The sequence below is a fragment of the Coptis chinensis genome, chromosome 2 (genome assembly GCF_015680905.1).
Source record: "Coptis chinensis isolate HL-2020 chromosome 2, ASM1568090v1, whole genome shotgun sequence".
NCBI lineage: Eukaryota > Viridiplantae > Streptophyta > Magnoliopsida > Ranunculales > Ranunculaceae > Coptis > Coptis chinensis.
The window spans coordinates 2,889,635-2,961,723 of record NC_141457.1 but is presented as its reverse complement, the minus strand read 5'-3'; the positions used below and the strand labels follow the sequence as shown (position 1 = coordinate 2,961,723).

Sequence of the window (72,089 nt, the reverse complement as noted above, 5' to 3'; positions counted from 1 at the left end):
CTTTAATTGTTCTCGTTCAATTCCAAAATTTCAATCAATGTCTTAAGTAGATTCAAAACTAATTTCATTACAATAAACAATCAAAATAGTGTAGAAACACAATTAACACAATAAATTATAATGGATTCGATTAACCGATAGAATTCATTACAAACAATATAAAAATGTAAAAATATCAAGGAATAAAATGTTTAGATAATATATTATGAAATATTGGGACGTGAGTGTTATATTTTTTCCTACAAAAGAATTACAGTAATTGTTTATAAAACTATTACCAAAAGGCCAGGGTACACCTGGAACCCCCTAGCTCCGCCACTGCTCTAGAGGGCTAGAGGAGATGTATCTCCAACTATCAAAATATATATTGGGAGTGTACATGTTTTTTTTTTTTTTTTTTTTTTATCCAAAATAAATCATACAAAGTTAGAAGGGGTCAATCGTGCCACAAATAGCACCGCAAGCCCCTTCTAAATGGCAAAACCAAATCTCCTAAATACATACTCATAGGAACTAGTCGTCATCACGATGTTGTCCATTACTCGCTGTAATCTTCTAAGAAGTTCTACCAACTCTAATGGCAAAAAACCAAAAGTGTCAAAGGCAAATGCAATAAACCGGTGTTGATTTGACATGCATGTTGCTTCATGTTTCTCCATCTTCATTGCCACCACACTATTAGCTGAGTGCCATACCTCAAATATTCCATTGCCAAAGCCTACCATGGGAGAGACACTTGTAACATCAACACATACATGCTTACACTCTGACCAGTTATAGATCAAGACATTTGCTAGTCGAAGCGACGATCTACCATCAGCTGGGTACGTTAGAAAATTGATAGGGGTCTCCTTTTTCACTAGCACTCCTGCCCGCCAAATGACATCATGCAAAATATCACGTACATGGTCATGACGATATTTGAAACCAGGAAAATACCTATAATGTGCTGCGTGATCTCCAAAGGCATCTAGTTGTGTCTAAGAATGATGAGAATATTGATTAGATTAGGGAAGTTTTTAAAAAACTGACTAAAAACCTACCTTTTCTAGATGCTATATAAAACGTCTACCAAAACACCTTAAGTTCCTGAACGATTTGTGCACCACTAAGAGGAGAACAAACATACTCAGAGAAACCTTTTTAACTGAACAACTTCCCTCTTTATCTAAACATAATAGAATCATTAAATACAAGGACCTTGGTCGTCTTACTGTACAATGCACCTTGGGCGATACTTTCACTACGACTGCTCTATTAGACATGGGCGAGTGTTAACTTACTCCCTTTTTACCTATATAAACAACTCAGTCTACATGAACTTATACCAACTAAAATGACTTTGCAGTTAGCCGATCATTTTATTAAGTATCCCAAAGGCGTCCTTGAAAGCATTCTTATCAAAGTTTAAAAATTTTACTACCCAGCCAGCCGACTTCGTTATTCTCGACACAGAAGTCGCTCATGACTCTGTTCCAATCATCTTAGGGTGTCCATTCTTGGCAACCTCCAATGCCTTAATTAACTGCCAAGATAATTCAATGTCCATTTCCTTTGGAAACCTTTATGTTAATTAAGGTGAATGTTTTCAGGATGATGCAACAGACACCAAATAAAACCATTGACGAATAAGTTCGCATGATCGAGAGCTTTGCACATGACTATTTCAACAACATGTTTCCAACCAACCAGATGCACCAATACCTGTCCTTTGGCAGTTTTGATTTAGATGTTGACTCCCACGACGAGGAGGTCAACGAGCTTTTGGAGTTTACTCCATCTTCCGATCCTTCTGTGGATTCGTCAACGGTGCTTGATGAGCACCCAAGGGCTTCAGTATTCCTTATGGATGAAGCATCCCTTGCAAACATCTTGAGGCCCACTCCTCCCATATTGGATGTCATTCCCCGACATAAGAAGATATATGCATTAATTATAAGAGGCTTAACACTGGAACAAGAAGGAATCATTCCCCCTTTCCCTTTATGGATCAGATGATTGAGAGGCCTCCTAGGCACATTTTTTACTGTTTTCTTGATGGCTATTTAGGAAATTTTTAGATGATTCGAAATCATATTCCACCCATGCATAAATATTTTGGAGATATTCCTGTTCAAGTTGGTATTTTTCAAATCTTGCTTGTACAACTAGAGTTGCATGAAGAAGGGAGCTTTATTGAGAATCTTCCATCTCCTATAGGAGACGATGTTACCCTCCCAATGGACGAGATAAATGACTTTCTAAAAGATGCAGACGAATACCACAATTATGAGGATGCGAACAAGCTAGATGAGGAATTTTACGCGATTCTACGAGCCTATGATGATCTAGCCTCTCTAGAATTACCTCAAGCACCACCCAACCACCATCCACCTAAGGTGAACCCTCATGAAATCCAATCATTTTCCGCCACCAATGTTCCCTGCATTCCACCTTTTCAAAAGAACCTTGAGTTTGCACTTGACCTTCTTGTTTCTCCCATGCTTCATGACTTTCTAAACCCTCTTGATGAGGCAGTAACACCTAAGGACGAGCCACCTGACCCCTTCATTTTCAGATGTGAGATAGTACAGACCTACACCTTTAATGAGTTTTGTGCCAGCTAAGCCAACTTTCTCATCCTTTTTGCCCTTTCCTTCAACAACACATCCACCTCCCAAGTGTTTTCTACGTCCATCGTTTTTCTCCACATCATCTACTGACACTGCTCTTTTTTTGTGTTATTGTGATGGTATATGGATGATGTAGATAGATGATGGTCGTTGAACAAAATAGAAGTATATCAAAACCTAATTATCCCTCAATAAGTAAAGGATGAGTAGGGTATCGCACTATAAGAAAAAAGGCTTTATGTCACTGTTAAAAACAGTGACAAAAAGTCTTTTGTCACTGTTTTTTTTTTCCAAAACCGTGATGGAGTGAGAGTCATTTATTTTTTTTCTCAAAACCGTCACAAATGGTTCCTCTAGATAAGCCTATCCACCAACAAAAAACGGTGACAAATATTGGAAAACCGTCACCATAAAACATGATTTTGTGACTGTTTTGGCAAAATAGTAGTTAATTGAATTCAAAAGCGTCACAAAAGGAGACACTTTTCATGACAATTGTCTTAAAAGCGTGATAAATTATTTAATTTTCTTTAAAAAAAAATTTGAACCATAAGATTCCACAATGAACTCAAACTGCACTAGTGCACTTCAACTCTGAACAAACACAAACTACTGAATAACCCACTTTATTTCAAAATAGCATTCATAAACACTAATTCCAAATCATTCTAATCCAATAAAAGAATACATCTAAATTCAAAAGAAAAACAATCCCAATCTCGCCAAAGTCACATGTATGTTAGCTAGCTAGTGGTTCATCTTGAGGATAGTAGCTTGAATCTAAGTAAGTGGCATGGCCTAATGCGCGAGCAACTACTGATCTTCACAATCAGCTGGGAAAAAGAAACAAAAGAAAATTATTAGAAATCAAATCAACATATTATTTGTTTTTAGAATTTTACTTTTATGTGGTATGTAGTCAAGCAACTAAAACCTATTACTAGTTGAATTCCCCGAAAGAACCACTAGCTAAATGTCATAACTCAATAGAATCCAGACTCAACTACCAAGTGTCATTGGATTGATACGTTTGCCGAACAGAAATCAAGTGGCTGCTACATACCACATAAAAACTAACCACTGCACATAAAAACTTTAAGGCGTCACTAAATGGCGCTCAACATCTTTATAAGTCGACCAATATCTATTTCGACACTTCTTGTATGGGCAAGGACACTTCTTCCCACCCAACTTCCACTCTGCAAATTTAAAATAAAACCTTGACTCCCATTGAATAGACTGTGTATTTTTCCCTTTTTTACACCGCAAAGTGACCGAGCAGCAGACAGTTCTGTATACATGTACACTTCCGGTTGACTTGTTCAAATACTAAAAATAGACAATTTCTAACATTTTGCTTTAAAAGCATCAGTCATCTTTAGATTGGACTCATTGTTGATTTGTTTGTGTACTTTGGTTCTTGGGGATGTCTTTTGCTATTTTAATTTGTGTTCTTCTTTCATGCCTCGTTAGGTTCTCTAAATATTGTAGGATATCTAAACTTGCAAAACTCTATATACTGATAAAACAAAATAGAATGGAAAATGCCAGGTACCATAAGTGTTAATTATTGAAAAATGAAACCCATGAAGGACAGAACTGAACTTGAGACCCCTTTCTAAGACTTAGGTGGTGTTTCTGTGTATGGGAGTGGAGGGGCATGGGCTGAAAAACCAAAAATTGCACACATGAAAAAAAAATGCAAACTTTTTGAACCATATGAACCATCATGCATCTATGCATGTGTTCAGCAACTACCGATATAAGTACTTGCTTATATGTACCATCTGGCTTCAAAATTTTGCATCCGGGTAGATTCTTAATGATATCAATCTTTCTTTGCATGTCAAAGTAGCATAAGTCAATTTCACTAATACTTGCGAAGTGCTTGACACCAAGCAGTCAAGCACATACAACAGTCTTTGCCACGTGCACATTATACTCAAGTTACAAGTTTCCTCACAAACAAATTTTGTTGTAAACAAGATGGAGACAGATAAGAGTAAACTCATCTACTTCAATTATAGGGAGCTGATCAAGTGCAGCCACCAAATCCATAATCAAGGAATGTTCTGCTTTCGGATAGGAAATATGGGGGTAGCAACTAAGAACTCCCCACAGTAAAGCCAACTTCGACTCATTAAAGTGCATAGTTGATGACTGCTCCATATGTCTAATATCTTCTATTGCCTTAGCAATAGATTCCCACAGGAAATTGCACACTCTTGGAACCTTCTTTTCAGACACCTCACTAAAGCATAAGAAGGTTGCTTGAAACTTCTCAAAGAATATCAGTATCAAATTTATAACTTCCTCCGATGGTGAAGCCTCCACTAGATGATTCATTGCATTGGAATTATGAGACAAATAGAAAAAATTGAGCACGAAAAAAACCATATCAGAGACGAGAAGTTCACAAACAATAAAGACGTCAACACAAACCTCAGGATCTGGCTTCTAAATGCTTCCGATACACATGGATCCTTCTGAACGAGATCTCCAATAAAAGTTAGCAAACTGAAAGCACCAGCCACAAATTAGAGATATCAAAAAGAAAAGGTCTAGCACGTTCAGAATATGAGGCAGAAAATAGTTCTTTAGATGCCCTACCTTTCATTTCTTAGCTCAAATACAGGAGCCCATTTAGATGGAAAAGAAGTGATTGCTGATGGACCACTAGAAAGCCCATCAAGAAGGCAAAGCATTAACTGCAGCACCTCATTAATAACTTCAAAAATATGATCTGCAGTAGCTTCGTCGCCAGGCACAATATATTTCTATATGAGCGACTTCACAAGATCAAGCGTTGGTTGGTAGTCTGTATAAATGACCAGATGCTAGAATGCATCTGGCAGAACAACCAAATGAACCATACGGTCCATCTCTTAATAAATCTTCCAAACCAATTCATTCCTACCAATTTTTTTAACTAAATGAATCAAAGTATTACAACTAATAATACTACAAGAAAGCCCATGTTCTTCTATAAACCTACAAGCCTCAAAAGCAGCATCAAACATTCTAAATTTCGAATAAGTCTATATCAACAAATCAAATACTAATGGAACTGAACTCATTATCTTGTAACTACTAAACATCATTTCCACAACAATAAATCCAGTAGAATCATACTTACAACTCTTCCTCACAACAATTTCAAGTAAAACTTTCGCGTCGACTCGTAGCCTAGCTCGAACTAATGTGTGAACAACCATGCAATAATATTCAACCCCATGTTCAATGTTTTTAAACTGGTGTGATGACCAGTGGAAGAAACTTAATGCTTTTTTCGCGTCGAGGGGGTCTTTTAATTCAACCAAAACTTTGTCTACGATTGTGTTGGTTATGTTCATGGAATGGAATTTCTCACTCATGGTATTCCAAGTTAAACAATCAGAAATCCATCTCTTAAACACAATCAGAAATCCCAACCTTAACTAATACAAAATTAATAAAGATTAATAAAATTAATGAAAATTAATAGAGGGGGAATCGACTAAGGAGCTTACCAGATTTTGAACTTCCATATCCAATTGGCTAACCTGGTTATGGAATCTGTAGATAACAACCATAAAGTCCAAAGCTTTGAAGCTTTACTTCTAACCAAATTCTCACCTGTCGGCATGCTCCAAAGCAAAGAAGAGAGAACGAGAGTAGCGTTGAGTGCGAAAGAATGAGATCTGAATCGAAGAGCTTTAATTGATCGTCAGCTTCGAAATTAATGAACCAGATGAGAGTCATGAGTAAAGATGAGACTATGAGAGCAATGAATGAATGGTTATGAACGATAAGGATGAATTTGTTTTTAGATAGTGGGTTTTAATGTAGTTTTATAAGAAACTAATTATCTTCATGGGCTATGGGCTTAGAAGTTAGAACAGTGACGAAAAATAATACCACTAGTGACTGTTTCGGCCTAATAGTAACAACAAATAGTCCGGGTTAGTTTCTGTGTGCTTGGCCAAAAAATGAAAATGTCATTTGTCACGGTTGTCAGGGTTGTCAGGGTGCGCATGACAAAAGGGCTTCTACAACAGTCACAAAAATCCTTTTCTGTCATTTGTGACCGTTTCGAACAGAACAATCACACATAACATTTTAAAACAGTCACAAAAACCTTTTTTTGTACTAGTGTCGTTCCACTTTTAAGTGTATGTTATATGAAGGATAGGACTGGAAAGGGGGTTTGAGGGATTAAAAACTATGATTGTAGAGATTTTAGATTCTAATGCTAAACTAAACTAAACTAACTAAACTATTGAGAATTTATAAGAGAGGGAATTCAAGATATTAGAATCCACCAATACTTTTGATATATGACCTTCTGCTTCATGGTTGTTCTTACAAGTAGACTACAATTAGGCAATCGAGCGAGTGTCGATGCCCTCTTGGACGAAACATCGTTAACAATTAATTCTACTTAAGGTTATTCCTATGTTTATGCTATTAATATCTTCTTTCCTTTTATGTAAGCTCGGGTAGCCATTTAATGTATTACTGAGAGCAACATCAAGGAGTACTTCCTAATAGGGCGGCCATTCAATGAATCACCACTTAAGGCAAACACAAAGAATACTTCCCCTAGGCAGCCACTCCCTGAGCTACCCCTTCTAAGGCAACACAAAGAATATTTTCCTAACTCTAAAGAACTATACTACTAGAAGAAAAGTGAACACTAGTATGATATTAATATTGCAAAACATAAACCCTATTCTATACTTCCATCCCCTGGTGTGGGCAATGGAACTAATAACTGAAAACATAAAGAACTAACTTGATTGAAGAACACCATGAACCAGAAGAATCATTAAACCTTAAGCACCGTCTTCATCTCCTCCCTTGAAGGAGAAGATTAGCCTTCTATAAAGAAGGAAGAACATGAAGAACGAGAAGAAGAAGAGTCGAAGAACATAAGACTAGAAAGACTAACTTATTAAGACTCGACTAGTTAAAACCGAATCTTTTATTATTAATCTCTCTCTACCTCAAGTTCTGGAGACAAGAATATAAGTGAATTCGTGAGTTACATGAGGCATTTAGGTCCTCTATTTGTAGGGGTTACAATGAGTTCTAGAAGCATTCTAAACCGCCATTTGTTTCCTAATACAAATCAACTTCTTTCGAAGTCCAACTTTATCTCCAAAACTGAGAAGGAAGTGGATACAGTGTTGGTTCATGCGTCTGGACACACGATCCTTATGTCCCAGACGCGAGCATGTGTTTGGACGCACGATCCATGCGTCCCAGATGCAGAAGTCTATTTTCCCTCTTTTGCTCTATCCTTCTATCTTCTTTTGTGGGCTTCGGTCCAAGCAATGAATCATTTTGCCTTGAGCTTCCAAATTGGCTTTAAAATAGGTCCAAGTCGCATCTTTAATAGCTTCAATTCTTTGGCCTTCTCCATGATTGTCCATGGACTTCCCATGTGATCCTTAATGCTCCGAATTGCTCCGTTTTACCCCTTTTTCTCTAATATTCCACAAAACTCTCTTTTTCACCTATAGAAACATAAAACATAACTTACAAACACTATTAGTTCACTAAGATGGCTAAACAAGAGGCATAATCGAGGATTAAATTACACTTTTTGAGCACTTATCACAACCCCCAACTAGCCTTTTGCTAATCTCTTAGCCAATAAGATAAAAAATAGATAAGTGATCAAAATCACATCTTAATAGCAAAAATAAAATCCTAACTCACTTTTGCAGGCATCGAGATTGCATTTACCATATGCAACAAGGCTTTAAACCTTTAAGTTCCCCAAAAAGGACGAGTTATAGTCTCGTGAGGGTTTTCAGGGGATATACCCACAAAATCAATCAATAGCATGTTCAAGAATGATAGTATTTTTCAGAGAGAGAAATTCCTTACCCACTTAGTGCTTACTCCAACAGACGGTCTCCATTGCTAACTACATTGCTGCAAAGACTCATAAATTATGATGGGAGATAGTAAAAATTGAAAAAATTCTCAATCATGGCTTATGTGTGTACTTAGTCAATCTCCTATACTTTCCTATCCAAGAAACGGAATCCCTAGTTTACCTTTAGACAGATACTCTTGACTTTCAATCCTCATCGGTCGTACTTTCAGAAAAGAATCTCTCAGAAGATGGTCTACTATTTTACCTCATGTATGTGGGGAAAATAATATTGAATACGAACATCCCACATACTACCTTGAAAAACGAACTTCTAGATGACAGTAGTCTCATGGAAAGAATGTCAATCACATATGAAGTGTCGGGTCCTTCACTTCAGTATCCTCTCACCTATTATAGACTTCATACCATACTATAGTGATAAGTCATGGGTTGTAACTTGGCTTGGGTATTAGTTTATGAAGGAAAGGTAAAAAGGATTCAAAGGTTCTTTTTGAAAACACTAAGGGTTTTGCTTCTTTCTTTGGAAGATTTCTTCAAATTCTGTATTGCAGAGAAAATTCTTCCTTTGTCTTGGCTTTTCCATCTATTCTGTTCAACTTATTCTTATTCTTTTTATTTTTTTTTTCTTTTTCTTTAGCTCAATGGTATATCCTTGATTAGTACTGGAAATGCTTATTTTCCACTAGCTTCTTTTACTTAGAATAGAATGATGGTCTTCATTGTATCTCTCTGATATTTCCTTGTAATCTTCCTTTTGTGCTCTTTTTTCCTCCTTGTGCCCCTCATATTCTTAGAAGCATATGGGTATGGCTGATAAAGGTTTTTGGCTATACTCCTTGTCTGGAGTTGGGTAAAGGGTAAAGGGTTTTGGAAGGAATGGCTTGATGTAAGGCTCAAAAGGGTTTAACATGATGGTCCTACTAGGTGGGATAAATGCTGAATGGGTTCACTATTTGACTTATCAGTATGATACTCTGTTTCGAATAGACTACAAGACCTAATGGCTATCTCCCCAGTTGATATCACTTCGTGATTAACCAAATCAACGAATAATGAGACTATATTACAATGATATAAAGAACTGAAAGATGTTGAGTCACTATGACTCGGATTTTTTGTAAGAACTCCCCAAAGAATGGGTATAAAGCTCAAGTCTCACGGACTAAGTCTAAAAATTCTACTTCCAGTTTACTAGGGGTTTAAATCTCTCTTCTAGCAAAAGTACACAAAACTGACCAAGTACTATGGTGGTGCCTTGATAAAGAATTCTATCAACAAGAACTATGTCTGAGCATAATAAATAGTCTAAGCGGTAATGAAATCAATAATATCAACTATCTATCAAACTCAACACTAAGTAGTATATAATATATATCCCAGACTCATCATTAAAATTCATTTTTTCTCATGCTACTAATATAGAAACAAAAATATTTTTGAAAAATAATTTTCAAAATTCATTTCTCAAGTACACCCTCCCCCTACTTATGCATGCATTGACCTCAATGTATAAAGAAGTAAATGAAATGGATGAGAAAAAAGTAGGATATTACCATTGATGCCAAATATCAGTATTTTGATCTTTCTCTGCTATATAAAGGTTAAGCTCACAAAATAGAGAAAATCAAATACAATTAGTTCAAATCAAATTTTTATGTCTTTTTACGTCAGATCCCCAAGACGTAATGTGAGTCTCTTTACGTCAGATTCTCAAGACTTTTGAGTCTTTTATAGTCAGATCCTCAAGACTAGTATTCCTATCCACTAGGTTTCACTTTGTAGGAATTCTTCTGATCTCTCTCAACAGGTGATTGACAAAAGTATACCTTGTACCAACAATTTTCTCTTAATGGCTGTAATCCAGGACAAGTTTCAGAATGATAATTTTTACACCAACCTAGCTTACGCACTCTCCTCTTACGCGCAAATGAACTTTTACCGAACCCTACACGAGCCAAAGAAATAATCTTCATTTGAAGGGCAACGGGGAGTAAATCCCACAAACTAATAGGTGGTGAACACTTAGGTTTCCATCTCAAAACTGATTTCTCAACAACATGCTTACTTCCTGTATACATTTTATACTCGGTCTACTAGAGTTATGAGACTTTGACTCTGCCGCTTGCAACTCTTCTCAGTAAAGGATAAAGTTATGAAAATTTGAGGGTCCGGCTATCGGTGGCACTTATACTAATGAGATCCTAAGGAGTCAAGCTTACGTCGCTTGGCTTCCTCATGCAAAAAACTTAAACTAGACAGAGTAACAGGTTCAGCAAGACATAGAAAATAATCTTTAAGGTGTGTTGGTAACTTACCCCAATTTTCCGCTTCAACACTGGTCTGATAAACCGGATCCTTGAGAAAAATGGCCTCCACGTCTCCAGTAGGTAACTCCAGAAAAGGCTTTAGTCGATGAGCGTTGACTTTGAAATGAGTCCTTCTCTTTATGTTTTCTACTTCAATAGCTCCAAAAGGTGCGACATGTCTTACTACAAACGGTCCCGTCCATCTAGATCTCAACTTTCTAGGGAAAATTTCTAGACAAGAGTTGTAGACTAGAACCTTCTGTCCAGGTTCAAATTCTCTCTTTAGAATTCTTCTGTCATGTAATGCTTTATTCTTATCATTGTAAATGCTTGACTTATCATAAGAATCACTTCTCAATTCTTCTAATTCACTGATATGAAGCTTCCTCCTTTCTCCTGCTTGATCTAGGCTGAAATTCATCTCTTTCACTACCCAATAGGCTTTATGTTCTAACTCAACAAGAAGATGACACGCCTTTCCATATACCAAGTGATAGGGTGACATCCCTATGGGTGTTTTGAATGTTGTCCTGTATGCCTATAGTGCATCTTGGAGTCTAAGAGACCAGTCTTTCCAAGATGGATTAACTGTCTTCTCTAGAATACTCTTGATTTCCCTATTCAAAACTTCTGCTTGACCATTAGTCTGAGGATAATATGGTAAAGCTAGCTTATGAATTAGTCCATACTTTGCCATAAGATTCCCAAATATACGGTTACAGAAGTGAGAACCGTTATCACTGATGATGGCTCTCGGTGCTCCAAATCTTGGTAGAATGTTCTTCAGAAAGTCCACGACAACTTTATGATCGGCGGTCTTTGTAGGAACTGCTTCAATCCACTTTGAAACATAGTCCACAGCCAGTAGAATGTAGGTGTAACCAAAAGAAGGCGGAAATGGTCCCATGAAATCTATACCCCATACATCAAAGATTTCTGAGATAAGGATCGGTTGTTGAGGCCACTCGAACCTTTTTGAGGTCTTACCCAAAAATTGACATCTCGGACATGATTTGTAATAAACATTTGCATCTTTAAAAAGAGTAGGCCAATAGAATCCAGCTTGTAATGCCTTGTCTGCAGTACGCTGCGGGCCACAAAGTGTCCTCCGCAAGGCTGATCGTGACAGAATGATAGAATGGATTCCTGTTCCGATTTTGGGATGCATCTTCGAATAATCTGATCCGAACACTTCTTGAATAAGTATGGATCATCCCAAAAATAATATCTGGCCTTTAAGTAGAATAAATCTTTTTCTTGCTTGCTCCAATGTGACGGTACCTTGTCGGTCACATGATAATTTGCGATGTGGTCGTACCATGGTACTTCTGATATACTAAACAACTGTTCATCAGGAAAAGTCTCACAGATTTGTAAGCTGTCTTCCGCATTCTCCACTAGCAATCTAGAAAGGTGATCAACAACGACATTCTCTGTTCCTTTCTTATCACGTATCTCCAAATCAAATTCTTGTAAATGTAGTATCCATCGGATCAACCTAGGTTTGGCATCCTACTTAGCGAGCAAATGACGCAAGGCGGCATGGTCAGTATAAACAATCACCTTTGAACCTATTAGATATTGTCGGAATTTGTCAAGAGAATAGACGACTGCTAAGAGTTCCTTCTCGGTGGTAAAATAATTAATCTGAGATCCATTTAAAGTCTTGCTAGCATAATAGATTGCATACGACACTTTCTTGTCTCTTTGTCCTAGAACGGCTCCTATAGCATACTCAAATGCATCACACATGATCTCAAATGGTTGGCTCCAATCGGGCGCATGAATGATTGGTGCTGAAGTGAGTGCTTCCTTTAACTTCATAAAAGCTTCGACATATGAGGTATCAAAATCAAAGACAATATCTTTCCCTAACAGATGTGACAGCGGTCTTGCAATTCTACTGAAATCCTTGAGAAATCGACGGTAGAATCTCGCGTGACCTAGATAGGCACGGATATCTTTTATAGTTCTCAGTTTAGGTAGATCCTTTATAATATCAATCTTCGCTCAATCTACTAGAATTCCTTCTTTTGAAACTTGGTGACCCAACACTATCCCTTCCTTTACCATGAAGTGACACTTTTCCCAGTTCAGAATTAAGTTGATATCGCAACAATGTTTAAGGACTAAGGAGAGATAGTGTAGGAAATCCTCAAAAGATGATCCAAAAACTGAAAAATCGTCCATAAAAACTTCCATGTATTTCTCCACCATGTCGTCAAAAATACTCATCATGCATCGCTGAAAAGTGGTCGGTGCATTGCATAGACCAAAAGGCATACGACGGTAGGCGAATGTTCCGAACGGACATGTGAATGTGGTCTTCTCTTGGTCCTCAAGGTGAATAAGGATTTGAAAATATCCTGAGTAACCATCAATAAAGCAGTAGTAAGCTTGTCCAGCTAATCTTTCTAACATTTGATCGATGAAAGGCAATGGAAAATGATCTTTCCTCGATGCACTATTTAGCTTCCTGTAATCGATGCAAACTCTCCATCCAGTCTGAATCCTGGTTGGAATCAACTCATTGTTCTCGTTCTCGATCACTGTGGTTCCGGACTTCTTTGGCACAACTTGAACTGGACTAACCCATTGACTATCAGAAATCGGGTAGATAATGCCGGCGTCAAGGAGTTTGACGACCTCTTCTCGAACTACTTCCTTCATCTTTGGATTAAGCCTCCTCTGTGGTTGCTTAGAAGTCTTGGAATCCTCTTCCAAATGAATCCTATGTTGAACTATCATAGGGCTGATCCCTTTGATATCATCAATTGTCCAACCTATAGCTGACTTGTATTCCTTTAAAAGTGCTACTAACCTGGATTCTTGCTCCTCAGTCAAATCTGATGCAATGACTACTGGGTAGGTTCCCAAATCTCCCAAGAAAACATACTTGAGTGTAGACGGCAAAGGTTTCAAATCTAGCTTAGGCGGCTCCTTCTTAAGCTCGTCTATCAGGCATAGGCGATTCAAATTTTTCCTTGAACTTGCTGTCATCCATGACAGGTGATGAATCCAAAATCGCATTGATTGCCTCGACACTAAGTTCCTCACAGTCAGAGTCTGTCAGAGCTTTCAATAACTCGTCAGCAAGATATAAATGAGTCAGATAATCCTGTGCTAACGCTTCAATCATGCATACCTTGTTCACAATTCATAACACACACCTCCTGTGGTTGCTGTAACATATGGAAAACATTGGTCTCGACTCTCATATTACCAAAGGATAACATCATATTACCGTTTCGATAGTTGATGAGTGCATTTGCAGTGGCCAAGAATGACGCCTAGAATGATTGGTATCTGCCTACCAGATGTAGGTTCTGTGTCGAGTACTATGAAATCAACTGGATAATAGAAATCTTCGATCTTGACTAAGACATCTTCAATGATTCCTCTAGGTATCTTCACTGATCTATCTTCCAACTGTAAAGTAACATCCGTCGGTTTAAGATCATTCAAGCCTAACTTCTCGTAGATGAAATATGGTAGAAGATTCACACTAGCACCCAAATCTAATAAAGCTTGCTCCTCCAAAGAATCTTCAATTCTGCATGTAACAGTTGGACTTCCAGGATCTTTCAGTTTCACAACCGCTAGATTCTATAGGTAAGATGAACATCTTTGAGCGATAAAAGCTTCTTTCGGAATGTTGGTCTTCTTCTTCACTAGATCTTTCACGAACTTGGCATATGAGGGTACTTGCTTGATGACGGTCAGAAATGGGATATTAATATGCAAATTCTAAAATACATCGCAAATCTCCTTGTATTGGTCATCCTTTCTGGTATTCACTAGTTTCGAAGGAAACAGTGTTGGCGGATTCTTCAATATCGGTTCTCTTTTTTCGACTTCGGTTGGCTTGGTAACAGATAGTGGAGTGACAGGTGGAGTCACTCGTGATGGCTTCTTCTTACTTACTTCCACAGTAGTTCCTTCAGCTTTTCTCTCAACAGTTACTTCAGTGGGTGGCACAACACTAGATATATTTGGAATGTTAGAATTGGGTGGGATGGTGAGAACATAAGTTACCTTAGGCTCTGCAGAATCTTTTCCTGGTTCATAAACAATCTTGTTATCAACTTTCTTGCCTAACCTCAGAGTGGTGACAGCATTAACTTGATCATTCGACTGAGTAATCTTTAGGTTATCCACCTGTAGGACACCTCTTCCTTCCGGATGTGGCTCCTTTTGATCTCTCTGTCAAGGCAGTAGCGATTTGCCCTATCTGGCCTTGAAAGACACTAAAGTTATTCTCCAACTTCTGGGTTCTTTGATTTGTCTGTTTCAGCTCATTGACAATGGTGGTGATAGCTTCTTCCAGATATGGGATAAGTGCTTTGCTCGACTGAGGCGTAGGGGCAATGTATCCACTCATAAGATCTGGTATTAACTCTCTGCTTGTGTTGGCTTGGTATTGCTGGTTCTGGTATGACTGTTGATTTCTGTATGGTTGCTGGCGGTCTTGGAACTGATATTGGTTATTCTGCAACTGATTTGACTGATTTTGGAATCCTGGAGGAAAATTCCTCTGATTTGTATTTTGTGGCTTCCAATAATTTTGTCTCTGATTAAACTAGTTATTTCTTCCTAAAGAGTTGATACTACATGTCTCTGCATTAGTATCCAGATAGTACGAACACTCTTCATCAGAACATAGCTCACAAATGGCATAACAAGGCTTGGATGGCTGAGGTTTATCTTGGAAATTGTTTGCTTTCGGAGGATTCATGGAGAACTGATCAAACTTCTTGTTTAGAGTTTCAAGTCCTATTGATAGGCTTGCCATAATTGACAGCATTACTTGATTTGGGTCTTCTTGAATTTGGTTGCCAAATTGCTTCGGCACCCCCTCCACTCTAGCTACGTCCTCGTTGCTAGTACTCCATTGTTAAGTGTCTTCAACTAAATTCTCAAGAAAGTTGTAGGCTTCCTCTCCATCTAATGATGTAAACTTACCTTGATACATTGACTGTATCATCTGCTTGTTCATAGTAGAAAGTCCTAGAAAGAAAAAAATGAGGCAGTGTGCTCTTATCATAACCATGATATGGACATGAGACTAGCAGATTATTGAATTTATCCCAGCTTTGATGATATTCTTCAGTCACCTTCCCTTTGAAATTATTGATGGCTTGCTGCATGGCATCTGTGTCACAGCCTGAATTTCTAAACAATTACAAAGTTAATATTTGAAATATAAATATCTCAAATATCGCTATGTTTAATTGTCTAAAAACCCAGGCTATGACGGGATGGATACAACACATGCCAAAATCGAAAAACCCACATCACAAAGAATCAACTTAACAACAAAATTTCTCCAAAATTTCTCAACCATCACTTTATTAAAAGACTATCTTCCATCCAAAAATCATCAATATAAAACTCTAAGAATAATAGGTCTTCAACATCGTATTCTCATGTCATATGAATATGAAACTATGTTATTACATACTTCCAAAAAGATCAGACCTAATAAAAACAAACTCCCGGACCGCTCTAGAAACAAATCCAAATCAAACGTCGTGGTTCCACTGCCTTCCACCTATGTTCCCAAGAATACACCCACATTTCCAAAACAAAGCAAACATGGGTCAGCAAAATGGAATTTGCTGGTATGAGTAGACTAACCAGATATAAACATTTCCATTCTTTACTTATCAAACTAACACTATAAATATATCATAACTTAATCATTTTCAGCTTGGAAGACAGGTAGTTCCGTCATTTCAACCGGCATAGTTTCTTCCCAAGCAAGACTTCCATTCTATTAACTCATTATAATAACCCATATTAATAACTTAGTAATTGAATTAAATCTTACTGATATCCACTTCTGTATAAGGGTAGGACCGCGTCCCTGCACAAAATATTATTAACTCTTACCCTCCTGTAAACGAAAGTTAGAAATTTTATATAACAGGTGTAGATTTCCTATAAGTATTCAAATACAAGTCCAATCAAGAACACTCGCACCATCAAAGAATACAACTAACCCGCAAGACAAATACCTTAGTTCCTCTATAGGCTAGTCCAAACAATCTAGTCATTCAGGGCATATTTAATGAATACCCGGGTCATTAATGGCACATTCAATGAATACCCAATTATAACGCTAACGGGCCATTTATGGCACATTCGATAAATGCCCACCTATCATATGACATCTTCAGTCATAAGTTTCATTTCCAAAACTTGATGCGTGGAGAGATCTAAAAGGGTGCGGTAAATTTGTTTACACATTATTGAACTTTATTGCATATATTATTTCAGAGAACGAAGGAGTATCTTGTTTCTTGTATTTTTGGTTTATGCGTTATTAATTATATGGATGTCTAAGTGTCATAACGTTGCATATCATAAAAGATTGAAATATCACATAGTAGTTAATACACGTACACAAGTATATATAGAAAGGTCTTAGCCTAAAACCAAGCATGCTAATAGCCCTAGACCTATCCTAATAGACCGAATCATAATTCGAGTTAAAAGTCAAACTGGGTCAACTGGTCAAAGTCAACCTTGGTCAACAGTCAACAGTCAACCTGCCATTGGTCAACAGCAGTCAACCAGCAAGGTCAACAGCAGTCAACCAGACTTAAACTCCTCTAACCCAAAAGCCCAAAGCCTAAGGCCCAAAGTCTAAAACTTAAGGCCAAAAATGAAAATTCAAAAATTAAACATTCAAGCCCACCCACGAAATTCAGCCCAAGCCCAACAAAAAAAATCAATGTTCATCTTCCTCTCCCACACTCTCCAGTGTCTCCACCACCAGTCAACAGCCCCCGAAACCACCACTCGTCCCCACTATTGAACCCAACGGTTTTCCTCTCCACCAAAAACCAAATCTACCGATACCCTAAAACTTCAATTCCATTATAATGTACAAGTCGCGATCGACTCGCCATTAATGGTTTATTCAAGCTTCAATTGCCCTCTCTCCAGCACCCAATCAACCACCTACAATCCACCTCAACCCAACAACATAATCTCACAACAAAATCAAACAGCCAATCATTTAAACAACACAAAAATCCGGACGGTTTGGTTCTTGCTTGAACGCCATTAATGGCTGTTCAAGCTTCACAGCACTACCACTCTCAAACAATCACCTCTACTTCACCACGCACAGCCCACCCAACTCCACAGTTTACCCATACAACCCAACAGTTTAACCAACGAATCTAAAACCCGACATCACCCATAATCTAACAATCACCATCAATCTAAAACGCGACAACGCATATTAAATACCTAGATATACAAAGTAAGTTACATAAATTCTTAATGGCTTGATCTATCAATTTTTCTCAAAGGATCCGGACCAGTTTTTCTTTCGAGACCAGGCATGTGTTCTTAAATCATTTAAATCCAATATGTAACGTAGCACTACGACATACCGTACTGAATAGAGTATCAGGCGAACAATATGAACAGTAAATACATATACATCCTTTTCCTCGTATCATAAAATCTACAGTAAACGAGAAATCAAAAACGTAAAATATCTACTCACCTTTAGCGCGCTCCGACTATCAACCAGCTACCAGAAAAATCTTCCTTTTCTTCTTTCAGTAAAACCCTTTTTTTTCTGTATAAAAGTTTTTCTGTGTTTTTCCCCCAAAAAACTCTACGTGAGAATCCCCCTTTTAGTTTTAAAAACCTCACCGAAAAACAAGGATAAAACTTATCTATTTACTTACGGGACTTTTATCCTTAACTGATAGTTATCCTATATTTAGTTTAACCTATTATCATTATTCTTATTATTATTATTATTATTATTATTATTATTATTATTATTATTATTATTATTATTATTATAGGAAAAGTAAAAGTAAAACACGGGGTGTTATAATATACACACCTTAAAAGGATCTCATCCCGAGATTCAAGGTAGAGTGTAGATTAACCAAACAAACAGTACGGCAAACAATAAATATTTATAAAGTATAAAGTTGACAGATTATATCCCAACAACTAAACTTTAAGTAATAGTGTAGAACATGTTAGCAGGGATAGTAAATTAAACACATCATTCACAACTTGCACCCAATGATCATAGTAAACCAATATCAAAATTGAGACATACGTGTATACGCAAGTATACACACCTTAAAAGGAATACACATATACAATATCATATAGATAGGCATACTAATATGTCCACTATTACATAGGATCAAACACCTACAATGTGATGCATGCACATTGGCTCACACACCAACGATGTGCAAGTATACACTGGTTCACACACCAACGATGCATACAAGCTCTCTGCCATCACATAGGATCAAACACCAACGATGTGTGGTATGCACACAGGATCACACTCCAACGTTGTACATGTATACACTGGATCAAACTTCAACGATGTATACAGAGAGATGTTATGTATATTGGATCACACACCAACGATATACATAACTTGGACAATATCAACAATTCCAAATCCAACATTTACCAAAAGGGTTTCTTTATTCCTTGGATAGTTCCAATTTACTCAAATATGAAATTTTAAAATAACAATTTCTTCTTTAGCCAATACTTACTTAAAATAGAAAACTCCGTTAGGAAAACAACACTATAACATGCTGAACAATTTCAATTATAAATTTCATAAGAAACTAACCATTAAAACAACCAGCATTTTATTTTCATAATCATATGATAATTTCTTACATGCTAAGTACCAATAAAGGAACTAGTAAACAACAAATTTAAACATACCTAACATTAACCAGTGTAGTTCTTCACATAGTGTCCCAACTGTCCACATATATAACATATGCCTACTACTTCATTTGGTTTAGAACATCTTCGAATAGTATGTCCAACTTTCCCGCAGTTCAAACAATTACCATCAAATTTCTTTAGTGAAGTCTTTATTCCTTGGATAGTTCCAATTTACTCAAATATGAAATTTTAAAATAACAATTTCTTCTTTAGCCAATACTTACTTAAAATAGAAAACTCCGTTAGGAAAACAACACTATAACATGCTGAACAATTTCAATTATAAATTTCATAAGAAACTAACCGTTAAAACAACCAGCATTTTATTTTCATAATCATATGATAATTTCTTACATGCTAAGTACTAATAAAGGAACTAGTAAACAACAAATTTAAACATACCTAACATTAACCAGTGTAGTTCTTCACATAGTGTCCCAACTGTCCACATATATAACATATGCCTACTACTTCATTTGGTTTAGAACATCTTCCAATAGTATGTCCAACATCCCTGCAGTTCAAACAATTACCATCAAATTTCTTTAGTGAAGTACTAACGTCCTTATTCACATGATTACTTGTTTGCCTACTATATGGGTGATGCCGACTTTTTCTCTGCCCTTGACATGGTTGATTAGAAATAAGGTGTAAGTTGACTTGTTTTGGGGTATTCTCTTTAAACCTCTCATCTTTGGATTTATTATCCAATTGTTCATATTTTAATGCCAAATCTAACACGGGATCGAAAGTTTCTGAATCAAAGGGTATCAAATAACTCGATAAATATGGCTCTAGTCCCCGGATGAACTTCTGGTTCTTCTTTACTTGGGAATCCACTAGATAAGGAGCATACCTCGATAGTTCATTGAACTTAGTCACGTACTCCGTAACAGTTTTCCCTCCTTGGATCAAGTTAAAGAATTTCTTAGTTAATTGCTCCTTAACAACATTAGGAATAAACTTTCCCTCAAATCTTACCTGGAAATCCTCCCAAGTCATAGTTCCCACATCCACATTATCCTTGATAGACCTCCACCAAAATAAAGCTGACCCCTCCAACTGGTGAGAAGCCAACTCTTGCTTCTACACCTCAATGAGTTGTATCTTAGCAAACACGGACTCACACATAGTAACCCATTTCTCAGCATCAATGGCCCCTTTCTCTCCCTTGAACTTCTGGCCTTCTAAAGTTGCAAAATCTTTGTTTCTCTTAGCAAAAGGATCCCCTAGATTAGCATGTTGACCCCTCTGAATAGTTTGCACCAACTGAGTTAATATTGCTCCCAAATCAGCAGATATGGTATTACTTCTAGTACCAGTAACGTCATTGTCATCTCCAGCCATCACCTTAAAACAAAACTGACTTCTATTAGTACTCCAAACATCTTAAACTCAAACACACCCAATCACCACATTCCGATGATCACCTAGACCTTCCAAATCTAGGCTAACCTAAGCTCTGATACCAAAATGTCACAGCCCGAATTTCTAAACAATTACAAAGTGAATATTTGAAATATAAATATCTCAAACATCGCTATGATCAATTGTCTAAAAACCCAGGCTATGACGGGGTGGATACAACACATGCCAAAATCGAAAAACCCACATCATAAAGAATCAACTTAACAACAAAATATCTCCAAAATTTCTCAACCATCACTTTATTAAAAGACTATCTTCCGTCCAAAAATCATCAATATAAAACTCTAAGAATAATAGGTCTTCAATATCGTATTCTCATGTCATATAAATATGAAACTACATTATTACATACTTCCAAAAAGATCATACCTAATAAAAACAAACTCCCGGACCGCTCCATAAACAAATCCAAACCAAACGCCGTGGTTCCACTGCCTTCCACCTATGTTCCTAAGAACACACCCACGTTGCCAAAACAAAGCAAACATGGGTCAGAAAAAATGGAATTTGCTGGTATGAGTAGACTAACCAGATATAAACATTTCCATTCTTTACTTATCAAACTAACACTATAAATATATCATAACTTAATCATTTTCAGCTTGGAAGACAGGTAGTTCCGTCATTTCAACCGGCATAATTTCTTCCCAAGCAAGACTTCCATTCTATTAACTCATTATAATAACCCATCTTAATAACTTAGTAATTGAATTAAATCTTACCGATATCCACTTCTGTATAAGGGTAGGACCGCGTCCCTGCACAAAATATTATTAAGTCCTACCCTCCTGCAAACGAAAGTTAGAAATTTTATATAACAGGTGTAGATTTCCTATAAGTATTCAAATGCAAGTCCAAGCATACGCACCATCAAAGAATACAACTAACCCGCAAGGCGAATACCTTAGTTCCTCTATAGGCCAGTCCAAACAATCTAGTCATTCATGGCATATTCAATTAATACCCGGGTCATTCATGGCACATTCAATGAATACCCAATTATAACGCTAACGGGCCATTTATGGCACATTCAATAAATGCCCACCTATCACATGACATCTTCAGTCATACGTCACATTTCCAAAACTTGATACGTGGAGAGATCTAAAAGGGTGCGGTAAATTTGTTTACACATTATTGAACTTTATTGTATATATTATTTCAGAGAACGAAAGAGTATCTTGTTTCTTGTATTTTTGGTTTACGCGTTATTAATTATATGGATGTCTAAGTGTCATAACGTTGTATATCATAAAAGACTGAAATATCACATAGTAGTTAATACACGTACACAAGTATATATAGAAAGGTCTTAGCCTAAAGCCAAGCATGCTAATAGCCCTAGACCTATCCTAATAGACCGAATCATAATTCAAGTTAAAAGTCAAACTGGGTTAACTAGTCAAAGTCAACCCTGGTCAACAATCAAAGTCAACCTGCCAATGGTCAACAATAGTCAACCAGCCAGGTCAACAGCAGTCAACCAGACCTAAACTCCTCTAACCAAAAAGCCCAAAGCTTAAGGCCTAAAGTCTAAAACTTAAGGCCAAAAATGAAAATTCAAAAATTAAACATTCAAGCCCACCCACGAAATTCGGCCCAAGCCCAACAACAAAAATCAGTGTTCATCTTCCTCTCTCACACTCTCCAGCGTCTCCACCACCAGTCAACAGCCCCCAAAACCACCACTCGTCCCCACTATTGAACCCAGTGGTTTTCCTCTCCACCAAAAACCAAATCTACCGATACCCTAAAACTTCAATTCCATTATACTGTACAAGTCGCGATCAACCCGCCATTAATGGTTTATTCAAGCTTCAATCACCCTGTCTCCAACACCCAATCAACCACCAACAATCTACTTCAACCCAACAACATAACCTCACAACAAAATCAAACAACCAATCATTTAAACAACACAAAAATCCGGACGGTTTGGTTCTTGATTGAACGCCATTAATGGCTGTTCAAGCTTCACAGCACTACCACTCTCAAACAATCATCTCTACTTCACCACGCACAGCCCACCCAACTCCACAGTTCACCCATACAACCCAACAGTTTAACCAATGAATCTAAAACCCGACATCACCCATAATCTAACAATCACCATCAATCTAAAACGCGACAACGCATATTAAATACCTAGATATACAAAGTAAGTTACATAAATTCTTAATGGCTTGATCTATCAAATTTTCTCAAAGGATCCGGACCAATTTTTCTTTCGGAGACCAGACTGGTTCTTCCGTCGAAATCCAATATGTAACTTAGCACTACGACATACCGTACTGAATAGAGTATCAGGCGAATAGTATGAACAGTAAATACATATACATCCTTTTCCTCATATCATAAAATTTACAGTAAAAAAGAAATCAAAAACGTAAAATATCTACTCACCTTTAGCGCGCTGCGACTACCAACCAGTTACCAGAAAAATCTTCCTTTTCTTCTTTCAGTAAAACCACTTTTTTTTTCTCTATAAAAGTGTTTCTGTGTTTTTCCCCCAAAAACTCTACGTAAGAATCCCCCTTTTAGTTTTAAAAACCTCACCGAAAAACAAGGATAAAACTTATCTATTTACTTACGGGACTTTTATCCTTAACTGATTGTTATCCTATATTTAGTTTAACCTATTATCATTATTCTTATTATTCTTATTATTATTATTATTATTATTATAGGAAAAGTAAAATTAAAACACGGGTGTTATAATCTGTCTTCTGGGGTGGGGAAAACTTGTTCATAAACTTTGTTCTCAACTTCTCCCAGTTGTTGATTGAATTGATCGGCTATGCAGTTAGCCATTCGGATGTTTTACCTTCGAGTGAGAGTGGAAAAATAATTAACTTGATACTCTCATCCCTGATATTCTGGTTCTTGAAAGTTCTGAATACTGATAGAAATTTGTTCATGTGAACATAAGGTCAACATTAATGCGAGCCATTGAACTTTGGAAGCATAGAGATTATCGATGCTCTAAGTTCAAACCGTTAGCTTCGCTTACGAAAAATAATACTGTTGGGTGGGTCTCCAATGATTGGCGAATAGAAATCACTTAACTTCTTCCTCTGTTGTGCTTGCATGGGTAGGATAGCTTCAGGATTATTGGTGTCCATAACACCTCCATCATTGCGTGTAGCCATTGTATCAATCTCATCTAGTATTTTTGTGAGTCGGTTGTTAAACCTTGTTCAATGTTATGTTCTTACCGAATGATGATATGGACGACGGGGCATACAATAGAAAATGATATGCGAAAATGACGAAAAACTATCCTACTATGCTTGAATAAAATGCAACTATTCTAAATTATACTAAAATGCAAAACTACTTTCCTTCAACTGGGTTGGGCTTTGCAGATAGTATTTTGCCCGTTGTCTAAAGCTGTCTCTTCTAGGGTTATGGTGAATCACTTAGATTGCTTAAGTACCACGGCCCACAAACGATAGTCCATTTATCAAGATTCAGACAAGAAACACTAGAGTTTGATGTTTCGCTGTGCTGGCTTACAACTTTAATTGTTGAAAATATCATAAATGCAATTACACTAGAAAGCAATAAAACTAAACTACGATGCAATTATACTAAGAATGAAATAAAAAGAATGAAGATTCGACTAACCTGGATAGTAGATCTTGTCTTCGAGATATCCTTCAAGTTTCTATCTTTCTCAAAAGGATTGATGATGCGGCTAAAATTACCTAAAGATCCAAACTTCTAATCTTGGAAGAAAAAGTTGAACATAAACAACTTAAACCAGCAGCAATACCATTTGATACTGCTCCTTTTTTGTGTTATTGTGATGGTATATGGATGATGTAGATAGATGATGGTCGTTGAACAAAATAGAAGCATATCAAAACCTAATTATCCCTTAATAAGTAAAGGATGAGTAGGGTATCGTTCCCCTTTTATGTGTATATTATGTGAAGGACAGGACTGGAAAGGGGGTTTGAGGGATTAAAAACTATGATTGTAGAGATTTTAGATTCTAATGCTAAACTAAACTAAACTAACTAAACTATTGAGAATTTATAAGAGAGGGAATTCAAGAGATTATCCATCAATACTTTTGATCTATGACCTTCGGCTTCAAGGTTGTTCTTACAAGTAGACTACAATTAGAAAATCGAGCGAATGTCGATGCCCTCTTAGACAAAACATCGTTAACAATTAATTCTACTTAAGGTTGTTCCTATGTTTATGCTATTAATATCTTCTTTCCTTTTATGTAAGCTCAGGCAGCAATTTAATGTATTACCGAGAGCAACATTAAGGAGTACTTCCTAATAGGGCGGCCATTCAATGAATCACCACTTAAGGCAAACACAAAGAATACTTCCCCTAGGCAGCCACTCCCTGAGCTACCCCTTCTAAGGCAACACAAAGAATGATTCCCTAATTCTAAAGAACTATACTACTAAAAGAAAAGTAAAGAACACTACCATGATATTAATATTGCAAAACATAAACCCTATTCTATACTTCCATCCCCTGGTGTTGGCAATGGAACTAATAACTAAAAACATAAAGAACTAACCTAATTGAAGAACACCATGAACCAAAAGAATCATTAAACCTTAAGCATCGGCTTCATCTCCTCCCTTGAAAGAGAATATTAGCCTTCCATAAAGAAGGAAGAACGAGAAGAGGAAGAGTCAAAGAACATAAGACTAGAAAGACTAAGTTATTAAGACTCGACTAGTTAAAACCGAATCTTTTATTATTAATCTCTCTCTGCCTCAAGTTCTGGAGACAAGAATATAAGTGAATTCGTGAGTTACATGAGGCACTTAGATCTTCTATTTATAGGAGTTATACAATGAGTTATAGAAGCATTCCAAACTGCCATTTGTTTCCTAATACAAATCAACTTCTTTCAGAGTCCAACTTCATCTCCAAAACTGAGAAGGAAGTGGCTACAGTGTCAGTTCATGCGTCTGGACGCACGATCCTTGCGTCCCAGATGTGAGCATTGCGTCTGGACGCACGATCCATGCATCCCAGATGCGGAAGTTTATTTTCCCTTTTTTGCTCTATCCTTCTATCTTCTTTTGCGGGCTTTGGTCCAAGCAACGAATTCTTTTTCCTTGGGCTTCCAAATAGGCTTTAAAATAGGTCCAAGACGCATCTTTAATAGCTTCAATTCCTTGGCCTTCTCTATGATTGTCCACGGGCTTCCCATGTGATCCTTAATGCTCCGTATTGCTCCGTTTTACCTCTTTTTCTCTAATATTCCACAAAACTCTCTTTTTCACCTGTAAAATCATAAAACATAACTTACAAACATTATTAGTCCACTAAGATGGCTAAACAAGAGACATAATCGAGGGTTAAATTGCACTTTTTGAGCACTTATCATCTACTTGGGTTCGTTCCAAGAAGAAGAAGCTACACGCTCGGTTAGGCTTTAGGTCAATTACCTTTTGCTCTTATTCCACTAAGCTACGTCATAGAGAATCTTGGTGCTTGATTCTGTTTGGGGGTGCATACTATGTTTGTTGTTTATTGAAAGACTCACAACTCTTTTAGTTGTTGATACATAGTAAGATGTATGTTAATACATGTTTTAGTTAAAGTCTAGAGTATCTGACTATAAAAGACTCATCTTATTTTTCGGTGTACTCCATTCCATTCATATCTCATTGGAGTGCACCATTTAGGTAACTGGACCCTTCTTTTAGAGTGTGTGGTTGTAAGTGTCAGATCCTTAGTCCACGTTTCATGTAAATCACATATTCTTATCTTGCACTTTTTCTCATTGTTTGAGTAATGTTTCTCTATGGAGTGAGTTTGTCTTTTATTTCTTCCTCATATTTTTACTTTTCCATAAATCAAAACCATAAAATATTAAAAAAATTAAAACAGAAATATATAATAGTAAGTGTAGGGAATCTGAATGGATTAATTACAAAAATATGCAACGTACTTAGGTCCTCTTAACACTTGTATCAACATACAATTTTTTTAACAAACGTATCAATGTACTATGACCGATTTCACAAAAATAGCAACCTGTTAGCATCCATCAGTTAAGTGATGATATGTCCGTTAAATGATGATGTGTCCGTCAGTTAAGTGATGATGTGTCCATTAAATGATGATGTGTGATAAAACATAAAATGAATAAGTTTATCTACGAAATGAACGATGAACTCAAAATGTAAGTAAACTAAAACTTTCTTATGTGCCTATATTTTATCAAAGATTTCTACTCTCAATTCTATCGAAATAAAGTGGAGTAACAAATTCGTTCCACTCCTAGTTCTCTAGCATGGAATGTTTTATAGTCTAATTTGTCGGTCTTAAGTCTAATGAGAGCTTTTTTTCTGAAGGGTGTTATACTACGATACCTATATGAAATTGATTATGTTGAATTTAACTACTTAATGCTATGGAAATATGATTGTTTTGAATCTAGATAAAGGAATAGAGGGGAATTGAATCCACCTCGAATCCAACTTAATAACCTAGCATAGATTCTTGTATCTCGATTCTTACGTTCTTACGGCAAGAAATTCGAGTTCTAATCCCTAGTGTTCATGGCATTTCTACCGAATACTAACTAGCATGTGAGGTCATCCACCCATTCTCATGGCGAATCACAACCTTCTAGAGTGGAATAGATTCTACAATGTTTCTACACTATACCACTAAGTTTTCATCAAGGCTTCATCAACCCCTCTAATGGAGGTTTTAGCCTTGAGTCATCAAACCATCATTTCCCATTGAATTATAACTACTCATCATATTAAAATTCTAACTTAACTAAATTAACTAACAATGTTTCAATCTACTTAAACTACGAAATGATAATCAACAAGAATTAAAACTAGATCTATAAATTGAGATGACAAAAAATCGAAATTGACAAAATAACTATTTTATTTATCTAATCAATCAAGAACAATGATTCAAAGACTTAATCTAAAACAAGAATTGAAAATGGAACTAAAACTTAATTAATCTACTGAAAACTAGATCTAGAATTATCTATATGGTTTTAGGTCTAACTAGCTACCATTAACAAAGAGCTAAGCTTTTGTTTTTATATGTCCAGATCCAAAAATCGTGCATGGGCTTGGATCCATGTTTTGGGCCAGAGAATCAGGCCCAAAACCCAATTCTTTCAGTCCAAAAAGGCCTCTTCAGCTGCAGTTGGCTTCAATAGACTTTTCGTCCATTTATGCTCCTCTTATTGGATCAAGGCTTAGACCATTGGAAATCTCTTTCCGAGCCGGTCGTTTTGACATAAGGTAGGCCCCATTCCGAGGTCTGAGTCCAAAGATACGACGCCCTCTAAGTTCTCACGACTTGTGTCTTTGTTTTTAGCCCGTGTCGACTTTTCAGCTTTTGACCGGGCTTTAGAAAGGCTTTGTCTTCTTGAATCTTGGCCTTTAATCACGGAACTCCTTATTAACTGACCTTAGCTCCTTTATCTCGCTAAAGTGACACATTTCTGCACATAATAGACTTTGAAACCTGAAATACATAAAAACACGTAATCAGTGTTAACTCTTAATTATTACTCACATAATTGGTCTAAAAGTATGCCTGTTACAGGGTTAAAACTACAGTTTTGGGCTCTTATCAAACCACCCCCAAACAGCATTTTGCTTGTCCTCAAGCAAAGATGAGAAATTAGAATAAGTGAACAAAAAATGAGTTCTAACTACTCGTTTATTTGAGTCGCGATTGCATTGACCATATCGCAACAAGGCGCTTAAACCACTAGGAATTCCCTAGTGGGCGAGTTATAACCCTCGTGAGAGTTTTCCAGTGAAGGTACTCACAAACTTCAACTATACTACAATGACTAAGAAATAAAACGATTGTTTCCTCATTTATGTCCCAACTATCTATATATCTCACTAGCAAATGAATAAGAATAACCAAGTAAAAAACCTAAGCTAATGTATGCATAATAATCAATCATTTATGATACGAATATAAATACTATGAGTAATACTATGAAATGCCTAGCATGTTCGTTTCTGAAAACTCGGAATAGCGTCTTTAAGTAGGTCCTCACATAAATGTCAAGACGAAAACCACTCGATTTTTCCTCTCAAGTTTCATTTACTCCGGTGTAATGCGGGGGGCACTTTACCTTACAATCTCAATGACAACAAGGAAGCCGGAGTCGATCAAACACATCTGCCACTTACTATCACACTAACCTATTCCTAATTTAGCTAGAGGTCTTTATTAGGTGTTGCGGGGATTAGGAGATGGTTTAAGAAGGAAAGAAATGGATATTCAAAAGGACAAGTCTGAGATAGTAGAGTCTTCATATTATGTAACTTAGAGAAAACCTTGTTATTTACTTTTGCTTCTACACTTTGTTTCCATCCTTAGCCATATTTTTTTTTCTTTTTCTTTGGCTTTTAACTCCTTTTATTCTATTTTTTCGGAGTTTTTATTTTATTTCTATTTTTATTTTTATTTTCTTTGGATGGAAACTTCTTTTCTTTATTTCCTGAAGCAATTAACTAACTTTGTTTACACCTGTTTTTCTCTTCTTCTTTCTTCCTCATTCTATTCTCAGACTTATTCTAGATTGGGTAGGTTGATTTTATTTTTATTTTGTTTTGTTTTTGTAACAGGGTAAATGATTTGTGGGTTATGAAAGGCTAAAGAAAGGCTCAGAGGGGCGACTAGCGAAAAATAATTCATAGGTTTGAATTTCTGGCTATATCGATCCAAAGAGGCCTAAATTCTCGCTTAGGATATGGCATAGTGATCAATCAAGTGGAATTGTGATTTCTCTATCCGGATTTTACTTCTCCCTTGTGTCATTTCTCAAATGTTTCGCTCATATAAGGCTTTAGGCTATATTCTCACAGGATTTGTAGAATAAGTACTCTAGCCTAGCTTTCAGAAACTTACTGCTAACAATCATAGATACTCATGTAATATATTTATAGATAGATGCAAATATTATTACCTACATATTAACCTAAGTTTCTAACAATTATTACGATGCAAAAATGCTCATTGAGACTTCTAGATTGTTAAGAGCATAGAGAAAGAAAACAATACCAATATTCCTAAGTGTATAGCATAAACTTATTTATTTATGTTTTTGAAAATTTTTAACTTGAAAACAAATGCATATTATACATGTCTATATCCTAACAGATGCCTTAATTACACGTGTTTCTATGCCCCCCCCCCCCAAACAAGAAACATGTTTTGTCCTCAAAGCATTTAAATAAAGAGGGTAGAAAAATACCATGGAAACGCGTGAAATTCTGGGACATCTGCAAAACAAGGTTAGAACATACTAATATAGGAAATTAAAATACTGACGCAACTCTATAAGAGTTCCACCCTTTATAGGGTTAACAGAATTAAATTTGCTTGGGACATAAGCAGACAATAACAAAACTAAAAACTTACCTTATCTCCCGCTTAAGCATCCTCCTCCTCCTTAAAGAGATGAGGTTCCTTCGCGATCCCTGCCAAATCCATTATAACTTGCCAAGCTTGCCGCCATTTATCATCTACTAATGCTAACCTGTTAAGTGTTATTATGTCCGATGGGATGTACAGGCGACCAAATGAGGTTGCACCTGCCATCCCGCCAAGTCATTATTCGCGAATGAGCCGAACCACCCAATTGGTGGGTCTCATGACTTCAACCCTTTTTCAATCTGTGAATTTTTCACGAATCAATTAAACAACTTCGCGTGATGCGGCTTACTAAAACAGGCATAAGAAGATACTTACGCCTCAAGCTTTGGGCTCTCTTAAGACTAGCGACTAAAACTTCGGGGAATGTCATATCGGCGACGTCCCCCTCGCCTAAAGCGAGGAAAATGTCACCTGCAATCTCGTTTGCGAGAAATGAACCGCCATTCCCCAAAATATTCATCGGGATGAATAACATGGTGGTGCCTACGTTTAGGGAAAGGCTACCAAGGGCAATGCTATATAAGCCCACGGTCCATTACTCGAAATCGCCTCCCCATAATACTCATGGAAATATGTATAATCATAAAGGTATGCATTATCGGTCATATATGCCCATGTGTGAACGGGGATCGGTATTGGTAATCCACGAAACTAAAGCGACCACATTTTTATTGAATTGATGTGTCGTGGTCATCGACTCTGACGGAGAATTCTTGTTCTCCATCCCGATTACAATAGAATTTAACGTGGTCGTAGAAATAAAAGATAAGTGTGGTGAATATGAATCGTCATCACTTACTAGTAGATGACGCCATCCTAACTGCAGGATCCTGTGTTGAAACCAATGTCCATAGGTCTCGGTGTCCAACACATCTTCGAAAGACTGTTCAGGTATGACTATAGGAGATGTCATCTCAACTACTCTTTGAACAGTTCCAAAAAAAAAAAAAAAAATCCTGGAATGATCCTCTGAAAATTTGAATTTTCCGCGTTCACAGAAGGCAGGGCGCGGTCGCGCTCGTGGGTTTTTGCAATAACAGTGTTTGGGCGCGAGTTAGCAGGGCGCGGGTCGCACTCTGAGTAAACTTTCTAGAAGTATATAGAGGCGCGTAAGCGCTCGACGAAGCGCAGCAGCGGCTCGTAGAATCTTTGAAAACGAAAGTTTGGAGGAAAAAGAAGGAAAAACTTGGAGTGAAAGGTGAGGGATGATGGTGGGGTGTAGTGTGGTTTGTTAGTGTAGAATGAAGGGGTTTTAAATAGGTTCTGTGCTTCTAAAACGAATCGACAAGTTGCCAAATTGTTTAAAGGCAATTTCCGAAAATAGAAAGATTCCAAACCCGAAAACGGAAACAACCCATCTTCTTGATTTTCTAAAAATCCTGGTATCTTTTATACTGGATTTAGAATAGTAACTTCTAAACTCTCCTAGATTTCATGCTACCACCACACAAATCATAGATATGCCGATATCGGCCAAATTCTCAACATTTCCTCCAAGACAACTTTACCGCAGATGATCATATAACGAATTATGCTCGGTATAAATATTACCACCCCCAAACAAGTCGGGAAGGTGGGATTAATGATAAAAACAAGCAGTACTCGAAATTAACCAATTATATTAAAAATAAAATTTAAATCCAAACAACATAAAACAAACACATTAATATTTAAATTTAACTACTTAATTAAAATCCAACTAATAAAACAATCAAAACAATGAAATAACAGCGAACACAACTGATGGTGAACACCTAGTTATGTGATGAAGATGGACCCTGAGATGGAGATTGGCTTGAACCATCGTCGCCGGCGACGACGCTCATGCTGTCGGGACTCGGCTGAAACAGAGTCCTCCACGGGTGGCATGCGTCGTAGCATCTCTATTCGGAACAAGCGCTGTGCTTCCATCTCAGTCCTGATTACTGCATACTGGGCTTGTTGATGCTGGTGGATAGTCTCCATGTTAGACAAGATATCGTCCTGAACCCCTTCGAGCATTTCAAATCTCGTCTGAAGGTTCGTTTGCTTCTTTTGAACTACAATCTGTCTATCTCGGATATTTTCACAAATACCATAAACGCAACGCAAGGCAGTTTGCAATACTTGCATGCGTTCTAAATTAGAACTACATTTATCTAATGCATCGTCATCCAGACATGTCATATCTTCCCTTTCATCCTCCGACTCAACCATTTTTTCTTCAGACAACGGCCAAGTCTCTTGGATGCAATCCATATAGATACTTGCATTAGAATGCAATTTGATCTTAATAGGAGCAGATCTTGCGACAGCTCTAAAGGAGAGCATGATCTTAGTGATCAATACGGGAAGAGGCGCCAAGCTCTTCCCCACTCCTCGAATCACACTAAACATTAAATCGAGGATGCAGAAATTATACTTATTTGTTTGTAAAATCCAGAGAACGTCGCGGACATTGCGGGCGATATCAACGACTTTGTCTTTCCCGAGGGCGTTCCTACCAATCCACCGAGCTCTGGCCCGGTTGATTGGTTCTCGAGGTCGATTGGCGGACGATGAGATGTCGGATTGTATTCACCCTCCACGACGGTATCCTTCATCAAAGCGGGAACTCCGGTATCTTTGGGATTCCTGAATTATCGCTACCGTGTTGCTTTCAAAGCGTAATTCCTAACAGTTCGACCAACAACCGTCTCCGTTACTTCCTCCTCCTCGTTCTGCTACCTTTATGAAAATCCTATCCCCTCAATTCTCGCTTCTTATAAAACTATTCTACCAAATCATAGTGATAGAACTCCTCAGTCGAGTACCACAGTCCGTTCCAATGCCTCCTAATCATCTCCGCGTCGTAAAATGGCGCGAAGCTGTCGGAAGCAAACGCGTGCTCCGGCAAAATTCTTCGTCGTAGCGCCATTGAAGTTTCTGAGACAACTAATGGTTTTGTAGACCGTGGGGAGGCGAAGTTTAAAAAAAAAACTACTAAAAACAACGGTGGTGGCGGTGATTACTTGAATTGGTGGCTGTTTTTCGGAGTTAGCTTGGTGGTGGTAATGGTTTGGAGAAGATTTTAGTTGGATTTGAATTTTTTGGCGTGGGTGTAGTTAGGTTTCTTTTCTCTCTTTTTTTTTTTTTTTTTGTTTAAGGTTTGTTTTAAACCTTGGTAACCCGGTAACGGGGGTTGAAAAGGAAAGAAGTGTGCGTTTTGGGAAGGAAGGAGACGCACAGACGTGCGTCCAGTTTGGGCCCAAGCCCAATTTGAATTCCGAAATTTTCCGAGTTTTCACGCAATTTCAAATTGAATTTGCCGCTTCATTACTGGCCCGATCTTGGCGAATAAGTTATGGAAATGATCAGTAGAGAATTTCCAATCCAATGATCCATAAAACACTCAATTCCAACCATGGGTGACGTATAAGAGGGTGGAAAAACGCCTCGAAGTGCGTGTGTGACGTAACTTATGCGAACGAAGGAAATCTAAGTTTAGATTACATCAACCCAACTGAAATACAAGTAATGGGCCTAAGCAACACAAATAGAAAGTTCGAGCAATCCAGATGGAAAGACCGATTGCCCACCCCCAAACAAATATTTTAAACACAAAATTTGTTCTAACGCGGGTCGTTTAAAGTCAGATTCGCAAGACTTGTTGGATTCCTATTTCTATGATTAAGAATTTATTATTATTATTATTATTTTTATTTTTTTTATTAGTTTATTATAAGAAAAACGAAAAACAATAAATACATAATTCACCCCATAGAGGAACATGACTCAAAAACCGAGAAAACATGCAAAAGTGGAAAACGTGAATTATGTTAACCGTGGACTTAGGATCCGGTACTTACAGCCACACACTCCATAGGGAGGGCCCGGTTACCTAAATGGTGCACTTACCACTATATGGAAGTGAAAGGAAGTACACTAATGACAAAGGTCAATCTTCATAGACAGGGTCCTGTAAAAGGACTTCCTCTACATCGGGGGGACGAAGTTAAGTGAAAATGTTTTAACCGTTGACCATTAACTTGAAAGGTACTGTTGTCATTTAGATTTACCAAGGTGATTGCCCCGTAAGGGGTGACTTCAGTAACCAGAAAAGGGCTAGACCAACGGGTTTTTAGTTTTCCTGGGAAAATATGTAGACGGGAGTTGTAAAGCAAGACCTTTTGACCGACCACAAACTCTTTCGCGTAAGATTTCCTTATCATGAACCGCTTTCATGTTAGCTTTATAATCCTTCGGCGAGATCGTAAGAATCGCTACGGATTTCTTCAAGCTCATTCAATTGCAACTTCGTTTGACACCCTGCCTCATCAATATTGAAGTTAAGGCTTTTTATAGCCCACGAGAGCCGCGGTGCTCTAATTCAACGGGCAAATGACATGGTTTCCCAAATACAAGTCTAAAGGGAGACATACCTATAGGAGTTTTGAAGGCAGTTTTATACATCATAAGGCATCCGATAGGCGCTTTGACCAGTCTTTCCTATCGGGGTTTTACGTTGTTTCTAAAATCTTTTTGATTTCCTATTAGAAACTTCTACTTGTCCATTAGTTTGTGGATGATAAGGAGTTGCTACTTTGTGTGTAACTCCATACTTTTTCACTAGGGATGCAACAACTCTATTGCAAAATGTGTTCCACCATCACTAATGATGGCTTTAGGAATGCCAAATCGACAGCCGAAAAATATATTCTTTAATAAAAATACAACGGTCTTATGGTCATTGCTACGGCAAGCTAGGGCCTCTATCCATTTAGACACGTAATCCACGGCAACTAGAATATAAATGAAACCGTGGGAAACCGGGAAAGGACCCATGAAATCAATGCCCCAAACGTCAAAAATTTCTACTATCAAGATTGGATTTAATGGCATCATATTACGCCGTGATTAAGCCCAAGTTGTTGGCAAATCTATACATATCTTGCAATGCACTTGGGCATCCTTAAAAAGGGTAGGCCAATAAAATCCACATTGAAGCACTTTAGCTGTTGTTTTCATCCCACTAAAATGGCCACCACACTCTTTGTCATGGCAGAACGATAGAACTTCATTATATTCCCAATGGGGAATACAACGACGAATAATCGATCCGCACAATACTTAAAAGGTTTGGCTCATCCCAAAGTAGTATAACTTAACTCGGCCAAGAACTTCTTCGTTCATTTCTTGACCAATTATAAGGCATAACATCAGCCGCTAAATAATTTACAATGTCGATACCATGGTCTTTGAAAAAATCGCATCTGAGATGCTCATCGGGGAAAAGAGTCCGTATGGACTCGGAATCACTCGATCGTCGTTTGTGAGTCTAGATAAGTGGTCGGCAACTTCGTTTTCGACCCTCTTTTCTTTTTTATTTCTAATGTGAACTCTTGCAAGAGAAGGATCCAACGGATTAATCTCTGCTTAGCATCCTTCTTTGCAAGAAGGTACTTAAAATTTTGTATGGTCCGTGTAAACTAAAGTTTTAGAACCAACCAAATAAGGACGAAACTTATCTAAAACATAAATGACAGCTAAGAATTCTTTTTCTGTAGTTGAATAATTCCGTTGAGCATTGTTTAAGGTTTTACTAGCATAATAAATAACAGTGGACTTATTATCTAGTTTTTGTCCCAAGACTGCACCAACTGCATAGTCACTAGCATCACACATGAGTTCGAAAGGTTTAGACCAATCCGGAGGTTGTATAATTGGTGCAGAGGTTAGGGCGGCTTTTAAAGTTTCAAAAGCCTGCGTACAGTTAAAATTAAAATCAAAGATTGCATCTTTCAAAAGCAGATTAGTTAAGGGCCTAGCTATTTTCGAGAAGTCTTTAATAAACCGCCTATAAAACCTGCATGGCCTAGAAAGGCTCTAATATCACGGACAGTCCGTGGTTTTAGGTAGGGTTAAGCTATCTTATCTAGTTTGGCTTTATCTACTTGATGCCATCACTAGATAATGATGTGACCTAGTACTATGCCCTTTTTCACCATGAAATGACACTTTTCCCGGTTTAAAAAGCGAGGCTCTTTTCTTCACACGTGTCAAAACCTTAGGCAGGCTAGACAAACATTCTCGTGAAGGAGTCTCCATAGATAGAAAAATCATCCATGAAAACTTCCATAAAGCTCTACCATGTCACTAAATATATGAAGCATACCACCGGAAGGTACCGGGAGCATTAAAAGGCCAAAAGGCATTCGTTTATAGGCATACGTTCCAAAGGGACATGTGAAGGTAGTCTTTTTCTTGGTCATCAATATCAATAATAATCTGAAAATAGCCCGAGTAGCCATCCGAAAACAATAAAAAGCATGACCAGCTAGGCGTTCGAGCATTTGATCTATAAAAGGTAAAGGAAAGTGATCCTTTAGTGTCATAGCATTTAAACGTCTGTAATCAATACAGATACTCCATTTCATAGGACCTTGTGTGACAACATAGTCACCCTTTCCGTTCTGAACCATGGTAACTCCCGATTTCTTAGGAACTACATGAATGGGGCTTACCCATTCGCTATCGAGAGATTGGGTATATGATACCGCATCGAGTAAAGCGTAAGACTTCTTCCCTAACCACCTCTTTCATGGCAGGGTTCAAGCGACGCTGAGGTTCGCGAGAAGTCTTCGCGTTATCCTCCAAATGGATACGATGAGTGCAAATATTAGGGTCAATTCCCTTAATGTCGGCTAGGGACCAACCAATCGCAGACCGATGTTCCCTAACCACCCGGAGTAAACGTGTCTCTTCATTCTTAGATAACAGAGAAGATATAATTACCGGATGACTACCATCCGGATCAAGTTGAATATATTTTAATTCTGGGGGAATAGGTTTAAGCACTGGGGTGGAAGGAAAATCAATAGATGTTTCGTCGGGGTCTTCATTTTGCATAATTAATACTTGCTTAGGTAGCAAGTCTTCATACTCAATATGTGGAGCAACCGAAGGGTCTACAATTGGTGTGGACTCAAGGATGGTGTTGACTTCCTCTAAGTAGGAGTCATTTACAAAATCTGAAGTTCCAAAAGAAAGGAATTTGTACATATTATTTTCAGGAAACGTGTTGTTAAAATAATCTTGAGCTAAGCTTTCGATCATACTAACCTCCCCATCTATAGAGGAATCTGGTAATTGTTTCATCATTTTAAAAACATTTACCTCAACTGTAAGATGGCCAAAAGATAAGGACATCTTACCATCGCGACAATTTCTAAGTGCGTTGGCAGTTGCTAAGAAGGGGCGCCCTAAGATGATTGGTACAGAGTCGTTAGCGACTTCTGTATCGAGGATAACAAAATCAGCAGGATAGTAGAAATCCTGAACCTTAACAAGCACGTTTTCCACTACACCCTTAGGATACTTAATTGACCTGTCCACTAATTGCAACGTTATTTTTGTAGGTTGCATTTCCGGTAGACCTATTTGTTTATACAAATAATATGGGAGTAAGTTAACACTCGCGGCCAGGTCTAATAACGCGGTCGTCATGTGGGAATCTCCTAAGGTGCATTTTACAGTAGGACGACCAGGGTCCTTGTACTTAACAATTCCATTATTTTCGGATAAAGTTGGAAATTGTTCAGTTAGGAAGGCGTCTTTAGGTATGTTGGTCTTCGCCTAGTAGTGCACAACTCTTTAAGAAACTTAAGCGTGATTAGGTAGCTTTTTTAATAGCTTCGAAAAAGGAAGGTTTATCGTTAGATTTTTGAAAACGTTCCTAATCTCCTCAAAGTTCAGATCCCCGGTTAGCATGGCTAATTTTTAAGGAACGGTGGTTTAATTCTATATTTAGCGTATGGCTCGACTTGATGTGTAAACTTGGCTTTCTATTTCTTAGGTTGTGGTTTAACTGGTACCTCTACAGCGGTAGGCTCTTCAGTTTCTATTTCGGTATCTTGTTCGATATCCGGTGTAGGGAGTACTGATGGGGTAACTATAGGCATAGTTACTTTGTTATCAACCACTCTTCCAGAGCGGAGAGTGGTGATGGCATTTAGATCACCTACGATTGTAGTTTCCGTGCTAGTATTACTGTTTACCTCAAAGGCTGTGTTTGCTATTTTAGGGTTTGGTATAGCTTGTCCTGGAAACACGCCTTTTGGTTGGGCTTTCTCTTGGGCTAACTGTTGTATGCCCTGATTTATGGATTGTAAGATCTGTTGGTTTGATTGAGTCATTGATTGGAAAAGTTGTTGGGTAACTTTGTATAAAGGCGCCTATACGATCCGGATGTGATTGTGTAGTAGTCACGTGTGGTGCGACCGGAACTATCTCACGTTGATTATTTATGGGTGGGTTGTGATAGTTACTATTGTTAACCTAACGATACCTCTATTGGTATTATAACTATTATAATTACCCCGACCTTGTGCTAAACCTTGTCGTGGTTGTTAAGCTTGGTTGTTATAATTATTATAATTTCCCCGACTTTGTCCCCTGTCCTTGCCTAGGTGGAGCTTGATTATAGTTGTTAAACTTTGCCTAACATTTTGGTTATTAACCCTTGGAGGTGAAACTTGTTGATTGTTTCGCCAACTAAAGTTGATGCTGTCTCCATGGGGCATTAGGAATAGGATAGCTATTAATGGAGCAAACATTGTCTTGCTCTAATTGTTGTTGTTCATAGGCGAGAGGACAATAGGATTCGGGTGCTCATGACTCAAACGGACATTACATGGGTTGGAGTTAACATTCATGACGGGGATAGGCTTTTTGTTGCACGAAAATAGCCTCAACCTTTTAGTCGAGATTCGATTAAATTTTTAGTTCTAGATCGGGTTTCATCTCAAACATACCGTGACCTTAATCTGTTAAAGAAGAACTAACAAATGTAGGGAGATATCATCACTACCCCCAATTGTTATTACGTTTAGTTTGATCTTCTAAAATTTGTAAGCCTCCGAGGCTCCTTTACTTTGGAAACTACCCCCATTCATTATGTTAAGGACTTCTTTATGGTGATGTTGAAGTCCTTTGAAAAAGGCACGTACTAACATGTCTTTTGCTAGGTTATGGTGTGGACATTCTATAAGCAGATCGGTGAAACGATTCCAAGCCTCCGAAAATGATTCATGAGGATTTTGTCGGAAAAAATGAATCTCGGAAAGCATCTCATCCGTCTTTAGGGGTGGGTAAAATGTTCCATAAACAAATTGAACAAGTTTAGCCCACGAGTCCATTGCAGAGTTAGGCTTGGGCGCTTAACCAAGACGCAATTTGCCTTATCGGCTAAGGTGAAGGAAAATACCCTCGGTTTAATTTGTTCCGCACCAAACCGTAGGATGATGGAATGTTGTAAGGACTTGTTCAATCCTATGCATGTGTTGATAAGGTTTTTCATGGTCTAAACCATGGAAAACGGGTAACAAATTAAATATGTTTGGGGAATTCAAAATCCCCAATCGGGTCCGCTAGAACGATGCAAGATTTAGGGCTATCGCCAAGGCTTTGTAAAAGTCGAGAGAGGAGTCTCTCTTTCTTCACCATTATGTCGGTGTGGTTGGTGGAATAGTAGCTAGAGGTGTAGTGATTGGTATACTTTCGATAGATTTGTTTGTTGACGCCGACGGTTAATTACGTTCGGTGTTTTTCTCCCACCCGGACCTTAATCTCATGCAAGTCTAAGTCTAAAAACCTACAACACTCCAAACAATCTTGATAGTTAGTATAAACGCGTCTAACGGAGATCACGAGGTATGGAAGAAAGGAATACCTGATAGTGTCATTGCTTCGCTTATGAATAGCGTCTTGTTTACGCGTGTTCGATTAAATAAATAACAAGTTAGAACAACGAAAAACTTAAAAATCGAAGTTCAAACAAACCCAGTAGAAATCTGGAAAATTTGGCTTAGGGCGCTGGTGCGTTAAGCTTAGAAGCCGGGTCGCTCGTGGTTCCAAGAACTTAGCGCGGTCGCTTCGGTATGGTATGGTGGTCGCTCAAGGTTCCAAGCTATAGGTGCGAGTGCGCCCTTATAGGTGCGATCACGCGATGTAATTTTGTCGAATTTTTAACGCTGAAACGGATAACCACAGTATGAATCAAACAAGGGTGGGTGGGTTTAATGGGACTTAAAAATGACTTATTCTACTATGAAAACAATGCTAAAGTGCAACTAAGATGGCAGCGACGCCATTTGATAAAACATAAAATGAATAAGTTTACCTACGAAATGAACGATGAACTCAAAACGTAAGTAAACTAAAACTTTCTTATGTGCCTATATTTTATCAAAGATTTCTACTCTCAATTCTATCGAAATAAAGTGGAGTAACAAATTCGTTCCACTCCTAGTTCTCTAGCATGGAATGTTTTATAGTCTAATTTGTCGGTCTTAAGTCTAATGCGAGCTTTACGAAGGGTGTTATACTACGATACCTATATGAAATTGATTATGTTGAATTTAACTACGAATGCTATAGAAATATGATTGTTTTTGAATCTAGATAAAGGATTAGAGGGGAATTGAATCCACCTCGAATCCAACTTAATAACCTAGCATAGATTTTTGTACCTCGATTCTTACGTTCTTACGGCAAGAAATTTGAGTTCTAATCCCTAGTGTTCATGGCATTTCTACTGAATACTAACTAGCATGTGAGGTCGTCCACCCATTCTCATGGCGAATCACGACCTTCTAGAGTGGAATAGATTCTACAATGCTTCTACACTATACCACTAAGTTTTCATCAAGGCTTCATCAACCCCTCTAATGGAGGTTTTAGCCTTGAGTCATCAAACCATCATTTCCCATTGAATTATAACTACTCATCATATTAAAATTCTAACTTAACTAAATTAACTAACAATGTTTCAATCTACTTAAACTACGAAATAATAATCAACAAGAATTAAAACTAGATCTATAAATTGAGATGACAAAAATCGAAATTGACAAAATAACTATTTTATTTATCTAATCAATCAAGAACAATGATTCAAAGACTTAATCTAAAACAAGAATTGAAAATGGAACTAAAACTTAATTAATCTACTGAAAACTAGATCTAGAATTATCTATATGGTTTTATGTCTAACTAGCTACCATTAACAAAGAGCTAAGCTTTTGTTTTTATATGTCCAGATCCAAAAATCGTGCATGGGCTTGGATCCATGTTTTGGGCCAGAGAATCAGGCCCAAAACCCAATTCTTTCAGTCCAAAAAGGCCTCTTCAACTGCAGTTGGCTTCAACAGACTTTTCGTCTACTTTTGCTCCTCTGATTGGATCAAGGCTTAGACCATTGGAAAGCTCTTTCCGAGCCGGTCGTTTTGACATAAGGTAGGCCCCATTCCGAGGTCTGAGTCCAAAGATCTGCCTTCAAAAGTTCTCACGACTTGTGTCTTTTTCCGTTCCCACGTCGACTTTTCAGCTTTTGACCGGGCTTTAGAAAGGTTTTTTCTTCTTGAATCTTGGCCTTTAATCACGGAACTCCTTAGGGGACCTTAGCTCCTTTATCTCGCTAAAGTGGCACATTTCTGCACATAATGGACTTTGAAACCTGAAATGCATAAAAACACGTGATCAGTGTTAACTCTTAATTATTACTCACATAATTGGTCTAAAAGTATGCCTGTTACAGGGTTAAAACTACAGTTTTGGGCTCTTATCAATGTGTCCATCAGTTAAGTGACAGACACATCATCATTTAACGGACACATCATCACTTAACTGATGGGTGTTAACAGGTTCCTATTTTTGTGAAATCGGGCATAGTACATTGATACGATTGTTAAAAAAAGTGTATGTTGATACAAGTGTTAAGAGGACCTAAGTACGTTGCATATTTCTATAATTAAGTCAATCTGAATTTAAAAGACCCAAGTTTTTGTACAATACCACATTTCTATAGTATATGTCACAAAGTTTTCAAACTTAAAAAAAGTTTTCAAATTTGTTTGGGGGGTGGAGTATTTTGGTCTTTCATTTCAAAACCTTTTGACACCCCTTGCCTATATTGTTTATTCAAATAAAGTATGTGTTAGTTAGTACGTAATAGTTTAATTGTGTTTCATATTATCATATTATCTTTATAATATTGTTGAAGTTTTGACACCCCTATATTGTTTCGTTTATATAAACAGCCCGACTCCTAAAAGGACCTTAAAAAAGGACCAAATCTAAAACAACCACAACTTCACCTACAAAATGATTTAAAACCTAATCTTTTGTACATATGATCTACTAAACATAAAGAACATCTATACAAAACTTCAACTCGTTTGACAATTTTTAACATTAGCAAAAGATGATTGCAAAACTAGACATTTCTGGACCGTTAGATATTTTTTAAAAATAGACAACAACTTTTATCTAAGTTAGAAGATATCAAACGAGTTGAACTTTTGTAGAGATGTTCTTTATGGTTAGTAGATCATATGCATAAAAGATTAGGTTTTAAATCATTTTGTAGGTGAAGTTGTGGTTGTTTTAGATTTGGTCCTTATTTAAGGTCTATTTAGGAGCAAGGCTATATATATATAACATTTACCATACATTTTATACCATGTCCCACAATTTTGCCTACATCGTGAATTACAACCTAGTTTTTTGTGAATGTGTTCAACTAGTTGCGAAGATCACCTCTATAAAATTTCAACTCATTTGGTAATATTTAACCATATCAAAAGATGATTGTAGAAGAACTGTAAAGTAAAATAGATATGTGCTAATTGACGTAATATTTTAGTTAAATGAGACACCCTCGCCAAAAGTTAGTATGATGATGCACTTTATAACCCTTAGATTCATGCGTAACCTTGAGATTAAACCTTGTGGGAGGAGAGCGGACTACTGGATTAAATACTCAAGATAATTTCAATTCTCTCCTAAATTTAGTGTGTGAAGAAACTGAATTTGGAAATAAGAAATTGACTCTCATGTCCCTTTCTTATTTCATAGAACACATTTAAAACAGGAAGGAATTTGTGCAAAATTATAAGGAGAAATCAGGAAATTAGACACTTTCCAAGACTTATGGCCTTAGGCAACCGCCTAATTGGCCTAATGGATTAGTCTGCAGTGCCTCTAATCTACTTAAAAATTATGGACAACTTTGATTTTTTTTAACGGTTCAGATCGAAACTTCGATTTTGTAATCATCTTTTGGCATGGCAATGTTAAACACCATCAAATGAGATGAAATTTTGTCGAGGTTATCTTCATATGGTTTGTTGGACATATCCACAAAAAAAAACTAGATTCTAGTTCACCTTGTAGGTGAAGTTGTGGAGCATGGTATAAACTATGGTATGAAAACCATTGTATATTGATCCCTCCTCGTATACAACACTTTTTGTACAACAATTTATACAACACCCGTTTACAAGTTGAACTAATGGTTGATATTTTGTGCGTATGAAAATACGACTACACAGATCATATCCAAAAAAATTTAGATCATTTCGAAATCTCTACCCCCTTCAAAAGTTGATTTGAAAATATAGTTTATTTTGACGGTCAGGATTTAAAATTTTGCAACCCTTTTTTGGCATATTTAGAAATGTGTGAATGAGTCGATTTTTTGTAGGGATGTTATCCATGGTGGGAAGATGACATCCACAAAAAATCAAGTCATAAGTAAATTTGTGGAGTGAGATTTAGGCCATTGTATGAATTGTTGTATAAAAAGTATTGTATATGGATCCCTCCCCTATATATTTGTGGGTATGATCTTATCACTATAAAGATCAAGTCCACAAAATTTGAGTTCATTTTGAAATATCTACCCCTCCCAAATGTTGATTTGAAAATGTGATTTTTTTTAACGATTAGGATTTGAACTTTACAACCTTCAATTCTTTTTGCATCTTTAGAAATTTCCAAATGAGTCCATTTTTTGCAGGGTTGTTATCCACGGTGGAAAGATGACATCCACAAAAAAACAAGTTGTAATTAATTTTGTAGAGTGAGTTATAGGCCATTGTATAAATTGTTATATAAAAAGGGCTGCAGTATTGACACCCCATGAAATAGGACTAGCACCCCTTTTGGATGATATATGACATATATCATCCATTTTTCTCTCTATATTTGGGATGATATATGACATATATCATCCAAAAGGGGTACTAGTCCCATTTTATGCCCCCCCCCCATACCGCCGCCCGATAAAAAGTGTTGTATATGGACACTCCCCATATATAGTTCTAGGGACATGTTAAAAAAAACTCATAACAAACTCAAAATCGTTAGGACATTTATATATAATTCTTGGATTAGCCTAATTTTTTTGTAGATATGATCTCCTAACTATTCTAAACATTATCACAAAAAATATAAAAAAAAATCTAAACTTGCCAAATATAGTATCAAGAATCGTGAAAATGAATGGTTCACATTTCTTAATAATTCCTAATTTGTCGAGTACATTTGATAGGGTTACAAGTTTCTGATTTGAATAATTTTCTTTGACAATGTTTAAAGTAGTTAGGAGATCATATCTACAAAAAATTAGGCTAATCTAAACCTTTTACATGCCCTAACAATTTTGAGTTTGTTTACTTGTTTTTTTAACATGTCCATGGAACCCCTCATGTAATGGGGAGGAATCTGTTTACCATGGTTTTTTATACCATGGTTTATACCACACCCCTTTACAAGATGAGTTAAGAACTAATATTTTGTGGATATGATCTACTAGCCATGGATTGCTACTCCGCAAAAATTTAGCTTATTTGGAAACCTCTAACGTAGTTAAATTTTTTTGACAACTTTGAATTTTTTTTAATGGCCTAGATTCTTCGATTTTGCAATCAACTTTTGGCATTGTTAAACTCCATTAAATGAGTTGAAATTTTGTGGAGATGATCTTCATAGTTTGTTGGACATATCCACAAAAACTAGGTTCTAGTTCATCTTGTAGGTGAAATTGTGGGGCATGGTATAAACCATGATATGAAAACCATACTATATTGATCCCTCCCTACCAAGGGATGATTTTTGGTAGAGAGGATCTCCATACCATGGATAGCATCTCTACTAAAACTCGTCTCAATTAGATATATATTGTACTAGAATTCCTTTCTGAAATTTCAAAGACTAGAATGTAACCTGGATTTTGTGTTTTTATGTAGTTTCATATCACTGATTAAGAATAACTAATATAACTTCAAAAGAAATGTGAAGTTTTTGGATTATAGAAAAACACATGAGCAAGAGGTTGATGGAAGATGCCCCATGGTTCTGCTTGAACTTAATAGTTGCTATTAAGGGAGTAATGTCTTGCTTAATTTGTGTGTTTATAGATATTTTGCATGTTTACATGGAATTAGGAGTGTAAAAAAAAACCGTTGACCCATCATCCGGTAGGGCACCCGGTCTTCACCCGCCACCCAAACCCGCCCCGCCCCGCCACCGTTTTTATGCAGTTGGGATATGGGTCCAGGTTCTATGTTCAAACCCGACCCGTCAAGCCGCTCGACCCGCACCGTTTCAATTTCAAGACTCAAGTCTAATATTTTTGTATTTTGTTTATATTTTCTTTTAACTTTTGTAAGAATTTGGGAGTTATAACAGAAACTTATGAGTTCAACATCAATTTCAAATATTCAAGTTTGAACATTGGGCAAATATCAAAAGTTCAAATTCAACTTTCGAATTTTGGAGAAGATGAATTATTCATCGTTGTATTAATTTTGAATTCTTTTAGTTTATATTTTATTGTTTTGTACCATAGATCCTCCCTCCTATATTTTATCATGCTATGGAAAATAATCAATTTACAAATGGTAAATCACGATAAAGAAGTTTCAAATTTGCAGATATGGTTTTGGGTTTAAGTTCAAGTTTTTTTTATTTTTGTTTATTTTTCATTGATTGATTCCATTTTTTTTCTCTATGTTGTGGATTGGAAATATATTACTTGCAGAATTTGAATTTTTTTTTTTGGTGAAATTGGGTTAAAATGATAATTTCCACCCGACCCGAATGACCCGCCCAAAACCCGCCCCATAAGTCAATCAATCTAACAGTAGGGTGATGGTACTAAGACATGACACTTCAACCTGCCCCGCCCCGCCCTTCTATCGGAAACCACTGGATTTGTATCCCCTAAACCCGCCCCATCACTATTTGACCCGCGGTTGACCCACCCCGCCCCTTATTACACCCCTACATGGAATGCAACAGAGGCACAGAGCTAGTAATAATTTCTTAACTCGATCGATCAATGAAAATTATGTTCATAAAAAAAAAACATTTTCATGATAAAATTCATTTTCATAAATAAATGTGTTTGTTTCGTAATTTTTCGAAAAAGATGTTATTGGCAAAAAAGTAATTCTTGTCCTCAAAATATAAGTTTTATAATAAACAAGTTTTAGTAGTTTATTGATAATTTTTTTTTTGTTTTTTTGATAAATTTATTAGAAGCAGGTGCCGACTAAAGTCGGTAAAATCTTTGGGTGATGATACCAGAGGTCTGGGGCTTGATCTCCGCCAGCATCAAAGAGTTACTGAGTTACTGATCTCATTTAAAACATGTTTGTCAATCAAAAAATGAATAAATAAATTGATTTTAGAATAATTGTTTTTTTGAAAAAAAATTTTTTTTTTTTTAATAATTGAGACCCCCTAAAAGTTTTTGGGAAAATCAGACAAGCGTGGTAATGGATTGGCAAAATTTACTTTAGCAAACCATCTGAAAATACAAAACATGCTTGCATAGTCACCTTGCTTTCGTAGTGAAGCAACATTTTACTTCCATCATGGCAATGAGTAGCGCGAATAAGTTGAAGCTGATGAGCTTCCAGTTCATCCAATGCAGCAGATAACGACAAATTTTTTGAAGTACCCTGTGCATAAGATAGAGAGACGGTAACTCGATCACCTTGAACTCGAATTGAAACCGAGAAAGATAGTTCAGCCATGATTCTAATATCAGAGTCACCTGAGTCAAGACTAGTTTCTTTAAATACTACTGGATCAGTAGTCATAACTGATCTAACGGAGTCTCTTTGTTCTTGGAGTGACTGTAGTCTTGCTGAAGCTAATGGAAGGTATTTGATGAGTTCGCTGAGGACAGAAGATTGTTCTTTCTTAACTAAGTTGGAATGTGGAAGTAAAGAGTGAAGTGATAACACGAGCTCTCGCATTTCTTTTCTTCTCTCTCTTTCACCTAACTTGTGTCTTTCTTTTGCATCAATTCCAACACTCGTACTAGGTTTTGCTCTTGGTGTTGCTGCTGATGCTTCTTTCATTTGGTCACTTGATTTTGCTCTCTCCCTCACTGCGCATGCGTTTCTTTATATAATAATCACTTGTTGTACTTTGTATAGACTAATCGATAAAAAAAATAAGTAATTTAATTTGTAATCTAGAGATTGCTAGAGTTATCTAGGCTGGTCAAGTGTGTGCTAGTGTCCTCTAGCAGGAACTAACTATGTAGGTGATGGTAGTTAGCATCCTAAAGTACAAAGGAGGTTGGTGAGTCGGTTGTATTTGCTCCATTCGCCAAGTGCTGTGAAACAAGGACTAACTATGGAGGTGATAGTAGCTAGCATCCTAAAGTACAAAGGAGGTTAGTAAAGTACAAAGGAGGTTACTGAGTCGGTTGTATTTACTCCATGCATGCGTATTCTTATATACTCACTTTTGTATAGAGTAATGTAATTGAGAAAAAACAAAAATAAGTAATTTGTAATCTAGCTCCAGCTCGTATTCAAATACAAATGAGGTTAGTGAGTCCGTTGTACAGGAGTCAAATACTTAAATAGTTAAGTCTATTAGGAGGCTACAAGGAGATGAGCATTCAATCCTGTTTCAAGAGTTAAAGGCAATAGAGAGTGGGCTTAATTAGTCTATGCATAATTGTCAAACAGAGTTTTGCATATACAATAATTCTCTCGTATATACTTCTCCAAGTTAGGAGGCAATATATGGACACACTTACATCCTCAAAGAAAGGAAACAACCTATCTAAGGTAGACTAAATATTCCTATACTTAAAATGCAATCTACCAGATTACAGAATCAATCTAATATATTACACCTCACATACTGCTCATGCCGACACTCCCCCTCAAGTTGGAGCATAGATATCCATCTTGCTCAACTTGTTGATTATACCATGAAACACCCTTCCCGAAACTGCTTTTGTGAGCATATTGGCTAATTGACTTTCAGAACGGACAAATTAAATGAAAAATGTATGATCTCATGATCGAGTTTCTCCTTGATAAAATGATGATCAACTTCAACATGTTTAGTGCGATCGTGTTGTACATGATTCTGTGCAATCTCAATGGCTGCCTTATTAATTCAATGAAGAGTCATAGGTTGTTTATATTCAATTCCCAAGTCTTCTAATACACCTCTGATCACAACAACTCGTATATACCATGAGCCATACCACGGAATTCAGCTTCTGCATATGATCTGGCCACGACTTTTTGCTTCTTGCTCCTCCAGGTTACAAGATTGCCCTCAACAAAAGTAAAATACCCAGATGTGGATCTTCTATCTGTTTGATCCCCTACCCAATCAAAGTCAGTGTATCCTTCAATGTTGGAAATAAACATCATTTTTCTGAGAATAGGAATCATTTTCCTAGAGCATTCTTCACGTATCTTAAGATCCAATATATTGCATTCATATGTTCCTCACTTGGTGCATGCATGAACTGACTTACCATGCTCACAGCACAAGCTATATACGGCCTCATGTGTGACAAATAGATTAATCTTCCAACTAACCTCTGATAACGACCTTTGTCTGCTGGAGCTTGATCTGGAAAAAATACAAGCTTGTGATTCATTTCTATAGGTGTTTCTAATGGTTTGCAAGCAAGCATTCCAGTTTCAGTCAAAAAATCTAGCACATATTTCTGTTGTGAAAGGAAAATTCTGCATTTCGATCTAGCTAGCAACCTCAATTCCCAAAAAATATATGAGTTCTCTGAGATCCTTCATTTCAAATTTAGTAGCCAAATACTCTTGTAATGCTGTCATTTCGCATGGGTCATCTCCTGTTAGAACCATATCATCAACATACATGATCAAAGTTGTTACCTTCCCTTCTTTGTGTTTTATAAACAAAGTATGGTTTGAATTGCTTTAATTTGTTTATAGCTGAATGCCTTCATTGTAGAAGAGAACCTCCCAAACCAAGCTCTTGGTGACTGTTTCATCCCGTACAATGACTTCTTCAATTTACAAACTTTAGTTCTACATGAGGAACTATGTTGAACTCCAGGTGGATGGCAAATCCATGTAGACCTCCTCCTCCTCTAAATCTCCATTGAGAAACACATTTTTGACATCAAATTGGTGCATAGGCCAATCCCGATTAGTTGCTATGGATATAAGAATGCGAATTGTGTTCATCTTGGCCACTGCTGCAAAAGTCCCTTGATAATCCAAACCGAACCTTTGTGTATACCCTTTTGCAACTAACCTCGCTTTATACCTATCAATACTACCATCTGCTTTAAGTTTCACCGTGAACACCCATCTACATCCAATTGTTTTCTTTCCTTTGGGCAAAGGGGCAAGTTCCCAAGTTGCATTCCTCTATAGCACCTCCATTTCCTCATTCATTGCATGTGTGAGCCATATTCATGACCACGAACATCATAGGTAAGAGGAGCGATAGAGAGACAAGTGGGCCTCAGATGGTTTTGGGCCCAAAGAAACAAGTGGGCCTCAGATGGTCTTGGGCCCAAGAGATGGGCCCAAAGAGACAAGTGGGCTTCGGATGATATTGGGCCCAAGAGATGGGCCCAAAGTTATGAGTGGGCTTTGTATGGTATGGGGCCATAGAGATGGGCCCAAGAGGAAAGGAGAGGACTTGGACCGAAAGGAGGAGAGAAGGGGAGAGGCGGCAGGGAAGGGGGAGGGGAGAGGAGAGACAGAGGAGGGAGACATTGGAGGTTAAAGGGGTGGAATTGGGTTTATACAATGGCGCCGTCTGTGGGGAGCGAAGATGACCTTTTCTGTGTTCTCAACAGCATCAAAGAGGAGGAAGCTCTCTGCATCACCAGTCTTCCACCTCAAAATCCCACTTCCTTCTCATCCAACTTTCCTCACTCTCCCCTTTTTAATTTTTTGTGCTGACCGTTTCGTAACAACCATAACTCAGTACCTTCACTCTGGTTTAATCTTTGTTTCGTCGTTATTATGTTGTTTGGTACTGAAATTTGGAGAAGAAGAAGGGACTTGAAAAGGGTAGATGTAGATGGAAGTGATGTGTGGGTTCTAGAAATAACTTGAAATTTCCATTCCCATTTTTGAATGGTTGCATGTTTCGGCGTTGATTTCTATTCTGTAATCAAAAATAGATTCGGGGCTCCTTAATTCGTGGGTCGGTGATTGAAGTTGCTTATTCAGCTGTTGTCCTAATCTGAACCCTTCAAGAGAAAATCCAACAGCAGTTGTGTGCATTTAATTTGTTTGAGTTATTGTTACTCAGGATTTTGCAGTGGGGAGAAGACAGGCGTCTTGATAAGATGCGCTCTAATCTCGGGAAGTTAGCAGTTTTCTGGATTTTGCAGGCGGTATGGGTGTGGACTGTGAGTTTACTCCAGAACATTAGTTAATGCCAGCGACAGCAATCCATCTATTCAAGCTATAGATATTGTCGGTTGGATTATGTGGGCTGTGGGTTTTACTATCGAAGCAACTGTGGATCAACAAAAGCTGGCATTCAAGAACTCTGCAAACAATAGAGGAAGGTGGTGCAATGTTGGGCTCTGGAAATATTATCGACATCCAAATTATTTTGGCGAGTGATGCAGATTTTCCTATGGTGGGGAGTTTTTGTGGCTTCCACTTCAATACTGGAAGGTGCAGAATGGCTTGTAATCCATGGACCAGTATTTCTTACTCTTTTGTTACTTTTTGTCAGTGGCATTCCATTGCTTGAGAAATCAACCGATCAAAAGTTTAGCAATAGACCAGAATATGTGTTCTATAAAAGAACAACGAGTCCACTAATTCCACTGCCTCCATTTGTGTATGACAAGCTGCCAGCTTGGTTCAAAGTTGTTTTCCTTTTTGAGCTCCCCATTTATAGTCGTATCTTCATCAAGGTGAAATGTTGAGTTATTGTTGCTCACTGTGCGGAGCTGAATGTTCTTTAGCTCAATGCAGCGACCAGGGGGAGTTGAATTCGACTTATATATCAAAGGTGGAGAGATGTTTGAATGATTGCACGGACAACCTACATCGCAAGTAACTTGACTAGTAAAATCAGAACTTGTATCTGCTGGTGTGTGCGAGAAGTTCTTGAAGTACCCACTGTCAGTTCGTCAAAGAAGTTCTTGAAGTACCATCTCCATACTAGATATAAAGAAAAACACACTTTACAGCAAGAGCTTCAAGTACGGTTTGGAAAAGTAGAAGACTCTTTAGCACGAGAAGTGGTGCAGTAGCATCAAGTCTTTTCCCAATGGATTCATGGGCACCCACCGGTGATTCGATTCTCAGAGTATAGCTTCACGACTCTTTGTTGTTGCTTCTCTTTTTCAATATACTAGTTTCTTGTACGCCATCACCGAATTGAATACTGCTCTAAAGCTTGCCCTCTTGGATTCTACTTCTTACTCGCCTTTTTATTTGGGGTTACAATAGCTCGATCTTCAAAGTGTCAAAGTGGGTGGTTGATAAATTGCTTGGACGAGAGAAACATTGGCTGGAAATGCAACAATGGCGCTTCGAGTTCGAAATGGTTAGAGAGGTGGATCAGTTCGAGATAGCAGAGTGGGGGCCGATGGCTATTTTGTTTGCCATGTTCATCGCCCTTTTTCAATCGCTTTCTGCAAGCATGTGCCCTTTTTATTGCTTCCTGCAAAGATGGAAGATGCAATCCGCGGCTATTTGACTGTTTGTGGGTTTGCAATAGATACCTCAATTTGTAAAGCACTTATTGATACGTACTCAAAGTGTGGTAGGATAGATTTTGCAAGGGAGGTTTTTAACAGGATGCCAAAGCGTGATATCATCTCGTGGAATGCTATGATAGCTGGGTATGGAATTCATGGTCTTGGTAGGGAGGCACTCTTGTTATTCCACGATTTGCAGAATGAGGGTCCGAAGCCAGACTATGTTACTTTCATATGTCTCCTATCAGCTTGCAGCCACTCAGGCCTTGTTCACCTCCTAGCTTAAGTAACACGAAACAGTGCGTCCTTTCGATGTTTCTCGATTTATTTTTATGATGTGTTCCTGACTTTGCTTATTTTTGTCTTTGCCTTTCATGATAAAAAATGGGAGAATGGTTTGAGAATTACTTAGTTTCATGTACTATGGTACTTTTATGCCTTTTGTTTAGTGTGCAGTTACATAGCTTTCAAGATCAGACAAGTATGAGCTGAATTATATCTCCACAGTCAACTTGGGGGCAAGTTGAGTGGCCCGGGCAAACTCAGCAGCCTCGAACATCTCCATTGTCAACTTGGGGGTAAGCTGAGTGAACCGGGCAAACTCAGCGACCTCCAACATCTCCAATGTCAACTTGGGGGCAAGCTAAGTGGCCCGGGTAAACTCAGCAGCCTCCAACATCTCCACGGTCAACTTGGGAGCAAGCTGAGTGGCCTCCAACATCTCCACGATCAACTTGGTGGCAAGCTGAGTGGCCCGGGCAAACTCAGCGGCCTCCAACATCTCCACTGTCAACTTGGGGGCAAGCTGAGTGGCCCGGGCAAACTCAGCGGCCTCCAACATCTCCATTGTCAACTTGGGAGCAAGTTGAGTGGCCCGGGCAAACTCAGCGACCTCCAGCATCTGCACGATCAACTTGGGGGCAAGCTGAGTGGCCCGGGCAAACTCAGCGGCCTCTAACATCTCTATTGTCAACTTGGGGGCAAGCTGAGTGGCCCGGGCAAACTCAGCGGCCTCCATCATCTCCAGTTTCAACATGGGGGCAAGCTGAGTGGCCCGAGCAAACTCAGCGGCTTCCAACATCTCTACGGTCAACTTGGGGGGCAAGCTGAGTGGCTCGGGCAAACTCAGCGGCCTCCAACATCTCTATAGTCAACTTGGGGGCAAGTTGAGTGGCTCGGGCAAACTCAACAGCCTCCAACATCTCCATAGTCAATTCGGGGGCAAGCTAAGTTGCCCAGGCAAACTAAGCTGCCCTCGACATCTCCATGGCTGCTAGAGGGATGAGTCCACCGCGGATGATGAGGTCTGAATTCAATTTGGGGGCAAACTGAGCTGCCCCCAACATCTCCAAGGCAGCGGGTCTTTGTGTCAGGTGGGGTTCCGGATTCGCAGTCCCGAGCATACGCCGATGCTTCCTTTGAGACCTTCAACAAGCGTCGCAATCTAGGGAGCAGTCAGTGTGATATTCTCGACATGGATCCTAACAAGGGCAGTCCGCTCCTCCTTGATCCTTCACTCAAAAACATCAGCAAGTACCACGACCCTCTATACCTGCTGCCGCCGCCCAAAGGACGGAGCCAGCGTAGATGATGGGTTGTTTATTTCGGTTTATTAATCATCCCGTTTCATATTCTAATGGTGCGGTATATACATGAGTTTACAGCTTGTTGTTTATGGCTTTTATAGCTAGGGTGTTAGGTTGTGCATGCCTATTTTTAAATTTTATTCGTGGCGTTGAATACGTATGGGACCTAGTATATTTTGAGTTTGGTAGCCTGGTGTATTGGTATGAGAGGGAAGAACTACCTATGGCTTGATCCCTGGAAGGGAAGCAGCGGTGCCAGGTGGCTTCCCCACGTAGATACCCACCTCGTAGAGTTTTATGTTTAAGATGTGGATTGTTGTTTTATTTCCCAACCACATACATATGCTGGAGCGTGCTTGGTGTGATCTGGGGGATATGTTTAATATTGGACCCTTACGTATGTTAGTTGGTTACAAATAGGCAGATGCGGGAATTGCAAGGAGAGAATGAGTGGCGCTATAAGGTAGATATTTGTTGCTATGGGCGCCGTTATTTCTAGTCATTTTTGGCTTTGGTCGAGATGGTTAAGTTGCCAGTTCTATAAATCAGTTATCTTTCGTAGTTGAGTTTACAACTGAGATATGAGGCTTTATATGTGGTTTGGTTGTACCCTTATTAAATTGTCAGGTTATGACAGGTTATTATGTTTATGAAATGCGGAAAATACAGAGGAGACGCTGCCAAAAAATTTCCAGGAAGGTCACGTCTTAGGTATATTTGTTTGAGTTTTGGAGCGCTACAGGTCAAGGTCTTCTCGGGTCTGCCGTCTTCATCGACGGACCCGAGAGGGGGCATCTGTGTGAGACATATTCATGACCACGACCATCACAGGTAAGAGGAGCGATAGAGAGACAAGTGGGCCTTGGATGGTTTTGGGCCCAAGAGATGGGTCCAAAGAAACAAGTGGGCCTCGGATGGTCTTGGACCCAAGAGATGGGCCCAAAGAGACAAGTGGGCTTCGGATGATATTGGACCCAAGAGATGAGCCCAAAGTTACTACTGGGCCTCGTATGGTATGGGGCCATAGAGATGGGCCCAAGAGGAAAGGAGAGGACTTGGACCGAAAGGAGGAAAGAGGGGGAGAGGCAGTAGGGAAGGGGGAGGGGAGAGGAGAGACAGATGAGAGAGACATTGGAGGTTAAAGGGGTGGAATTGGGTTTATACCTATTAATACTACCATCTGCTTTAAGTTTCACCGTGAACACCCATCTACATCCAATTGTTTTCTTCCCTTAGAGCAAAGGGGCAAGTTCCCAAGTTGCATTCTTCTGTAGCGCCTCCATTTCCTCATTCATTGCCTTTGTCCATTTTGGATCAACTAATGAATCCTGCACACTACTAGGAATAGATACAATGGATAATTGATTAAAAATAAATGCATACGATTGAGAGAATCTATGGGAAGACGTATGGTTGCTAATTGGGTACTTGGTCATGGCTTTCGGATCAGGTTCATATTGTTTATTTGGAACTCCATTATTTGATCTTTGTGAATACTTGGGAGCAATACATTTTGTTTTGTAGAATCACGTATTTCATTAGATTCATCAATACTGGGTTTCGAAGTTACCTGAGGAAGGACATTCTGGGTTGATTCTTTAGTTGACGGTGTAGACATAGACAACTCTGAAGGCATTGATGACGACTCTGCCATATCGGGTGCACCTACATTTATTTCTGGTGTTGGTTGCACTAACACATCACTCTCAATTCCAAGAATACTCTCATAGCCTTGCTGACCACCATTTCCAAGCCATTCATTCACTTCTATAAATTCATCTCCTCCTCCATCTCCTTGTGAAACATTCTCTTCAATATAGTTCTCCCCTTGAAGAGAAGGTCTAAAAACTCCCCCCGAGTAATAAGGTTCTGTTTCACGAAATTAGGCATCCAAAGTGACCTGTAGTTTTCGGGTTTGAGGATCATATCACCTATCTCCTTTTTGAAACTCAGAATAGCCAACAAACACACATCGTTTTGCACATGGACCAAGTTTATTTCGTAGGTTTTTTTCAATGTGAGCATATACAGTACAACCAAAGATTCGTGGTTCAAGATTTGGAAAGTGAATCGAAAGTAAGGAGTGTACTTTTTTTAAGGGGGGGGGGGGGTTAATGAGATAAGCAGCGGATTTTACAACCTCTCCCCAATAAAACCGAGGCATATTCATGCCATAAAGAGATGCACGAACCACTTCCAGCAATTGTCTATTTTTCCTCTCCGCCAATCCATTTTGATGTGGAGTATAGGTGCAAGAGGTCTGATAACGGATTCCAAGATGACTCAGAAATGTGCCAAAAGATGTATCTACATATTCAGTACCATTGTCAGACATGTAGAACACAAATCTGTTTTTGTTACTGGGTGCTAACCATATTATGAAATTCCTAAAAAGCTGTGTATACCATACATCACCCGTTCTGTTAAGCAAAGACACCCAAGTCATTCTAGTGCATTTATCAATAAATGTAACAAAATAACAGGCTTTAGAAATAGAAAGGATCTTTGCAGCCCAAACATTAGAGTGAATAACCGCAAAAGGTACTGAACTTTTATTCAAACTTGGTAAATATGGAATACAATGGCTCTTAGCCAATTCACAAGTGTCACACTTAATCATTCAAAACTGAAAAAAGGTGTGGTTTTAACTTCCTCAGATAACCAAAAGAAAGGTGTCCTAGTCTCCGGTGCCACAGCCATATAGTTGTTCGAGCTGTCTCTTTGCTACTAGTTTTAATTTAATTTGCCTAACTAAATTTCTGCCTGACAACCCCCCCCCATTTTTTGTCAACTCCAAGTAGTAGAGTTTGCCTCGTCTAACACCATAACCAAGAATCTTCCGAGTTAGAATGTCCTGAAAAAGATGGCCAAAATGTTATAGTACAAGCAAGGGTGGAGGTAATTTGGCCAACAGATAACAAATTATATTCAAGGGATGGAACAACAAGAACCGTATCTAAAGTGAGAGTAGTGGATAAGATGATAGAACGACCCTCTCCAGTAATGAGAGAGGTACTACCATTGGCTGTGGAGATAATAGATTGAGGAGAAGGGAAACAAAGTTGTAATTGATTGGAATCCCTAGTCATATGATCGGATGCACCTGTATCAATAATCCAAGTATTATTCTTAGAAGTTGTAGAGAATACAAAAGCCTTACTAACAACACTTGGGTGAGCAACATTTGCGCTGGGTGGTGATTGATCGTCATCGGTAGATGCCACCATAGCTTGTCCTACAATCTTCTTTCGAGGTTTCTTCATGAAGTCCCACCACTCAAGATAGCAAATTAGTTCATAGCATCGCTGTTTAGAATGACATGTTTCACCACAATGAGAACATACCAGGTTGCTAGATTTACCAGGTGTTTGATTGTTACGATTCTTTGAAGAGCCCCATGATGGTCTTCGTCGAGTATGATTAGCCAACATAGCTGAGCTTTCAGAGATTGGACGAGAACCTCCCATTGTTTGTTTCTGCTGGTGTTCTCTCCTGACATATGCATATGTACTCTCTAAATCGAGTTTTTGGTCTTTTCGTAAGATTTCTCCACAGACCTGACCAAATTCGTAGTCAAGTCCACTGAGGAAAATATGAACTTTAAGCCTAGCCATGGCAGAATGCAGCTGGACCACCCCTTCAACAGTTCCTTCTTGAGAGATAGTCCTGTGATCAATTTCCTAGAAAACAACAACAAGTTCATTATAGTCGTAGGCTGACAATGGGTCGACCACTTTGCATGGAATTAAAGGATCTCTGATTCAATTCAAAAATACATGTTTCATCCGATCCATCATATAAGGTTTTTGATACCGCCTCCCATATTTCCTTGGTTGTGGGAAGACGAATAAATTGTTGCATCAACGACAGACTCATTGAGTCAATAAGCCAACTTTTGACTTTGTGATTTTCAGTAATCCGTGTTCCAAGATTTGGATCTCCAAGTATTGGTTTTTTTGTTTCTCCGGTGAGGTATCCAACTTTGTTGCGAGTGCCAATACGCATCTCCATAAGTTGGGACCATAATGAGTAATTGGTTTCATAGAGTGTAATACCAGTAGGAAACGTATAGTTGTCTTGATGGACAATGATATGTGGTGTTGGTGTTGGGACTAGTTTGGTTGATTCGCTTGTAGTGATGGCCATCGGACTCACTACAGATTTATGCTGATTGGAAAAAAAAACAAAAAATAGTAACTCCCTCAGTATCAAACTGCTCTTGATACTATGTCAAACAGAGTTTTGCATATACAATAATTCTCTCGTATATACTTCTCCAAGTTAGGAGGCAATATATAGATACACTTATATCCTCGGAACAACCTATCTAAGGTAAACTAAATATTCCTATACTTAAAATACAATCTACCAAATTACAAAATCAATCTAATATATTACACTTCACATACAACTCATGCCGACTAATTCATGGACTTTAAAGAGTCTAGCATCCGACTCCTTACGAGCATTTCAATTTCTAAGAGAAGAGTTCTCCATGGCAATACTGAAATCTGGTGGCCATAATCAGAATATTGATTCTTTGTTTTATTGTGGCTTATCTCCTAGAAAATAGCTCACAATTTCGGTTAAAAACTGTGATCTTATTCTCTTTATATCTCCACATTCTCAAAATCATGCTCTTTTTCTTTTTCGTCCTTGCCCACATCTTTTAGAGAGATAGAGACGGCGAAACCCCAAAGAGGGAGAGAGAGAGATCGATCCTCAGGTTTTTCTCTGGGCGTCTCCCTTCGTTCCTCTCGCCTCTTTATCCCCCATAAGCCATGGGTGGCTCTAATAATTACTAGAATACTTAAATAAAACTTATACCAACACTCGTCACCCACATCAGTCTACACCAATTATTCTATAGTAGCACGAAACTAACACGTGAAATGATTAGATTGTCCTTAGGTAAAATTTCAGGTCATTACAAGGTCAATAGTGCCACAAATTGCACCGCAATCCCCTTCTGAATGGCAAAACAAAATCTCCTAAATACATACTCATACGAACCAGTCGTCATCACGCTATTGTCCATTACTCCCTGTAATCTTCTAAGAAGTTCTACCGACTCTAATGGCAAAAAACCAAAAGTGTCAAAGGTAAATGCAATAAACCGGTGTTGATTTGACATGCATGCTACTTCATGTTTCTCCATCTTCATTGCCGCCACACTATTAGCTAAGTACCATACCTCAAACATTCCATTGCCAAAGCCTACCATGGGAGAGACACTTGTAACATCAACACATACATGCTTACACTCTAACCAGTTATAGATCAAGACATTTGCTAGTCGAAGCGAAGATATACCATCAGCTGGGCATGTTAGGAAATTTATAGGGGCCACCTTTTTCACTTGCACTTCTGCCAGCCAAATGACATCATGCAAAATATCACGTACATGGTCATGACGATATTTGAAACCAGGAAAATACCTACAATGTGCTGAGTGATTTCCAAAGGCATCTAGTTGTGTCTAAGAATGACGAGAATATTTATTAGATTAGAGAAGTTTTTAAAAAATTGATTATAAACCTACCTTTTCTAGATGCTATATAAAACGTCTACCAAAACACCTTAAGTTCCTGAAAGATTTGTGCACCACTAAGAGGAGAACAAACATCCCTGAGAAACCTTTTTAACTGAACAACTTCTCTCTTTATCTAAACATAATAGAATCATTAAATACAATGACCTTGGTCGTCCTATTGTACAATGCACCTTGGGCGATACTTTCACTACGGCTGCTCTATTAGACCTGGGCGAGTGTTAACTTACTAACTTTTTACCTATATAAACAACTCAGTCTACATGAACTTATACCTACTAAAATGACTTTGCAATTAGCCGATCGTTTTATTAAGTATCCCAAAAGCGTCCTTGAAAGCATTCTTATCAAAGTTTAAGATTTTTACTACCCAGCCGACTTCGTTATTCTCGACACAGAAGTCGCTCATGACTCTGTTCCAATCATCTTAGGGTGTCCATTCTTGGGAACCGCCAATGCCTTAATTAACTGCCAAGATGGTTCGATGTCCATTTCCTTTGGAAACCTTTATGTTAATTAAGGTGAATGTTTTCAGGATGATGCAACAAACACCAGATAAGACCATTGACGAATAAGTTCGCATGATCGAGAGCTTGGCACATGACTATTTCAACAACACATTTCCAACCAACCAGATGCACCAATACCTGTCCTTTGGCAGTTTTGACTTAGATGTTGACTCCCACGACGAAGAGGTCAACAAGCTTTTGGAGTCTACTCCATCTTCCGATCCTTCTGTGGATTCATCATCGGTGCTTGATGAGCACCCAAGGGCTTCAGTATTCCTTATGGATTAAACATCCCCTGCAGACATCTTGAGGCCCACTCCTCCCATATTAGATGTCATTCCCCGACAGAAGAAGATATGCATTAATTATAAGAGGCTTAACACTAGAACAAGAAGGAATCATTCCCCCTTTCCCTTTATGGATCAGATGATCGATTGAGAGGCCTCCTAGGCACATTTTTTTACTGTTTTCTTGATGGCTATTTAGGAAATTTTTAGATGATTCGAAATCATATTCCACCCATGCCTAAATTTTTTGGAGATATTCCTGTTCAAGTAGGTATTTTTCAAATCTTGCTTGCACAACTAGAGTTGCATGAAGAAGGGAGCTTTATTGAGAATCTCCCATCTCCTATAGGAGATGACGTTACCCTCCTAATGGACGAGACAAATGACTTTCTAAAAGATGCAGACGAATACCACAATTATGAGGATGCGAACAAGCTAGATAAGGAATTCTACGCGTTTCTACGAGCCTATGATGATCCACCCTCTCTAGAATTACCTCAAGCACCACCTGACCACCATTCACCTGAGGTGAACCCTCATGAAATTCAATCATTTTCCGCCACCAATGTTCTCCGCGTTCCACCTTTTCAAAAGAACCTTAAGTTTGCACTTGACCTTCTTGTTTCTCCCATACTTCATGACTTTCTAAACCTTCCTGATGAGGCAGTAATACCTAAGGACGAGCCACCTGACCCTTCATTTTCAGGTGTGAGATAGTACAGACCTACACCTTTAATAAGTTTTGTGCCAGCTAAGCCAACTTTCTCATCCTTTTCACCCTTTCCTTCTACAACACATCCACCTCCCAAGTGTTTTCTACGTCCATCGTTTTTCTCCACATCATCTACTTGGGTTCTTTCCAAGAAGAAGAAGCTACACGCTCAGTTAGGCTTTAGGTCAATTTGGTTTTGCTCTCATTCCACTAAGCTACGTCGTAGAGAATCTTGATGCTTGATTCTGTTTGGGGGTGCATACCGTGTTTGTTGTTTATTGAAAAACCCACAACTCTTTCAGTTGTTCATATATAGTAAGATGTATGTTAAACATGTTTTAGATAAAGTCTAGAGTATTTGACTATAAAAGACTCATCTTATTTTTCAGTGTACTCTATTCCATTCATATCTCATGGGAGTGCACCATTAAGGTAACCAGACCTTCCTTTTAGAGTGTGTGGTTGTAAGTGTCGGATCCTTAGCCCACGTTTCATGTAAATCACATATTCTTATCTTGCACTTTTTCTCATTATTTGAGTAGTGTTTCTCTATAGAGTGAGTTTCATTTTTATTTCTTCCTCGTATTTTTGCTTTTCCATAAATCAAAACCATAAAATATTAACATTTTTAAAACATAAATATATATTAGTAAGTGTAGGGAATCTGAATGGATTAATTACAGAAATATGCAACGTACTTAGGTTCTCTTAACACTTGTATCAACATACAATTTTTTTTAACAAACGTATCAATGTACTATGACCAATTTCACAAAAATAGCAACCTGTTAGCATCCATCAGTTAAGTGATGATATGTCCATTAAATAATGATGTGTCCGTCAGTTAAGTGATGATATGTCCGTTAAATGATGATGTGTCCGTCAGTTAAGTGACAGACACATCATCATTTAATGGACACATCATCACTTAACTGACAGGTGTTAACAGGTTCCTATTTTTGTGAAATCGGGCATAGTACATTGATACGTTTGTTAAAAAAAGTTGTATGTTGATACAAGTGTTAAGAGGACCTAAGTACATTGCATATTTTTGTAATTAAGCCAATCTGAATTTAAAAGACCCAAGTTTTTGTACAATACCACATTTCTAGCGTATAGGTCACAAAATTTTCAAACTTAAAAAGAGTTTTCAAATTTGTTTGGGGGGTGGAGTATTTTGGTCTTTCATTTCAAAACATTTTGACACCCCTTGTCTATCTTGTTTATTCCAATAGAGTCTGTGTTAGTTAGTACGTAACAGTTTAATTGTGCTTCATGTTATCATATTATCTTTATAATATTGTTGTTATAGGTACCACCAATTTTTGCCACATTTCTATAGGTACAATACCCCCCCCCCCCCCTCCCCAGTTGCAAGATCCAATGACTATGAGATGATTTTTTTTTTCTAGATGAAGAAACATGACCGTTGGATCAGGGGGGGGGGAGTTAGAACTCCAAAAAAATAGAATCAAAATGAGTCAAAAGCCAATAAAGGGCTAAGTATGGAACATAAATGTAGAAGCAAAGTAATAACAAGGTTTTCTCTAGTAATGATAAAGCCAAATTTATGTATAAATTAACTATCTATGCGTAAACACAAATAATCAAATAACTAAATAAGTACTTAGATCAATATTCCTACTCTCAATTCATTATGCAATATATAAAGAGTACGGATTCGTTCCACTCATAAACTATCAAGACATAAATAGAATTCAACTAATCAAACAAAAGAAACAATGATGAGAGTAATATATGATGTGAAAACAGTAAATAAGATGTCAAAACAGTAGATATAATGATGATAAAAGGGTATAAAGAAGATTCAATCCACCACGCAATTCGATTGACCATTAGGTTGATTATCAAATTGCCTATTGATCCCTAGTGAACACCAAGTCCTCTCAGATCAAGGCTTCACTAGCATGAGAGTTTAGCTCTACCACAAATCTCTTTGGTGGTGGCTCTAAACTCTAGTTCAACTCTTATGATCTTTATCTCTAAACAATCATAAGAATCAAACTTAAAACGCTAATACAAATCCACAACCATACTAATTACCAATCATTCTCACATGGCTTCATAAACCTCTTCTAATGGAGGTTTAGCCTTGTATCATAGGAATCATCTTAACTAAAGATTGAATAGAAGACATAATTTAAAGATACTTGAATTGAAAGTAAACTAAAGCTTTTATTAATAATTCTAATGGAGGCTACAAACTAAACTTATAAACTAAAACTAAAAAAGGAGAGAAAAGAGAGAAAGAGAGAGAGAAAGAGAACCCTAATTTATTCTAAACTAAAGAGGGAGTAGCCAACTTTGTTTTAGCCTTAACCCTCTTTATATAGGAGAGGTTATGTTACAATTTCGTGCATGGGCTTTTAGGTTAGGTTATGGACCCATAAATCAAGTCCAAAACCCAATTTGTTGAATCCAAGACTTCTAATTCTGGTCGTGTTTTTGTATCACGAATTTTTACTAACTTATACTACTCTGATCGAGTCAAGGTCTAGATCATTGGAAAGATCTCTCTGAGCCGGTCATTTTGATATAAAATGGGCCTAAATCCGAGGTTTGAGACCAAAGATATGGCCTTTTGAAGTTCTGTTGACTTTTCTTTAGCTTTCTAATCCGATTTGACTTTCACTTAACAGTTTTGACTTGGGCTTTTTAAGGGCTTTTTTCTCCATGAAATTTGGGCTTTCTTCATAGAACTTTCATAGCAATCACTTTAGCTCCTTTTAGCGCCTAATTAGTAACCAATTTACATTTATTCAACTCCGAAGCCTGAAATACTCAAAAACACGTAATTAGTGATAAACCTATATTATTAATAATATAATTGACTAAATAAATACTATTAAAGGCTTTAAACTACAATTTTGGGCTCTTATCAAGTAATGTAATTTGAAGACCCTATTTTCTCAAACTTGTCATTTTCATCATCCATTCCATTTCTTCTTTAACCACCACCTAATCTCCATATTACCTAATAAAGACCTCTAGCTTAATTAGGAATAGGTTGGTTTGATAGTTAGTAGTAGTTGTGTTTGATCAACCTTGGCTCCTTTGTAATGTCATTGAGATTGTGAGGAAGCGTGTGCCCACTGCACACTGAAGTGATCGAAATTGAGTGGAAAAATTAGAGAGAATTATGTCTTGACACATTCCTTGTGAGAACCTACTTAAGGATGCTATTCCAAAAGTTTCATAAACGGACTTGATATTGCATCTCATAGCATAGTTTATTGCATCTATGTTTACCTTTAGATGATTTGATTATTATGAATGTATTAATTTAGGTTTTAAAATGATTATTCTTTATTCATTGCTAGTAGGATGTATAGATTTTTTTTATATAAATTAAATTAAGGGAACATTGCATTTATTACTTAGTCGTTGCAGTATAAATGAAGTTTGTGAGTATCTTCTCTGGAAAACTCTCACGAGGCTATAAATCATCCACTAGGGAATTCCTATTGGTTTAAACCCTTTAATAGTATTATACTTAAGCCAATTATGTTATTAATAATGTGAGTTTACACTATTTACTTGCTTTTGTGTATTTTAGGCTTTCGAGTTGAATAAGTGTTGAAATGACATCAATTGTGCATAAAAAGAAGCTAAATAGATTGCTAGGTGAAAACCATAGATAAAGGCCAAGATTTATGAAAAAAAAAAAACCCCTAAAAAAGCCCAAGTCAATGGAGTCAAGTAAAAATCAACCCGAATGGAAAACTGCTGAAAAGTCAACAGAACTTCAAACGGGCATATCTTTGGAATCAGAGAGCTCTGATTGAGGCCTATTTTATATCCAAATAACTAGCTCAAAATTTCTTTCTAACTGTTCAGGCCTAGACCCATTTGGAGCAGTACAAGTCGATGAAAAAGGTGTAACGGTAAAACACTACAGATTTAGACCTTGATTATTGGACCCTAGTGAAATATTTTAGCCCGTTAGCTCAAGCTATGATAAAATTTCGACCAAGTCATGTAAAACCCTACTTGTTTCATATAAAAGTAGCGGTTAACTTCATCCCTAAGGATGTTTTTATTCCCCAATTAGTTGTAGTTGAGATCTATGGTTTGTAGCCTCCATTAAACTTTTCTTATGTTTTTTTCAATAAAAATCCAATCTTTATTCATTCTTTTCAATTATGTCTTCTTTTAATTATGTTATTGTTATTCTTCCAATGACATTAGACTAATCCCCCCCCCCCCCCATTAGAGGGAGTGAATATGAAGCCTAATGAGGAATATATTATTTTAGTAGAATTATTTCATTGTATATGTGTTTCAATGAGTTTAATTTATTGTGTGATTTATAAAATAAATACATAGTAAATTAAACTAGAGATTGTATGATTAAATCGAGAGATTTAGTGTGTAATTATCCTACATGCTAGTAATAATGACTATATAAACATAGGTTGTTACTAGGGATGATAAAGTTTGAGGCTTTAGGTTGGATCATTGCGGAAAAACCTAAAGAAGATAATTTTTCAATGAATAATTTGATTTTTGCATAGAACTAATCATTAGGTGGATTACCATTCTCTCTATTATCTCACCATTCATTAAATTTCATATTTTATTGTTTTAGTTAATTCGTAGTATAATTTTTAATTTGTAGTATAATTTTAGTAGTAAATTTACATCACAACATTACTCTCATCATTGTCCTTTAGATTTAATCTAGTTGAATTCAATATCGTTTTAACGCTTAAAAGTGAATTCGAACTTTTATTAGATCTATATTACTTAATAGTATAGAGAGAGAAAGAGAGAGTAAAATATTGATTTAATTAAACACATTGTTTTGTTTGAATGATTGTAAGTGTTCTTGCATTGATAGTTATTTTTATAAATTGTGTTTATCAATCATACTCTTAGGGAGGAAAGTAAGCTTCTAGCTTTGGTTCAATATACATACAGGTGGGGGTCTGCCTTAACCCCAGCTTAACATTTCAAATATATATTCATTGCTCAAGTTTGAATATTCATTGCTCTAGAGATATAAGAATATATATATATATATATATATATATATATATATATATATATATATATATATATATTGCAAAGTCTTAATCTTTAAACTATTATGCAGTGCTTTAACATAAAAATCATAACTATAATATCCCTAATTAATTAAATATTACTATCTCTAGTGAATATATAATTAGCATGAGAAGAAGGTTCATTCACCTATCTCATGGAGAACTTACAATCTTCTAGTTCAAATATAAATTCGTCTATCTCTAGGGCAATGAATATTCAAACTTGAACTTTTAAGCAATAAAAACTTTTTAAACATGTTTAATCCTCTCTAGGCTTCATTAAAACTCCCCATAATAGGAGTTTTAGCCTTGAATCATCGGATTATTAACTAATAAACAATTAAATAAAGAAGACATGAATATAAAAACGATTAATAAAGATTGAACTTTTATTGAAAGAAAGCTTGAAAGTGTACGTATTAATGGACGCTATGGAGGCTAACCATAATTAATTAAACTAAGCTAGAAGATAGGATGCTAGGATTACATTTTTCCAGTAATTTAATAAAGAATAAGTAGGGTTTTAAAATGCCTTGGTTGAAAAGACATCTTTTCATGAGCTTAGGGGCAAATAAAATTCACTAGGGTCTAATACATCAAGGTTCAAATAAGCCAAAACTGTAGCGTTTTACTGTTTTGCCTTTTTTGTCGACTTCTACTGTTGTAATTGGGTAGCCATATACCAATAGAAAGCTTTTTCCAAGGCGGTTACTTTGATATAAAATGGGACTCAATCCGAGTCTTGAGCCAAAAAGATAGGTCCATTTGAGCTTTGTTTGACTCTTTTGACTAGGCTTTTTCAGGGATTTTACTTCATGAATCATGGCCTTTTTCATGGGTTTCACTTAGCAATTGATTTAGCTATTTTTCCATGCATAATTGACATGTTTTCAATATTTATTCAACTCCCAAACTTGAAACATGCAAAAGCAAATAAATAGTGATAAATTCACATTATTCATAACATAATTGCCCTAAATGAAATACTATTAATGTTAAATCACAATTTTGGGTGCTTATCAACCCTTTGATTGCAAATGAATGTCTTAACACTCGCTTGAGAAACAAGAAGAATGGGATTTTATGTAAAGCGGATATGTAGCACCTCGAAACTTTTCTCTTACCCAAGATTGGTATTTAATACCTGAACGCTAGTCAACGACAAAATTTTACAATACTAGATAAAAATTATTTTATTAGGATATATATCGGGCTGGCTACGTTGACATACATAAATGACATACAAAATTGACATACACAATCTTACCCACCTACGCAATAAAATAAGAGCTGATTTTCTGGGGATGTGATATCCACAACATGGAGATCATCTCTAAAAAATGTCCAAAAAAAAATTAGCTCCTTTGAATATGTCTAATCCTACCAAAAATTGAGTTCAAGTTTGAAATTTATCTAACGGTCCAAAATTTTAACACTCTTTTGATAAGACTAAACATATTCTATTGAGTTGATTTTTTATGGAGATACTATCCATGGTAGGGAGGTAATATCTACCAAAAATCAGCCCTTAGAGCAATGTGCAAGTCTGTATGTCATTTTCGTATGTTGACGTAGCCAGTCCGTATATATATATAAAGTTTAAATTGTTGTATATAGATTCCTCCCTATATATATACTTTCATTAAGTGATCTATTAGATAATCGAAAATAGAGAATCTTGAGTACTATTCGAAATTCAGAAAAACTGCATGGAGGGGGCATTGAAAAGCTAGAAAGAGCCAAAACCTACTTACGGAAAGTGAAAATGGAAATGGATGAGTTTCGATTTAATGGATACTCTGAGACAGAATGAGAAAATGTGAATTTGATTAATTCAACTTATCAAAATTACAAAAATGAAACCATTCAGTTTGAACAAGAACGAGTGATTAACCAAGTCTTACAACACGTTTTCCAACAAGCCTTACAAGTAGCTAGCTCTAGGAACTCTGAATAGTGGTTTGAATAACGAGGTACATTTATGCACCATCAATGCTAATATTGGTATGTTTGGGGTGATGAAAGAAATAACAGATTAGTACTTCTACTATAGGCATTATTTATTGATTTTTCCTTTGCTTCTGAAAAAGAATTAAACAAGACTCATTGTAACATTTCGAGCCAACAAAATTGGTAATATTATCCGAGAACGTACTAAGCAATATATCATAGAGGTATAACTTGTTAATACCGGCACCGTACTTCAAGTAGGCGATGGCTTTGCTCCCATTCATGGTCTATATAAAGTAATGGTAGGTGAATTAGTAGAATTTGAAGAGGGTATAATAGGCATTGCTCTAAATTTGGAATCAATTAAATAATGTTGGTGTTGTGATAATGGGTGATGGTTTATGATTATACAAGATACCAGTGAGCGAGGCTTATTTGGGTCATGTTATAAATGCTCTGGCTAAACCTATTGATGGTAGAGGTGAGATTTCGGCTTTGAAATCTCAGTTAATTGGATCGCCCTCCCTAGGTATTACATCGAGACATTTTGTATATGGGCTGCTATTGATTCGATGATCCCTAGGTCAGCGAGAATTAATTATTGGGGAGAAACAATACAGACAGGTGAAACAGTTGTAGCCACACATACTATTCTCAATCAAAAAGGTCAAAATGTAATATGTGTTTATGTAGCTATTGGGTAAGAAGAATCTTCTGTGGCTCAGGTAGTGATTATTTTCTAGGAACATGGGGTGATGGAATACACTATTGTGGTAGCCCAAACGACCAATTTGCTTGCTACATTACAATAGCTTGCTCCTTATACAGAGCACTTTGGCTGAATATTTTATGTATTGTGAATGAAATACTTTAATCATTTATGATGATCCCTCCAAACAGGCACAAGATTATCGCCAAATGTCTCTTCTAGTACAAAGATTGTCCAAGTGAGAAGCTTAATTATCTAGGAGATGTGTTTTATTTGCACTCATGCCTTTCGGAAATAGTTGTTAAATCAAGTTCTCATTTAGGTGAAGGAAGTATATATGACTGCTTTACCAATAGTTGAGACTCAATTGGGAGACGTTTCAGCTTATATTCCTACTAGTGTAATTTCCATTATAGATGGACAAATATTTTTATCTGTTGATCTATTTAATCCTGGATCCAACCTGTAATTAATGTGGGTAGTTTCATCTCCAGAGTAAGATCTCCTGCTCAAATTAAAGCCATGAAGCAAGTAGCTGGCAAATCAAAATTGGAATTGGCTCAATTTGTAGAGTTAGAACTTAGAAGCCTTTGCACAATTTGCTCAAAGGTAATTGATTTAGTAGGTGGTGCTATGCTGATTTTTTATGTTAGCCAGAAATCTTGGTCATGCATCCCACCACACACTTACTGCATTGCCCAAATTTGCACCACATCTACACTTGTTTGCCCCTATATTGACTTTTCTCCATGCTGCAGTGATATTGATCCAAGTGGCTCTCGTCTTAAGTGATAACCATACTGGCCGAGCCCTCCAATGCACCTTTTCCTTAGATCACCTTGGCTACTACCGTGGAATCTATTTCAATCCAGATTCCCATCCATCCCAACTCCAATGCTTTTTTAATTGCATGAATGATTTCCATTGTTGTTGATTGCTATGTAGCTGGTTGTTACACCAAGACCACCATCAGAAGCACCCATCAAGTGTCCATTATGATTTCTTAGTACAAAACCCCAACCTGAGCTTCCACGGTCACCCATAGAACATCCATCAGTATTTGCTCTAATCATGTCGGGTGGAGGTGTTGTCTTGTAACATTCTAAAATTTGCGGTGCTCTGTGCAATTTATATTGAAGCGCAAGGTGCTAAGAATTTGAAGCTCCACCACATAATTGTTCATGCTGCCCTTCTAGTAATAGTGTGCTCTAAGCCATAATATCATGTCCAATATAATATATTTAATTAATATATAAATTACTGGTTTGATTATATTTTATGTATAGTATAGATTTCATCTTCATTTATTTGTGTTTTTTTTTATTAGCAAGTCTGTTTTAAATAAGATCAGTAACTCTTTGATGCTGGCAGGGTTCGACCCTAGAGGCCTAGACCTCTGGTATCATCATCCAAAGGTTTTACTTACTTTGCTAGTAATCATCATTTCTATAAACCCATTTTTAGGTTAGATCTAATAATTCATTATGGTACGAGAGCTTTAGGTGGGTGGTTTGCCAATGGCAGCCACCACCCAACCTTTGTCTCCCCCCCCCCCCCCCCCCATACAAGTTTGATAGTTGCCTATAAATGAAAAATACTTCTTAGCAAATTGGAGCATGATGAAGATTTCTGATAGAGTAGGGTACTCCATATCTCCTAAGAGCAGGTTGCAACTTGATTCTAAGAAGATAATACAATGCAGGGTGCTAATTGTAGAAAGAAAGCAGGTTTTTGCTTCAATTAGTAGCAAGCTAGATAGCAGGTTTATGCTTCATTTGGATGAGACTAAGAAAGCAGGTTGATACTTCCAAGGATCAAGATAAATTGCTTTGAGCATGCTCATGCCGATTTTCAGTGGACATGAAAATCCGGCCCATTGAGCTTAAAGGAGGGTGTTGGGAGATGTGTCATACTATAGGAAGAAACAATATCATAGAATATATTTCATTGATTTGATAATATTTTCCATATAGGATAGATTTTTTCTTTATCTATTTGTGTCCATCTTAGAGTTATTCTCTTCTATATTTGTTCCATGTAATCATTTATATAAATCCATGTTTGGGTTAGATATAATAATTCAATAACATTCAATTTATTTAACAAAAATGCACGGGGAGATGCCCACATACTGGTGAAGAGCAAACAAGTTGTAGAGTTTTGATGAAGGAGGAAGATCAAGCTTTTAATATGAAATATGACAGTAGACATATTTCATTAGACTAACTAAAAAACTCCTATTTAATATTGAACATGCAGAAGGCAACCGAAAAAAACGAAACCTACAACATTATTCTAGCACCTTTTCTTTTTGCCAACACTCTCCATTAATCATTTTGTTTAAATTTGAGGGTGTCTAAAAGAAAATGATCAATGGAGGTGTGCATGGGAGATGAGAGGTTGATCTGATCCATCTAATTGGTGAAATGATCTCTTCTTCGATTTCTTCAAGTTTTGAAGCTTGCAAGATAATTCTTCTAGCCTTTCCTTTAACAAACTTGGAAATTTCTCTAATCCATTGCAAATCTGAAATATTCCATATGTATAAGTTCCGCTAATAATTACCACAAATAGAAGATATCAAACCAAATCAACAACACTAGTACGTGTGACGTGAAAACATACTTAATTAATTTGGTTCTTTTCATCATTCTGGCGTGAAAATTAATGATTCACTTTTTGTCGTTAGGCTGATATATATTACCCCGTCTTCATTGTACTTAGCTTGAGAAAAAAGAAATTACATAAAAAATAATTTTGTGTGTTTGTGTTAAATTCAAGATTAAAAGAATTGTAGCGTTTATTTAATCCTTATATATATACTGTTTTTTTTTTTTAATCTTGAATTTCACGCAAAAATTGTTTCATATATATATATATATATATATATATATATATATATATATATATATATATATACCATACATTTTATACTATGGTTTATACAATTATACCATGTCCCACAATTTTGCCTACATCGTGAATTACAACCTAGTTTTTTGTGGATGTGTTCAACTAGCTGTGAAGATCACCTTTATAAAATTTCAACTCATTTGGTAATATTTAACCATATCAAAAGATGATTGTAGAAGAATTGTAAAGTAAAATAGATACGTGTTAATTGACGTAATATTTTAGTTAAATGAGACACCCTCGCCAAAAGTTAGTATGATGATGCACTTTATAACCCTTAGATTCATGCGTAACCTTGAGATTAAACCTTGTGGGAGGAGAGCGGACTACTGGATTAAATACTCAAGCTAATTTCAATTCTCTCCTAAATTTAGTGTGTGAAGAAACTGAATTTGGAAATAAGAAATTGACTCTCATGTCCCTTTTTTATTTCGTAGAACACATTTAAAAAAGGAAGGAATTTGTGCAAAATTATAAGGAGAAATCAGGAAATTAGAGACTTTCCAAGATTTGTGGCCTTAGGCAACCGCCTAATTGGCCTAATGGATTAGTCAGCAGTGCCTCTAATCTACTTAAAAATTATGGACAACTTTGATATTTTTTAATGGTTCAGATTGA

At 37.3% G+C, this 72,089-nt stretch overlaps 2 protein-coding genes and 1 pseudogene across 2 annotated transcripts in view; 1 reads left to right on the top strand and 2 right to left on the bottom strand.

Moving 5' to 3' along the window:
* Window positions 1-41,730: 41,730 nt before the first annotated feature.
* Window positions 41,731-47,588, bottom strand: LOC147514378 (uncharacterized). Its single transcript, XM_086594373.1, has 2 exons — window positions 47,042-47,588; window positions 41,731-41,871 (listed from the first exon to the last, which is right to left on the bottom strand). Exons 1-2 carry the CDS (start codon window positions 47,567-47,569, stop codon window positions 41,833-41,835), a joined length of 567 nt encoding a protein of 188 aa, XP_086450499.1. The 5' UTR covers window positions 47,570-47,588; the 3' UTR covers window positions 41,731-41,832.
* Window positions 47,589-50,266: 2,678 nt separating this feature from the next.
* Window positions 50,267-51,408, top strand: LOC147514377 (uncharacterized; annotated as a pseudogene).
* A 19,223-nt stretch (window positions 51,409-70,631) lies between these two features.
* The window catches only part of LOC147514376 (uncharacterized), a 4,696-nt gene continuing 3,238 nt past the window's right edge, over window positions 70,632-72,089 (bottom strand). The window contains exon 2 of the mRNA XM_086594372.1: window positions 70,632-71,084. Coding sequence (XP_086450498.1) covers window positions 70,929-71,084 — 156 coding nt within the window. The 3' untranslated portion in view covers window positions 70,632-70,928. The remainder of the gene's footprint in view (window positions 71,085-72,089) is intronic.

What these genes read in the sequence shown, in the direction of transcription:
- LOC147514378 (XM_086594373.1), bottom strand. Translation starts at nt 47,569, where the DNA reads ATGAAAGAAGCATCAGCAGCAACACCAAGAGCAAAACCTAGTACGAGT. An exon ending in TGCTTCACTACGAAAGCAAG is followed by an intron (nt 41,872 to 47,041) that starts GTGACTATGCAA and finishes TATGCATTTCAG; the next exon opens with GTTTCAAAGTCCATTATGTG.